General features: G+C 32.3%; 4 protein-coding genes and 1 long non-coding RNA gene across 19 annotated transcripts in view; 3 read left to right on the top strand and 2 right to left on the bottom strand.

Moving 5' to 3' along the window:
• Positions 1 to 216: 216 nt before the first annotated feature.
• Positions 217 to 12,735, bottom strand: LOC130815994 (uncharacterized). 11 transcript variants are annotated; one of them, XR_009042677.1, is made up of 7 exons: positions 12,209 to 12,735; positions 11,404 to 11,959; positions 11,148 to 11,322; positions 9,928 to 10,001; positions 8,527 to 8,571; positions 7,661 to 7,696; positions 217 to 310 (listed from the first exon to the last, which is right to left on the bottom strand). It is a non-coding gene; the product is annotated as an uncharacterized LOC130815994 (long non-coding RNA). The 11 variants fall into 11 exon arrangements; XR_009042672.1 differs by having other exon boundaries at positions 278 to 310; positions 8,463 to 8,571; XR_009042675.1 differs by lacking the exon at positions 8,527 to 8,571 and having other exon boundaries at positions 237 to 310.
• Positions 12,736 to 29,004: 16,269 nt separating this feature from the next.
• Positions 29,005 to 32,034, top strand: LOC130815995 (uncharacterized). Of its 3 annotated transcripts, none has more exons than XR_009042678.1 (3): positions 29,005 to 30,231; positions 30,578 to 31,641; positions 31,727 to 32,034. XR_009042678.1 is itself a non-coding variant. In XM_057682560.1 (2 exons), exons 1-2 carry the CDS (start codon positions 30,100 to 30,102, stop codon positions 30,932 to 30,934), a joined length of 489 nt encoding a protein of 162 aa, XP_057538543.1. In that variant the 5' UTR covers positions 29,005 to 30,099; the 3' UTR covers positions 30,935 to 32,034. The 3 variants fall into 3 exon arrangements, 1 of the variants encoding a protein (XP_057538543.1); XR_009042679.1 differs by having other exon boundaries at positions 30,578 to 31,599; XM_057682560.1 differs by having other exon boundaries at positions 30,578 to 32,034.
• A 16,256-nt stretch (positions 32,035 to 48,290) lies between these two features.
• LOC130815996 (uncharacterized) lies at positions 48,291 to 53,270 on the top strand. Of its 2 annotated transcripts, XM_057682562.1 has the most exons (4): positions 48,291 to 48,608; positions 50,735 to 50,778; positions 51,465 to 51,768; positions 52,703 to 53,270. In XM_057682562.1, exons 1-4 carry the CDS (start codon positions 48,560 to 48,562, stop codon positions 53,026 to 53,028), a joined length of 723 nt encoding a protein of 240 aa, XP_057538545.1. In that variant the 5' UTR covers positions 48,291 to 48,559; the 3' UTR covers positions 53,029 to 53,270. The 2 variants fall into 2 exon arrangements, with proteins under 2 accessions (XP_057538545.1, XP_057538544.1); XM_057682561.1 differs by having other exon boundaries at positions 48,291 to 50,778.
• Positions 53,271 to 66,873: 13,603 nt separating this feature from the next.
• On the top strand, positions 66,874 to 69,371 carry LOC130815525 (protein DMR6-LIKE OXYGENASE 2-like). Its single transcript, XM_057682015.1, has 2 exons — positions 66,874 to 67,331; positions 68,470 to 69,371. The coding sequence occupies exons 1-2, from the start codon at positions 66,874 to 66,876 to the stop codon at positions 69,038 to 69,040; spliced, it is 1,029 nt and encodes a 342-aa protein (XP_057537998.1). The 3' UTR covers positions 69,041 to 69,371.
• A 1,208-nt stretch (positions 69,372 to 70,579) lies between these two features.
• The window catches only part of LOC130815997 (proteasome subunit beta type-3-B), a 5,785-nt gene continuing 4,275 nt past the window's right edge, over positions 70,580 to 72,089 (bottom strand). The window contains exons 6-7 of one of the 2 annotated variants that reach the window (XM_057682564.1): positions 72,058 to 72,089; positions 70,580 to 70,849 (exon numbers count right to left, since the gene is read on the bottom strand). The exon at positions 72,058 to 72,089 is cut by the window's right edge and continues 63 nt beyond it. In XM_057682564.1, coding sequence (XP_057538547.1) covers positions 70,801 to 70,849; positions 72,058 to 72,089 — 81 coding nt within the window. In that variant the 3' untranslated portion in view covers positions 70,580 to 70,800. Of the gene's footprint in view, positions 70,850 to 70,922; positions 71,607 to 72,057 lie in introns of those variants that run through there. The other variant, XM_057682563.1, reaches the window with a different exon arrangement.

Below are 72,089 nucleotides of genomic sequence, written 5' to 3' on the forward strand. Positions count from 1 at the left end.
TTGGTGCTCTGAACATCAGATCACTTACGTGGCTGCTACATGTGCTGCCACATGTATAACCACTTTAGAAAAGAGTGCCATGTATACCGCAATATTACCAAATGACTTAATTTTCAAGTCACCAACAGGTAAAAGTCTGTTAGATAAAAACTAAATAAAAGTTCGTCTCAACGAATTAATACCAGAAGTTTAAAGTTACAAACTATTATTGGCCAAATTTCAACATGTTAGATACATTTTCTCATTTTTGATCATTTATTCACATGCCTTCAATCCTTGATCATCAAATTCTTCAAAAGTTATAATTCACCTGATTTCTTAAAACAATGAAAAATTTTAAAACTATATTTACTTTTAAACTATAATTACTTTAGCTATAACAATAGGCATTCCAACAATTATAAACTACAAATAAAACAAAAAAATGGAGATAAGAAAGAGAATATTCCTCCAATCTAGGTCACTCTAATATCACTATGTTCTTGATTATTATATATTATATAATGTTATATTATATTATATTGTACTATATTAAAAGCATATTCTTGGTATATTTTTTTTTCTTGTGGCTTTTAGTTTTAGCAAAATTTCCATTTAAAAACCATTTTATCTTTTGTGACATTTCACCTTCAAACGTTAAATCAAACATTATGTTTGTAACCTAGACAACTATACATATGGCCCTACATCACCTAAGTCCTAATCAACTAATTATGTCGAGCTCATCTATATCCTAGTCCACAAATTATCTTCTTTTTTTTTTTCCATTCTATTAACTACTAATTTTATTAAATAATCTTAATCTTTTCAAAAATTAAAGTTATCTGTAGGTTCATTTGGGTAAAAGGTCTTAAGAAGTATATGGAAAAGGAACACCGACTCAGATCAAGAAACTAACATACGGAACATTAATTGAATATATACAAATACACAAAATCAATACATCATCATAGACCAATTAGATCAAACTGTAATTTTTATATTTGGTATGGTTTATGGTCTAACAGTCTAATTTGGTTTTTTTTTTAAAAAACAATTTATTGTTTGGTTCTGATTTTTTATTTTTCAGATAAAATGAGACCTCAAATTGTACGATGATCGAAAATTATTATTTTTTATAGTAATATATACTTGAATGATGTTGATTCAATCAACGAATTACAAATTATTATATTTGGTGATTGTAGATGCGAATTATTTGCATAAACTAATTAATTTGAAAAAAATATAAAACAAAAAATGTAGACTAGACAAGACTAGACCGTAGTGGTCTGGTCAGGCCTAAAAAATTTTCAAACTAAAATATTTAGTTTGATCTAATTTTAGTGTCTGACTAAACCGAATCGAATCGTGTATACCCCTAGATATCATAGATTGGCTCAAATTCGACAAGGATCTAAATCTATTGATTTTTTAGTGGATTCATATCCAAATTTATATATAGCCTTATAATTTGAATATTTTGTAAGTTATCCAATGCACTTATTCAATAGTTAATATTTGTTATTATACATAACGAAATATTATAAAAAGTGGATATTAATAATCTTTGCATTGAGATGAATCAAACAAGATCTCACTTAACTATGTTTTAATCTATATATTAAGAATAAAATACAAATTAAGAGTGCTAAGTGAATAGTGTCAAAAAAGTAATTGTTCCATTTTGTGTGGAATGGAGAGTGTATTATTGATGTTTTATCCATACAATACTATAGAGATAAGTAAGTGTTGTGAATGGGCTAATGCAATGGTGAAGAAACAATAAGAAAAACAAGTGCAAAACAAACACCAAAAACAGAGCAAGCAATAACAATGGCAAAACACAAGAATATATATGAGGTATCTAATGATACCTCCCCCTCAAAGTAAGTGTCTTATCATTAATATAAGTAAGAATACATTAATGACTCACCTTACAATCTTCAACAACACACTCTCAAAGCAAAAGATTGAACCTTGATGTCAATCCCCTTCAAATACCCTAATACAAATGGAGAATAATCTCTTGGCTCAAACCCTAGTAATCTCTTGGTATTAGGCTCTCACATCTACTCTAATAATGCTCTAAGACTCCTTATATAGTCATAAAATACATTAGAATAAACTAGGACAAAAGGGCTTAAAGCCCACAAAGAATCGGACATAAAACAGAAACGCGTACTGTGAGGAGCTGGTCGTTGCTCGACTCGAGCAGCAGCTGCTCGTAGGGATGCAGGCGGGGCGGGTCTAATAGGAGACCCGCCCCATCCCCGCCCCATCGGGGCGGGGATGGGTCCCGGTTTGATGGGTCATGGGGCGGGTACGGGTATAAAATTCATACCCACCGCGGGGATGGGGATGGGGATGGGTTTTAGGTGATACCCGCCACATCCCCGCCCCGCCTTACGAAATTTACAAATTTTGAGAATTGGAATACCCTAAATTATTTTTCAAATTTCTGAAAACCTTGAATTATTTTCAAATTTTTTTAAAAACTTTAAAAACCCCGTTTTTATATTTCTTTTAAGGTCTAAGATCATATTTTTTAGAGTAAGGTTTATAATCATGTTTTTTCTATTTTTTATCCTTTTTTCTCAATAAAATTTGTTTATATTCATTACGAGTTGTGTAGAGGTAGGCGATATTAAGTGATGATTAGATGGGGATTTGAAAATAAATATGTGACACAGATGGGTATTAAGCGGGGATTTGACGGGTGGTGGGGCGGGTAAAATGGGTATTAGACGGGGATGGATACCCAGATGGGGATGGTATTAGGTACAAACCCATCGGGGCGGGGACGGGGAAAAAAATTATACCCGCCGCGGGGATGGGGATGGGGATGGGGATTGATTTACCAGATGGGGATGGGGATGGTAACGCCAATACCCGCCCCGCCCCGCCCCGTTTGCATCCCTAGCTGCTCGACCACCCGAGCGAGAGTCCAGTAGCTTTTGTCTTGCTGCTCTTGCTTGGCTCGACCACTCGAGCAGGCTTCAAGAGCTCCCAAGTTTCGTGTCTTGCCTTCATTAAGGCATACCAACTCATCATCATTTATCACTTGATTAAGTGACCCAAAATATATGTGTCCATACCCTACAACACTCTCATCTTCACTCTCAAGAGTGCAAAATAGAACATGCATGATCAAGTGATCAAACCCATCACTAATCTTATGGGAATCGAGTCTTAACTCAACAGTTATACATGAGCTAGTTTTGATTGGCAAATATCACAACCCCAAAATATTAAGTTTTTGTTTGTGATAAACAAAACAAAAGAACAAACTATTTTTAATGGGGTGAGGTTAAAAATTTTCTTTTAGACAAGAGAATGAATTGAGTATAAATATTTAAGGGAGTAAAAAAGTCAAATTGATGGAACAAAGGTAATTAAAGATGCAAATGTAGTAAGTGAAATAATTGAAAAGAGGTAGAATCAGAGTGAACTCAACAAGATTCATAAAAAGGAGAATTGAAAAGAATTCACCGACCCTCCCCTAGAGTAAATTTCTACAAAAAATGAGGGAACTAATTGTTATTATATTCATTTTTAATTACTTTTTAGCCAAATTTACCACCTTTCTAACAATAAAATTTCTTTAATCATCTATCTAATTTACTTTATTTCCCTACTTTGAGTTTTTTTTACCTCTTAAATATTTACACTCAATCAAAATAAGTTTTTATAGATAGTGAGAAGTACACCATTATTTGTCACAGAAATGAAAGGGATCAGCAACTTAATAATTATCAAAAGAAGTACAAATTTTCTAACAAAGTTAGTAATTTGAACAATTTCGTATACATAAAAAGTGTAATAGATCAATTCTTACAAGAATTAATACAGAAGGTGCAAGTGTAAATGGAAAACAATATAATAGGTAATTTGGTAATCTAACTCTAGAAAAAGTGTAATAGATAGTTGATTAATTTTTTGTAAAAGTTTTTAATAGCGATGAAAATAAATAATGACTACACAATTTCATTAGAATGACAAGATAATTGTTGGACCTCTTGAGTTTTGATGATGACTATACTGTATTTAAACAAATATGTTTTTAGAGATTATGTGCAGGTCGATATCCGGTCGTGATTATGATCGTTGATAGTACTTATGGCTTGGTTCATGGAAATGTACGTGTCAAAAGGATCCAAGAGATGTTAGAAGAGTATATTGCTTGGGATGTAAAATGGAGACATGAGGTCTACTGTTCCCTAGTTGGATGTTCTAGCCAAACTGGAAAATGGAGACAGCACACTGTTCCTAACTGGAGTCAGCCTACGTCCACTGAAAATTCTGATTACTATTTAATTATTATTTTTAGTTGATTTATTAAATAAAGTTAATGTGTTGCAATTATAATTTATTAAAGTTAATTGGCAAAATGTTTTCCAAAATAATTTTTCGTATTTACTTAGCATTATTTTAGGATCTATATTTAGTAAATATTGGATTTGCTAAATATAGGAACAACTGCTGTTGAAAAAGTCTTAGCTATTATATATATTTTTTAAACCGGTCTTAATATTAGAAAATAGGTTATTATTCCTATTATTAGTAATAAGCAACCATCTCTATTATTGGAAAGCTCAACCGTGTCTATTTTTAGCCTAAAGTTCCAGCATTTATAATTGGAAACAGGGACTGCAGCTAAAATTAGTGCAAGGGAACTGCTGCTTAAGGGAACAGAAGCTATTATTAGTAAATGGGAACAACGGTTATTGCTAAATAACCATGGGCTTGAATTGGTCAAGTTTAATGCCTATTTTAAGATTAACCGTAGGAAAACTTGGATTATAGGATCCACATTATTCTTAGGTTAAGGGAATAATGGTTGGGATATTCCATTTTGTTAAGGATTTTATTTTTTATAAATAGTAATTAAATTCGGCTGTTCCTAAGCATCCAACGTATGAGCTTTGTTATTTTCATGCGATTATTTTTGGAAATTTACAAGAAATATTTTGTTTTAAAATTGCCAATCAACTCACAATATTTTCTTGTGCAACTTATTGATTTTATTTTTAGAGAATTTTTTATCCTTTTTGTAAGGGTTTTTGAGAGAGATTTGTAATTAGACTTGGGTAAGTCTAAGGGGGAATTTGATAGCTTTTAGTGAAGCTAGGGTGGAGTTTAGCTTTTAGTAAAGCTAAGTTTGTTGCTTTGAGAGAAGCAATTTGAGAGAGAAGTTGGCCTAGTTGATTCGCTTCGAGTGAAGTAAGGTGTTTATTGTGATTATAACTAATTGCCTTAAACATAGCGGAGAATTTAGAAATCCTGAGGGGTCGTGGTTTTTTCTTCTATTTAGGCCTAGAAGGTTTCCACGTAAAATCGTTTGTCTCTTTTATTATTTTGCTCTAAGTTTAAGCTTTATTTATTTTATTCAATTCCGCAAAAACAGGGCAAAAACGCTTAAACTAGTAACAACAACAATTCACCCCCCTCTTGTTGTTGTTCCCATTCCTAATTGAGTCTACAATATTTTTAAAATAACATAAAATTTCTATAAATTTAATGCCTAACATGTAGATCTCTCCAATATGGAAGCTTCCAAAAGATTGATTCTCTTTTCCATAATCGGTCTTCACCCCCTTGCACTTGTCCTGTTTTACCAAATACAGTCTCAACTCCCTTAACCTGTTCATAAACCTTTTAACCGGTCAACGGTCGACGAGCTACACGGTCCTCAACCTCCCCGTTGAACATCTTCTTCTTCTTACGATATTTGTGATCTCGTGGGAGGAACTTTCGATGGTGCATGCATACATGTTTGCACTTAGGAATCCACGTGGATTCCATGTCATCGATACATATTGGGCATGCTTTCTTCCCTTTGTTCTTATACCCTGATAAGTTGCCATATGCCGGAAAATCATTAACGGTGCATAAAAGCATTACACGCAAGGTGAACTCCTCATTAGCATATGCATCAAACACGGAAACGCCTTCATCCCACATCTTTCTCAATTCCTCAACGAGAGGTGCAAGATATACATCTATGTCATTACCAGGTTGTTTAGGACCCGAGATAAGAAGTGAAAGCATAATGTACTTACGCTTCATAGACAACCAAGGTGGCAAATTATAGATCACTAACAGTACCGGCCAAGTACTATGTTGAGAACTAAGATTGCTGAATGGGTTCATTCCATCCGTACACAGTCCGAGCCTTAAATTACGAACCTCATCCCTAAAAGTCTTATGCAACCTATCAATACTCTTCCACTCTGAAGAATCAGATGGATGTGTGAGCAAGTGACCTTTCTTCACCCTATCTGTATGCCACCTCAAATTTAACGCATCTTTCTTTATAGAAAACAAGCGCCTGAATCTAGGTATTATTGAATGATACCACAATACCTTAGCCGGGGGCCCTTTAGCATCCCGAGCCCCTTTACGCTTGTAGCGCGATAACCCACACCTAGGACACTCTTCTAAGTTCTCGTTTTCATTCCGATACAACACATAATCGTTCGGACACGCATGAATCTTCTGGTACTCTAAGCCGAAAGGACACATGAGCTTTTTGGCATAATAAGTTGACTTTGGAAGTTCATTTCCCTCAGGAAGCATCTCACCTAATGCTTCTAATAACATTGTGAAACTAGCGTCACTCCAATTGAACTTCGACTTAATGTTGTCAACACTGCTGTTAGTTTGGTGAACTTTGTACATCCAGGGTACAAAGGCTTTTGAGAAGCCTTTGTCCACAAGTCAAAAACACGAGGACGTTTTCCTAACTCATCCTCGACTCCCTCCATCATCTCATCAACACGATCCACATCCTCATCGACATTCTCTTCATCTGTCTCATACCTATCAACATGATCTACTACATCTTCATTGACATCAGCCACATTATTGACGTCCTCAACAACACTTTTCTCTTTGTAAACTCCCTCCTCACCATGCGAAACCCAAACATGATATTGAGGCCTAAACCCACGTCGAAGTATGTGCTCCCTAAGGATATCAACACTATCTACCTTTGATACATTGCCGCAAGTGACACATGGGCAATAAAAACCAACTACTCCCGTCCTAACTTGATGTTCAACCGCAATGCTACAAAATTCTAATACGCCATCAATAAATTCTGACAATTCAATGCTTCCATACATCCAAGAACGATCTTTTGTCATCCTAATTAGTGTGATTAATTAATTCAAAATAAAATTAATACACAACTTTTAACATATATACTTAACCCTAATTTAACCACAAAATTAAGTAATAATCATTTATTTAACCCTAATTTATAATAATTAACCTTCATAATCTAAAAATTGTTCAAAAATTATGTATATTCTAGTAACAACGTTGTTTTAACCCTAATTAGCCCTAATAATAATACAACTTTTTTTAAATTGTCCAAATTATATTTATTCTAATAACCATTATTAACATTCATACTACAACTAATACTAACATCATATAAAAACAATAAAAATAAAATCACATTCATAATTTGGACAACTAATTAATTAACATTCATATTAATATTCATACATATAAAACAAAATAATTAACATACTATTAATATAAACTTGGACAAATGTAATATTAACAACTAATACATTCTAAATAAAATAACATTTAAACTATAGATAATAAACAACATCATTTAACCCTTTAAATTTGAAAAACAATGAAAATCAGTATCAAAAGAAATTACCTTGTGTATCTAGATGAAGAATAGCTACAGTGTGACCTACAATGAAACAAGAAAAACAAAATTAGTAATTGTAACCATTTCTCAAAAAAAAAAAGAAACAAAAAACAAAAACCAAACAAAATACCTTGACCTCTTTCGTGGGGTTTTAAAGCAAATGAAGAAGAATGAAGACAGTGAAGAAGAAGCAATTTTTTTCGTGGGTTTTTTAAGCAAACAATGGAGCCTTAAAGAAATGAAACGAAGACAGTACCAAGATGATTACAGCATCAAGTTAAAGGCGTGTGTGAAGACAATAGCAAGATGAAGATGAAGATGATGAAATTTTGTGGGTTTGAAGAAAATTTGAAGCTTGAAGGAAGAAGACGATGAAACCGTTTGTGTTTTCGTGAGTTTATGCAACAGTACTATAAGGTTTTATGAAAATGGAACGCTAAAAGGCGGGGTTTAATTTATGAGAACTTAATTGTTGCGGGCCATATAAAACCACAGCATGTAAGCACTTATTTGCTGCGGGCCACATAAAACCGCAGCATATAACCACTTTTTTGCTGCGGGCATCAAGAAACCGCAGCATTTAATCTTTATTTCTCATATCCTAATTTTTATACGCTATTTAATAGTGCGTTTGCTAAAAACCGCAGTAAATGTCACGCAACAGATACGTTTTTTCCACTAGTGAAAGGACACATGCAACCAATTGACCCTAATCATCATATCTTTCTAAAACAATCACAAGTAACCGACTCAATTTCAACATATCTTCGACCATTTGTATGATAATATAGTATACATTTTCATATACCTACACTTCACACATTCGAGAGAAGTAGTGGACATAGGTCATATAGAATTAGTGACAAAGAAACCTTGATCTTTTGTCTACCCAAACTTTATGCAGCATTGAAAAAGACCTACCAAAACAATAAGAAAACAACATAAGAATCTTTCTTTGGGAACATACGCCTTATTTAAGTTGAGATTTGTTTCAATCTTCTAGGGCGAACTGTCGGACCACTCACTAGTGGAAAAAACATCATTTGCTGCGGTTTTTTGGCCATTATTTGCTGCGGTTTTGGCCCCAAGCAATAGTGATAGCAGCAAATGACTTAATTTAAATGTTGCGGTTTTAAACCGCAGCAAAAAATGCCACTTATTTGCTGCGATTTTGGGGGCTGACCACCGCAAATAGCAATTATTTTTTTTTCCTGTTCCTACAACTATGGCAGTGTGTATCTTGTTCCTACAACTATGGCAGTGTGTATTTTACAGCTTCTTGATAAAATATGCCCAATGAAAATTACAGCAACGATATAAAGAAAGTTTCTAACATATTACTCACCCATCCAATGATATAAAGTACGTTGTGTACGTCAATTTCAACAGGAAGATAATTGTGTCCCAAAACAAACATTCAGTTGACAGGAAGTAACAAGAGCAGTCACAGAAATCCAAGTTAAGAAGTAAACAAAGCACATCAATATCATCTGCAAATAGCAGATGCCACTTGCTAGAATCAGGAGTTAAAAACAATAAGTTTAGCTCATAAAACAAGGCGGGAGACATGTACTACTTATGTAACTATTGGAGTCAATGGTCATTGTACATAATAAAGTAACTTAGAAATTGTCTATTATCATACACACAATAACTGTTTACCTACATCAATCATCTAACTTTAGTCATTCAACATACTTTAAAGACATCCACATAATTCATCAACCCTTTTTCTCCTTCAAATAAACATTCTTTTGTTAGCATTAGAGCCTCCATAATGTAATTAAAGAGGATGTGTCAAAAATTAAGGGAAGAGAGTGATGTGAAAATAAAAGTTAATCGTGCCAAGGAGAGTGATGCACATGAAGCAAGATCAAGTGTGGAATGAAAAAATTGCTTTACTGAACAAAATAAAAAGTAACTCTGCCCTAGAAGGCTAGAACCAAAACTTTGCACTTTGAATCTATTTACATTCTTCTGTCTTTAATAGTGAAGTGAAAAACTCATATTATACAAAAGTAATCCATATTAAGTCTTATAAAATTCTTATAAGTCTCAAACTCTCCAGTCACATTCTTTTGGTCGTCAAAAAATCTTACGCTACATATTTTAGGAGTGAGATATAAGTAATGCATCTTTCGTTATCTGAGAAAGAAAACTTAGCCATGCCACATCTTAACAGGAGCAGGAATGTAGAAAACATATAAGCTAAAGAGTAAAACATAACTAGAAACCAGAAAGTGAAAGAGAAAGAGAATATCCTTTTGACTTACATTTCTCTTAGAGAATTGAAATATATCGCTCTATCCCGCATTATGAAGGCCAAGAAAGACATCAATGCATAAACCTGTGCATAAATGTATGACAATAATGTTAGGCTTGTACTACAATGATATAAATTAACAGCACACAAAATGACGATGGAATGGAGGACAGTATTATGAATACTAATGCTACAATGCAGAGATAAAGCAACATAGCACATACACTTTAATTATTTCGACATACAATGTCAGTTCATATGTAAAATTCATCAAAACAACTAAACAGTGTTTCAACAGGTAATGGATTGCTTGAAAGTTGAAATTAGAGAATAAGAATAAAGATAATAAAAAAGAAATAAGCATGATGCATTTGAAGATAATAAAAGCACTAGAAAAATCAAGTGGACATTTGATTATTCAAAATGGAGTGCACTCAATCAAATTTCGCAAATACTTGTGCGGAAAAATCTAATATGTAATGCTAAGGCCAACACAACCATTTTTTTTTTAGTAGTCCATCTTAACATGAAATGCTAAAAGATACATACATCTAGTCATAACGTAACAACATCAAGGGAATCTCCATCAACAAAATAAACATGACAAGGAATTTATACGGAAGGACAATAATAAGGAAAGTACACCAATATGGAAACTTGACAGACTCACAACATATATCAAATGACGACACTGAATGCACAATTAACTTACTTTTCCCGCAACTTCCTGTTAAGTGAAAGTATCTTCCACAAAATTAAATTTCTAATATTGATGGAGAAAATGATAAATCAAAGTTCTTTAGAGGAACGAAAATCAATCATAGAACCCCATTCCAGGTGTAGATCATAATATAGACCCTCTCAATAAGTTGTCACACTACAAACATAATCTGTAGAAGTAATTAAAATTTAAGTTGCCACTATTCCATAATGACATATAGACAAGCTAAATTTTCTATGATTAACAACTTCCTAGATCACTTACGAATAATCATAGCACTAACAAAGTGTCCGGATCATGACAGCATCTTAACACCAATGCACCACCATAATAAAAGTAGTTAAGTACACTTTTGGGCAGTCAAGAAGCATTTCCTAAGAAGACTATAAATACAATTATTTAAGTAAAAAAATAGTTATGAACAATCAATCACAATCAAATATCATAAGACAACAACTTTAACACCACAAAACAAATAGAAATGCCTCCAATAAAAATATTGCACTTACCGGAACCATGAAAATGACACGGACAATATATCTCTGGAAAGTAGGTTCAGTGTAATTTACAAGATGACGGTATATGTGAAAAATTGCGAGGCAAACGCTCCAATCGTACACGGCAATGCAATGATGATATATAAAATAAGCGCCATTTTTCTCTTTTCCAGCAACAATTCGTCAGCTGAAAACATTCATTTTACACAATATCATAAATCAAACACACTCAAAAGAAGCATAATAATTCACGAATAAAAAAACACACCTGTATTGATTGACCTCAATTAATTCTACTAACCACTTCCATTCTTTGCATTGCAGACTTGCAGTATTAGTTTCAAATCTGGAAATAAGCACAATTTCTCCAAATATCACTAGATCCTAGGTTTCGAAATTGCAACATCTCAGTAAATAGTTAATACATAAACTAATTGCGCGAAAAATTGATCAAGACAAAATGATCAAGAGACCGATATAATTCAGGAAAAATTACTCTGAATAATACGAACTTTCACTGATTTTCCTATAATAATACGAACTTTCAATTAACCATGAATAATACGAACTTTGATAGATACATATTTCCCGTTGGCATACCTGACCGGTTCTTTACCTGGAGAAACGGTAAATTCCCCATTTCTTCATCATTTTAATGGATATTTAGACAGCCTTTTTTCAGTAGCCTCTTCTTCATCTTTTGCTCACTTTGCTCTTCCAATTTAATTACTTCTTCCAACATCTAAATTTTTTTTTCCATTTTCATTTTAATCTCTAAAGTAATTTGATATTTAACATGTATTCTCCTTCGTCATCATCTCAATCTAGAACATCAATTGCAAAAAGAAATCCTTTATGTAAACATGGTGTTCATGCTAAATTACAAGTAGTCAAAAAAGATTTTGTAAATTAACCAAGCCATGTTAACAGTTCATACAATAATGGCCAAGGAATCAATGGCTTTAATTCTTTTTTAAAAACAAATTGGGAAATTATTAAGCATGATATTATTTGAAACCTTTGTGGTCCATATTTTATTGAAATGCATGTATCCAACAAGATTTAAAGTTCACCTTAACAGCTTCACAGATTGAGTTGAAAAATTCTCCATCATCACGCATTGGCCAGCCCAACGAAAAATATGTCAGTTCTGCGGCTAGCCACCACCATAGCCCAAAGAACGCAAACAAAAAAGGAGATAGAGAGGACTCAGATAGTATGCAGTGAAGGAAAGATTTTTAACATTTGGAAAAATCATTTGTAAGATGGAAAAACAAGTTATCTGGAAACATACCACATTGCATGTGTTTCCTTGTTCTTTCATTTTCATTTTCCTTTTTATTTCTTTCTTGTGGGTGTGTTAGGGTCCTGGGATGGATGGGTAATCATTGACATCCCAAATTGGACACTTCAACCAAATAAAATAGGCTTTTGTAATGATTTGAAGAAAACTTTGTGCTAAGAAACAATTCAAATTAATATGTACCACTATTCACAAGCATGGCCAAAACAATCTTTGTTTGTGTTTTACCATGATGGCTCCACGAAGCCAGAATGCCATGAATGCATTTGCGTTCATTTTCAGATGCTGATGATTCAACGTTTATAAAATCCTACAGTATCATCTCTAAGATTACTGCAGATACATATTCTAACAAAGTTTTCTTCATGTAATTAATAGTACGTGATAAGAAATATCACATAAATTGCATTATTCAAGCAAATCTGACCCCAAGAAGTAATGCTAATGCTTGTTATATCATGTGCAGAGAAAGTGCCACGCGTTATTTTAAGCTTGCTATATAGTCTTTTCTAGCATTTGCTGAAGCCCATCAATTTATTAGCTAAAAAATAACCCAAAGGTAAGACTTATGATGAGTAACATCAAACTTGAAAACTAAAACCTTGGTTAAATATATTGAACCACAGGTAAGATGCATCTTCCAGCAACTATCCAGCAAAACTGGAAACTTTTGTTTCAAGTATCACAGTTTGTTTAATTCAAGGTTCCTTATCTTATTATTGAACAAGGAATGGCTCCGTGAGGGAGAATGACTGCTCTGCTTCTGTTTGCTTTACTTAGTTTTATCAACCAAAAATTTTTTTTTTTAAAGGAATGAGTAAGTTTACCGGTAACAGGTAAAATGGTATGCCAGCGGGAAATATGTATCAAAGTTCGTATTATTCATGGTTAATTGAAAGTTCGTATTATTGTAGGAAAATCAGTGAAAGTTCGAATTATGCAGGATAATTTTTCCTATAATTCAATTAGCATGAATCGAAACATCAAAATGGATGAATTCAATAATTTTCTCTTTCGCAATTTTTTTGCTCAACCAAACTACCGACAATTCTCATAAAATGCAACAAAAAAAGAAAAAAAAGCGAATTTTTAAATTAATGAAGTTGCGAAGAAATTTGGAATTTGAAATGATTATAAATGTTTACCTGAAAAGAGGAGGGTAGATCTTCGATACAAAAACAAAAGTGAGAAGAAGAAGAAGCAGCAGAAGCAATAATGGCGACTTCGATAGAACAATGGAAAACAATGAGGGGGACGAAGAAAGGAGTTGGCGTAATGGAAAAGATGAGTTTGCCACCCTTGGAAACTTTTACCAAAAGGAGCAATTAGAGTATTTGTGAAGGTGATATTTGCTGCGGTTCAAGCAAAACCGCAGCAATTGAAGGGTTATTTGCTGCGGTCACATGGAAAACCGCAGCAATTAATATTGTACTGAGTATTTGCTGCGGTCACATCACAAAACCGCAGCAATTAATTGTTTTTTTTTTCTATTAAGTCATTTTCCTATTTATTGCTGCGAATATACAGAAACCGCAGCAAATGATAAGCAGCAAATACGTTTTTTTCCACTAGTGACTGTTTAGGAACTTCACTTTTATTTGATATGGTTATAACAACATTTATCCCAACACTTAATTTATTAGTTTTGACCGCTGGATTTAGTGTGCTCGGCTCATAGTTGCAAAATGCAAACCGATACATTATAAATAGGTGTGAAAGTATTTCCTATAGCTCCTTTACCAATATGCTCCCCATTCTCATTTTCACAAACTCAAGAAAGTGAATAGTCTACCACACCTCCGATTTTAATGTTGGCAATTGATCCCCCATCTCCTAATATTTCTAGTGGAAATGCATATCATCCTTATTTAATAATGACAAAGATACTAAATGTTTAGCAAAAATTTTCTTCCATAATTTCGCTTCTTGGCTGTCCATTTACTCAGCATTTTGATGTTTTCTATGAAAGGATGTGATTATTGGTTGATATAGATTGAAAAAACTTTTAAATGTCAAAACTAAGATGTTGTTAGCATTGCATAGTACTTCTAGTAGGTATTTCTATAGGACTTAACATGCTAGCTTGCAACTGAATATTACTTTGAATGCTTACTGTCCTGGTCTCAATGTTAGTAGTTTTAGCACTTTGTAGGAACACAAGAATCTACCAATGCAAAATAATTAATTAAGAAGCACCATAAAAGTATAAAACCCAAACTCCATGATGCTCATGGAACACACATATTACTGAATGTCTAATCCCTCAATGAGTAAATTCTTCATTTTCTTCACACGATTCTACCTCATGTTTTTTGTTAGTTTCTTCACCATGGCGTACTTCTGAAAGTTGGGTATGTTTCCCATCACTTTCTTAATTTTCACAAGTATGTTCAATTCTAACACTATTAGAAAGGCCCTGATGTAAAGCAACGTTGTTATTTTCAGAAGGTGCAATGACAGAATCCGTTTAATGGAAGACACCTCTAGATCACTAAAGTAATGAGAATCCCATGTAGTCTCAGTCACAGTAACCTCCCCATCCTCTTCACGAAACCCATTAGCTTTACTTGATCCTAAGTGCAACTAGGGTGTATGCAGTTGCACAATTTTAATGTTATGCTCAAATGATGAGATAGTTGTTATTAAAATGTGAGCATCTATATTCACCAAAACCATTTCTGAATCTAATCCCTTTGCTTCCATAAAATCCTCCACAATCTACATATTCTCATATGAACGATAAACCAAATGATGAATATCTAAGCAACATTATGAAGCAGTGACGCTTCATTAAGAAACGCACTCTATTGCCAATTAATATTTCAAGAGTAATCTCAACATTTGGCGTTCACATAAAAGCAATAAGATTCTTACATCAAAGTGTTCCATCAGGCTTTCCTAATATATGGTTCTCATAACGAACCACACATATATGTGCCAGAGTGTTGTAAACAAGGATGAGAGTCCTCAAAGTATCACAAGCTTAGAACAAGATACTTAGAGCTGATTCCATTTGAGAATTCAGAGTTTCTAATAAGGGAAAAATAGTTTCTCAGAGATATCATTCACTCAGTTTAGTACATGGAACTTATTGCATTAACAATAGCCATATTTTAGTTTCACTTCCAGGTTGTCTAGTAATAAAAAAAACATCAAGAACATGAAACATAGTAAAACAGCAAAAAAAACTTCAGACGAGCTCTTTCATGGAAAAGCTGAGCATCTTAAAAACCATAAAACTTACAAGCATCAGAGTCATTCCTACTTTAAAACATGACAAAGTAAACGGCAAAGAGGTACGACTACTTCACATTGTATTACTCTCCATGAAATTCTCTACAACAAACTACCAACAATCAAACAACATAAAGTACTGAAGCTGTAAAACAATTAAGCAAAACCGCTAGCAAATTACATATTGTAATCCCAAAAGAACCAAATTTTTTTAAGCCGATAGCAATAAGTATAACCGTATAAGCCATAATAGGTCAACAATAATTACAAAAGAGTGTTATCATTATACATTTCACAATACACAGCCTAATACAAAAAATAATTCTTAGAAGATAACAAATGTTGGATACATTCAGTTTTGCTATCCATTCAATCGCCATGGACATTCAAAAAATTCAGAAAACCATCAAATTTTCTGCTAAAGTTAATATGCATAATCTTCAAGAGTATATTTTTGGTCGAAGATCATAGTCTCTGCAAGATGCTATACAAGTTCTTGACATTGTCCTTCGTGCAACTAAGACACCATAATAGACTAAATCATCGATCTCCCTCCCTCGTTCTAAACAAAGCAGGAAAATCAATAGGAAGCATAATAACTTGAGTAGTGCATGGTGATACCATAGGAAGCCAATGCAATCTATGTTTCTTTGGGGGAGGAGGAAGTGCATCAGTGGAGGGAATCAGAGACTCAAGATCCGTAAGGGAAACACACACTTCGATCAAATGCTTTCATAGTAACCCTTCCAACATTCTAAACCTTTTCCAAGATTCTCTATACCCAGATTCACAGAAAAGAATGATCTTCCAATCACAACATACCTACATAAGCGAAATCATCAACGTAATCAAAAAGATAACCAGAAATACATAATTAGGCAAGTTAAGAGCATGGAATTATAGATGATTACTCTGGTGGCTTAGTAGCATGAAGGACAATGGCAAAAACTTGTATAGCATCTTGTGGAGACTATGATCTCCAACCAAAAATATACTCTTAAAGATTATGCGTATCAACCTTAGCAGCAAATTTGATGGTTTCCTGAACTTTTTGAATGTCCCTGGCAATAGAATGCATAGCAAAACTAAATTTATCCAAAAAACATAGTAGTATGTTTTAGCTAATACTGGATTTATAACAATACTACTTTTCTTCAATAATTCATTACCACCTAAAAGAATTCAAAAATCAGTATATGTTCAAGTATTCATCATCATATGTCCTAACTTTTTCCCTTTTAGTCATCTTATTACCATCATATGCTGGAATGCATTTTCCCAAATAAACCTTGTGAACCTCTACAAGTTTACTAAGTATTTCTCTGTTGAATTTCCAACGTGATGTTGAACTGATTAATTCTAAGCTCACTCAACGCTTTTGTGGAAATGCTTACTGCTATAAAAGCTTTGACGTAGCAATTGATGACCATTGCAACATATATTCGACAGAATTTTTAAGCACACTTTGCTGCTTATTACCATCATATGCTGCAATGCATTTCCCCAAATATGCTGTGTGAACCATTACAAGTTTACTTAGTATTTCTCTGCTAAATTTCTTAGAAGTAACTTTTACATCATTTAACACCTATCACAGTTAGAAGCATCGTTGGTAAGTTCCAAATCTTGAGGCCTATAAACATTAAGAATACGTAAATAATGTAGAATAGCTGGATAAACGTTCATCATCAACGCAAAATGAGACAAAAATTTAAAAATATTATGACATACAAGTATTCAACATCACCAAAACCAGCACATAAAAAGCAAACAAAGACAAACAAAAGGCAAGCATCAAAAACACAATAGAACAAGACCAAATGAAACCCAAAAAAACGCATGCAATAACTGTAGCCTAAAGGATCAAAGCATGATCATTGGTAACAAAAAAGAACAAAGAAGACAAGATTACTAAACTTTAGCTACTATAGTACTATCAACTCAACCAAATAAAACCAAAACATAACCAAAAAAAACACATGAAAGAAATGCAAACAAAAGCACAATGGAAACATGATCAAACAAAAGCATAGTGCAAAGCATGATCAATTAACCAGTTGATCTGAAACAAATGAAGACCACTATGTTGTATCCATAATAAATACACATATTCCATTGTATAAACCTTGCCTATTGCTAAGGCAAGCAAGCATGAAAACGTCTGCTATGGCTGCCTTATAAAGGAGAAAGAGTGATTGTATTTAATATAACTAACAAGAATTAGAATCAACAAGAATTAGAATCCAAATTCAGATTTTGGCTATAATTGATTGATTTAGTGTATTATATAAGCAACCTACATACAAAAACACAATACAAAAAAGCACACTACAAGCACTCCACGACATGTGTCTAAGCAAAAGCACTAACATACATGAAAAAACACTAACATACATGCAAAAGCAACATACATGCAATCCACCATATGTGTGTAACACCAAAGATGAAGTGAAAGATGACTAAACAAAAACACTATTCATTTTCAAAATGTGAATAGTGAAGAAGCCTTACAATCTTTTTATTTACAATGGATATAACAGTTACAATTTATAATGTAAATGAACTATTCATTTACAAATCTAAAATGTAATACACTATTACATGGGGCCATGCAGATTCAGCTTGGTTTAGCTTTTGTACTTTAGTTAATTGAATGTTTGTCCCTACATATATACTTCTTCCGTTCCATATTAGTTGCAACTTGCAATATTCGCAAAAATGACACTATTCATTCATCACTCATAATTTGTGATTAGTGTTTAATCTATTGGTTAAAATATAGCCAAGTGAGATCTTATTTAATTGGTCTCATTGTAAAAATTATTAATATCAAATTTTTATAATTTTTTATTATGCATAATTAGAGATATTAAGAATTGAATTGTTTCATTGAACTGCGTAAAAAAATAAATATTACAAATAAATTAAAACGGAGCAACTAAGATGATGAACCGTCGAATTTTATGGGGTGGTTAGTGAACACAAAATCAGTAAATATATTGAAAGTTGTTTTCCACTCAATCATGGTTATATGTGACAGGCCATCACCCTTTCACTGCTCCCTTTCAAACAAGCTGTACAATTTTTGGCCTCTTATTTGCTGCTATGAATATCATATTTCCCTCATCACTCTATTAATGTTCTTTGTCCTCGCTACGTGCAACGATATATATTGCCACCAAATGGACTAATTAATTATTGTCCATATTTTACCATTATTATTCAACAATATGTTGATTTATAAAAATAATTAGAATAAAAGTATTGGAGTTTTGAATAGTTAGTCTATATTGATTTTCTATTAGGGTAAAATCATTTTGAAATTTAATTTTTTAATAATAAGCTTATTTATTTCAATTTTTCAATTAAAGGAGAATAAAAATGATTTGATTAACATGATTTTAGCCCAAAATAACTAATATTTTTTACACTCAATAATTGTAAAAATTTTCATTAAATACATAGTTTTTACAATGTAAAAAATCAATCTCAAACTGATCGATTGTTGAAGTTAAACATTTTTTACTATCTAAATTAATTTTTTATTACAAAAGTATATTATTAATTAGTAAATAAACTAACTTAAAAATATAGAACGATGCGTGTTTTGATTTAAAGGTTGGGCTTTTGTAAATCCCATATAACTTTCTGATAATCAAAACATATACTTAGATTAAATAGTTTAATTATAGCATACAAGTACTAAAATTACTTTAACATCTATCTATCTATCTATCTATCTATCTATCTATCTATCTATCTATCTATATATATATATATATATATATATATATATATATATATATATATATATATATATATATATATATATATATATATATATATATATATATATATATATATATAATCTCTTTAATAAAGGTTTATGATTATGCAATGTGTTCTCATCTAGAATTTTCTAATAAAATATCTAAGATAATTTTTAATAAATATCTATATGATTAGATATTTAGATTTATTTTCTAGGAATTCTCTCGATTATTTAGATAATACGATATGTGAGTACTTAAAGTCACATAGAATTATCGGTGGGGTTGAGGTAAATTGTAACAACGTGCTTCACACACACTCTCGATTCTACATTATTTAGACTAGGGCTGTAAAAACGGGTTAAAAGGTCGGAAACAGGTCGGTCAAAAACAGGTTCGGTAAAAAACGGTCGGTCAAAAGCAGGTCGTATAAGTCTTTCGGTACCGGTCGGTATCGGTCGGTTTATTCGGTATCCGGTCGAATCCGGTTTTTTTCCTTGGCGGGTGTCGGTCGGTATGGGTCCGGTATTTATCGGTCCGGTCATTACCGGAAACAGGTCACATTCGGTCGGTCAAAAACGGTTTTTTGCAGGTCGTAATCGGTATACAGATCATAACCGGGCGGTCAAAATCGGTAATCGGTCGGTCACAATCGATATGCGGGTCACAATCGGTCGGTCACAATCGGTCGGTTTTGGTCGGTATCGGTTCAGTTCAATTTAGTTGAACCGGGATTCAGTTCTGTTCAGTTCAGTTTTGGTTGGTATCGGTTCGGTTCAATTCAGTTAAACCGATATTCCGGTTAATTTGGTTGATATCGGTTCAGTTCAATTCATTTAAACCATGATTTAATTCAGTTCAATTATGTTCCAATTATTCTGTTCCAATTTGGTAAAAAATCGCATCGTGTTGCCTCATAATGTCATTGATCATGCGTTTATCCATGATGGGAATGATATATAGAAGGTGGAACCTCACATCAAGTTTTATAGATGTCGTTAGGTTATGAGTTTTATGACATCAAATTCAACTAATCAACTCCATCTAAGTTAATTAATAGATCATAACATGTTAATTGATCGACTTGACCCTTGTTAGCCCATGGGTGTGTTATTTTAAGCTAATGTGATCAATCTATCTAATCAATCTAGCTGCCAGCGATCTAAGTTAATTGATTGGTTTTTCATTCTATTTCGTCCTATCTAAGTCAATCATGACAAGTTAACATGTAAATCCATCTACGTTGATATGTTTGATTTTAAATGAGGTTTTCGAAAACTAATCAACTCGATTTAAGTTAATTAATTTATTTGATCATAAGTCTAATTTTTCAACTTGATAAATCGATTATAATTAATTAATATATTTGATCATATCATGTTAATTATTTCTATTTGATAAATCAACTCGTGAATTATTCTAACGAGTATTTTTTTGGGTGTAATTTATAGACTTTTCAATTTCAATATAGAATTATATAAATACCAATAACATTATAACATTGTTTTTTTTTGGCAAATAAAATAATAGTTGCATAATTAGAAGTATATATATATATATATTTTATAAATAAGAAAGAAAGAGGTTTATTTATTAAAATTAAGAAGTTTATTTAGAAACCATTAAATCAATGAATTACTCATATTTAAAAAAAAAATTTAGTTGTAAAAAAAAAAAAAACACATAAGATTATCCCATTGGTGCACAACATCAATACATGGATTGTCAACTTGGCAAAAGGCATGATAAATCATAACCCTTCATTTTGAAATCAATTAATCTAAACCATTGATTAAACATACTATAATATATTTAAAAAAAAAAAAAAAAAAAACTAATATGAACCGTTAGATCAAGGGATCTAATCTAAACCGTTGATAAGCCCAAGTGTATTTCGCTATTGCTCCGCGGCTCCGCGCCTTCTCTCCCTAAAAAGTAAAAACCCTAAAAACCTAATTCGGTAATTCCTCTTCTTCCTCCTTAACTGCGCCTTCTCTGATACTCTCCCTAAAAACCTAAAAACTCCTCCTTCTCTCCCGAACTGCGCCGCGCCTTCTTCTTCCTCTTTCTTCTTCTTCCTTCTCTGCCGAAGTATTTTCGCTCCATTTCTCCAATCCTCTAAGCTATCATTCTTTCGGTGTATCCGAATTCCGAGGTTAGTTCTTTCGGTGTAAACTGGGTTAGTTCATTCATTTTGGTCTTTACTTTTTTTTTAAAGTTTATTTTAATCATCATCTTCTTGTAAAGGTTACAATATTCTTCTATTTTTGTCATGGTTTTGTTTTGAAATGTGAAATTCGTTCATTTCTTGATTTGGGTTTGTGGGTTGTTTTGTTTTGGTGAAAGCTGTGTTCATGAGCAAGTTTCAGTTTTTTAATATGATTAGTGTCGTTTTACAGAATGATAATTTTTTGGTTTTCTTTAATTTTTCTTTAATTTGGTGAAAGCTGTCGTTCATTTCTTCTATTTTTAGTTCATTGATAAGTTATACAGAATGAATTCATATGGTGAATTTTGATAATTTTTTGGTTTTCTTTAATTTTTCTTTAATTTGGTAGTGATTTCAATGTATTTTGTGGTTTTATTGTGTTGATTGTTGAAGAAAATATCAATATCGGTACTGGAGTATTGCTGTATTGGTTTTGATTACAGCCCTACTTGTTGAAGGGTCTGAAAGTCTGGGAATCAGTTAAGGAGCTTGCTAGAGGCTATGAATATTTGATGGGACTGATAATTTTTACGCCTATAGCTGTATTGTCATGGTTCCCATTTGTTTCTGAGTTCCAAACAAGGTTGCTGTTCAACCAAGCATTCAGTAGAGGTCTGCAAATCTCGATGATTCTGGCCGGGAAGAAAGATCGTGGCCAAAATATGGGAGACCTATTGAGCAATTGACCTGTAATGAGCCTTGTAGTCATCTGTAGTCATTTTCTTTACTGTATTGGTTTTGAGCAATTTTGTAATGACCTTTACTGTAATGAGCAATTTTGTGGATTTTAATATTAATTTTGCTTTACTGGTATAACTTATCAATAGGCTGAATTTTGCTTTACGCGTTCAATTTTGCTTTACTGTATTGGTTTATTCTGTTAGATGTCCATACAACTGTTTTTTGTTTGGAATTTGTGAACCAAATAGAGAAGTAATATGCATTTGTTGTTCCTGTATTGAGGAATCCACAAGTGAAGGTTTTATCAGGAGAAATGAGAAGATCCTTTTGTTGTTCCTGCATTTGTTTGGATCTTTGACATTTAAGGAAGATCCTTTTGGAAGAAAATTTCTAGCAAAAGAGAGGGATGTTAGATTGGTATAAAGGAGGAGAAGGAAGAAAGTTGTTTGGGTTTTCATTGTTAATTACTGTTTGTATCAATGTATTGTTGCTTCATGGGGATGATGTTATTTATTAACAATTACTCTTATTATTTTTTGCATACTAGAACTACTGTTACGTTCTATTCAGTTTGAAGACTTTGAACTATTTTTTATTTTGAACCATTTAATTTAAATTATTTTTATTGGTTTATTGGTTTATTGCTGTTGCTGTATTGCTGTTGCTGAATTGCTGATTTTCTGTATTGGTTTATTGGTTTATTGCTGTTGCTGTATTGATTTTCTGTATTGTTTTCAATTTTCTTCGAGTTGTTGATAAAATTGAAGATGCGTTGGAAACACTTGCAATATTTTGTAAAGTTTAACCCATGGTGTTATTTTTTTTTTTTTAAGGTATGGCTGACCCTGCTGTGGCTGTCCCCGAACAAAGAAGAGTTGTTAAACATAAAAAAATTACGTCACCGGTTTGGGATCAGTACCATGTATCGTACCCCAATGACGTACGGACGGTAAAGTGTAAATACTGCGATTATGAGGCAGCAGCACCAGGTAGTGCAGGTACAACTAATTATAAACGTCATACTGAGGGCTGTAAAGGTTATAAAGAGTTCATAAAAAATAACCCAAACGCTAATGTTGTGTATGATCATGATACTTACGTGCTTAAGTTTGCTGATTCGATATTATATCATGGATATTGTTTGAGTATGGTAGAGCATATTAAAACTAGAGAATTGCATCGTTGGTTAAATCCTAATGTCAAAGATGTGTCTAGATATACGATAACTAAATGCGTAATGGGTGAACATGAAAAGTACAAAAAACTAGTATTTGACAATATGCAATCTTGTAAGAGTCGTATATGCTTAACTTGTGATGGATGGACAGCATGTACTTCGCGTTCATATTTTGCCCTTACTGCCCATTTCATCGATGATGATTATAAATTGCATTCCCTTTTGTTAAATTTTCGCCGTTTTCCCCCACCCCACGATGGTGAATCTATATTCATGTTTGTGAAAGGTTTGTTGAATGACTGGAATATAGGTAGAAAAGTTTTTTCAATCACACTTGATAATGCTTCCTCTAATAATAGGATGGTTGAAAAACTAAAACGTGATTTGCACTCCTCTTCTCCTCTCCCTTTAGATGGCAAGTTTTTTCAATCACACTTGTTAAAAAGGGTTTGAAACTTGTTGATAATTCCGTGACTAAGTTACGTGCGGTTGTTATATATGTTGATTCTTCTGATTTTCGACTTACAAATTTCGAGAAAGCTAAAATTGATAAAGGTTTGCAATCAAAGGGTAAATTAGTTTTGGATGTTTCCACTAGATGGAACTCTACTTATGACATGATTCATAGGGCTCTTGAGGTAAAGGATGCTATTGATTTATATCTTGTTCGTGAAAGGGATATTGATGTTGATATTATTTCTGAGAATGAGTGGGATACACTTCAAGATATTTGTGATTTTCTTGAGCCATTCTATGAGATTACCAAGCTTTTTTCTGGTTCAAAATATCCCACTGCAAATTTGTACCTTTCTTGCATAATATGTATTGAAAAGATTTTGACTGATTCCCACCAAGATCCTAGTGATGCTGTGAGAAAGATGGCTGCTCCTATGTGGGAAATGTTTGATAAATATTGGTCCGATCATTCTATGGTTCTGTCTTTTGCCTTTTTACTTGATCCACGTTTTAAGATGACTTTCCTTAGTGATTATTATTCTATGCTGTATGTACCTACTGCGGTTGAACAAAAGGTAAATGATGTGCTTGCTGCGTTTGTTGCTTTATATGAATGTTATATGAATACCACTCAATCTGCTCCTGTTGCACTCTCTCCGTCAAACCTTGGTCCTCCTCGTCCGTTCCAAATGCGCAAGTTACGTCATGATTTTCCTCGTATTTCTGCATCTAGGACGGCGAGAGGTGATGTGGACTCTTATTTGGCCATGTCTCTTGTTGTTGATTATGATGGTTTTGATGTTCTTGAATATTGGAAGGGACAGTCTACCTCTTATCCAACACTCGCACTAATGGCTAGAGATATTCTAGCCATTCCAATTACTTCAGTTGCATCTGAATCTGCTTTTAGTGTTGGTGGTCGGATCCTTAACAAATTGAGATCTTCTTTGTTACCAAAAAATGTTGAAATTTTGGTGACAACGCGAAATTGGCTATTTGGGTTTGAACCCGAGGAAAATGCGAAGGAGATATTAAGTGTTATTGAGGAAAATAACACTGATCATGATGATAATGCTTCAGGTAAGTGTAGTGCTCTATGAAGATTTTTTTCTTGTAATTTGGTTTTTTACCAAATTATCATATCTGAGCGCCCAATTTATATTTTATAATTAATTTATATTTTTTTTATTTTATTTATTATAACTTTCTGTCGTTTTTCCATCTCATGCTCTTAATCATAATACTCAGTATCTGAAAGTTGTTACTTTTATATGATCTTAAGGTACACTAAGTTTGGTGGAGCAGTTCCTTACAGATTATTGAAAGGCGGTGTCGCATTGAGGACTAGGAGCAGGAGATCTAAGGTGGTGATGGAAGAGGAGGAAGGAGATCTAAAGTTATTTTGTATTTTGTTTAAGTGATGATTGATGTTTAGTATCTGAAAAAAATGTAATGGATCTATTTTAAATTTCGTCTAAACTATTAAATGAAATGAAAGTGGTTTATCAATTTCATAGGTTAATATTTTGTATTGGTTTATATTGTTATATGTTGATTTTAATACAGTATTAATTAGTCAGGAAATTAACCTGAACTTGGTAATTACATTGGTTGCAAAGTATGAACTATGTTTATGCAATTTTGCAATTTCTGAGTTTTGTAAAATTTATACTTAATTTTTTAGAAAAGAAAAAGGCTTTACTAAATTACTGAGTTAATATATATTAACTTATAATTTATATATTTATTTTATAAAAATTTATATTTAATTTAATTTTTATCATATAGAAATAATATAATTAAGTTTAATTTAATTATTTTATATAAAATTTTATTATATTTTGACAACTTAGAAGAATTATGTAGATAAGTTCGGTCCAAAACAGGTTCGGTACAAAACAGGTTCGGTACAAAACAGGTTCCAGGTTCGGTATAATACAGGTTCGGTACAATATAGATTCGGTCAAAAACGGTCGGTTAAAAACGGGTATTAAGCGGGTCGAAAACAGGTTTCGGTCTGAAAACAGGTTCGGTATCGGTCGGTCACGGTATGATAAAAACAGGTCGAAAACGGTTTTCGGTTTAAAACAGGTATGGTACCGGTCGGTTTCGGTATGTGTAAAACAGGTCGGAAACGGTTTCGGTCACCATTCGGGTTCGGTAGCGGTCGGTATCTGGTCACTTGTATTCGGTCAAAAACGGGTTCGGTATCGGTCGGTAACAAGTCGGTAAAACAGGTTTCTGACCACATTTACAGCCCTAATTTAGACTACACAATATACAAGTGTTTATAGTCACAAATCTCGGTGGGATTGGAGGTACACCTAAACAGTGTGCTTCGCGCGTGCTTTCCTAAGTAATACTCTTTAAGTTAAAAAAATAATAATAATATTAATAAAATAGTGATAATAATATTAATAAAATAGTGCTTTCCTAAGAAATATTATTTACACTCTATGAGTATTTACAGTCATGGGTATTATTGGTGGAGTTGGAGTTAATTAATCCGTAACAACGCTCCCTTAATGAATTAAGAAACGGTTTCAGATTAGAATGTGATGTAGAGTCATATGTACAAATTCATAAACAAAAACAACCAAAAAATTGGAATTTAAGTTAAAATAAATATTTTAAAACTAGACAATATAGGTAGTAATCCAACAATGGCTTCATTATAATAATAATAATAATAATTATTATTATTATTATTATATACTTTTATATTTCTGGCTAAGTCCAACAAGAACACCAACATAATGCTAAATCTGAAGACTTCGATATTTCTCCTTCAACTAAAAAAATGTAGAACAACCAATTCAAACCATATTATTTGCTTATTATCATACACAACTTATAATTATATGAATGGAAGCAAATAATTCAAACCCTATTATATAGAGCAACTGATTCAAACCTTATTATATGCTCAACAAATTTGATTGAAACTTGAAATTAAAAAAAATATTTTAAACAAAATAACCTAAGAAATGACGGTTGCAGCTATTGGTGCATCGTGGTTGTGGCCGGCATCATTGCTGCTGTTTTATAGCAGGTGTGGTGGCAGTGGGTGGGGAAGCAGCTGTTGGTGACGCATATGTTGGAGGTTTAGTGGCTGGTGTGATAAGTGAGGGATTGGGAAAGCTAGAGTTTCATTATGAGTTTGTAAGTGAGGATTCGGAAATTGTTTAAAATTGGGCGGGATTGGGAAATCAATGGGGGAGCAGGATTGGAAAAGTTTTTGCGGTTGGTGGTTTGTGAGGGGAATAAGTTATTTAAGGAAAAAATTATCGAAAATAATTTAATATTTCTTTGATTTTCCTACAATAATCTTAAATATCAGTTGATCAGAATAATCACATATATTGTATGATTTAACCCGAAGTGTTGTTGGATCACCTGCAACAGGTTGTATATTAAAATAATTGCCAAAATCGATATGATACTAAGAACTTTGATTTGTGATAATAATGACAATGAACTAAACAAATGTTTGATATTGTAAAACTTGCAAAGAGACATAAAGATTTAACGAGGTTCACCCAATGATAGCTACGTCCTCCGTCGTGTGTAGTTTCTTATTTATATTATATCAAATGATTATAAAACAACAATTGAGTAAGAGATAAAATCAACAGGCTATGTGTTTGGCGTAAGAATTGTGTTTGATGTGTTTTATATGTGAATGAGAGCTCTCTATTTATAGGAGAAATTACACTAAGTAACATTAAATATATTAAAACTATGAATAAATGATAATGAAACATCCCCAAGTACTTGAAGAGTCAAAAACAGCATCCTAAGACCATCAGAGACTTCGCTCGACCAAAACAGGGGCTCGCTCGATCGAGCGGATTGGTCGAGCAGGCTACAGAAAGTTTCTGGTTGCTTTTTGTCTACTCGCTTGACCCACCCTAGAGCTCTCTCAGTTGGGCGAGCTGGTCGAGCAGCACTTCAGAGAGCTTTTGACAGCATTGCTCGACTTGCATAGTAGAGCATCTTGAATTAAACCTTTGCACTTCTTCATTAAGTCCCATAATTCCTATGATTAACTCACACTTCATTACCTCATTAATCCATACTTTTAATCACCATCATAAACCACAATCATCAAGACCAACTTAATACACCCATTAACACACTCTTGGATTCCATCCCAAGAGTCATACATGAATGCACATATCAATTGTGCACTCAAGTCACACCATTCATAACATTATTCATAATAGTATAAAATATAATTTAATTTTTTTTTCTTTCTTTTTTGAAGTGATTTAATGTTATTTACTTAATTTATTGGAAAGTACTACCAAACTCTTTTACTTCCTATTCCAGAAAGTACCACGACCTCCATTAGAGCTTGCATTTGCTAATTTGCTGATTTTCGACCTTCATTATCTAGCCATCAATGGAAAGTTTTCTTAATTTTGTAAATTAAATGAGGGTTTCGAATTTCCCATTTTCAATTCCAATTATGCATTTAAAATTTTTTTTTCTTGATTTGATCTATGCTAGGCTAGTCTGTGTCATTCCTTTACAATAAAATGGTGGTTTGGTGGGGTGTTTAAAAAAACAAAGGTTGAATTAGAGTATGTGGGTAGTATGTGTAAATCAATGAGCATAGAACCTGGCAAGTTATCTTGGTTTGAACTTAAGGGGATAGTTGAGGAAGACATTGGTTTCAAGTCTCCATTTACCTTATACTATTTGGATCCTAAGGCAATGACTTATGAAGAAGGATTGAAGAAACTAATTAATAATGTTTCTGTAAGTGAAACGGGTAATGTGGGTACTGACTTTAGGGTTGTAGATGTGTATGTTGTTGATGTTAAACATGATGATAATATGTCTCTGAAAATGAAAAAAGAAGTTAGTAATGTAGGTAAAGCACATGGCTTTGTGGGTGAAAGGAAGAAATTAACACCTAGGAATGCACATAAAGCTACGTGTGAGACAAGTGGTCCCCAAGACCTCATTAAAAAACCCAACCCACCTAACATTTCAGATATTTATAATGAATCTGAAAACCAAAGATGCTTTCTTCATAGCCCAAATAGCCTCACAAACTCACAACTTGAAAAGAATTATAAGCTAATCCCCATGGAACAAGGTTTATCTAAAAATGAGCTAGATTTCACTTATGATTGGTATGAGACTTGGCTTGCTAAAATTGCATCTAGTGAGATAAATGAGAGTGATGAATAAGCTTCTGAAGATGAAGATGATAGCACAGATCTAGACTATTTAATTTAAGATTAGGATAACACTGAAGGAGATGAGTCAATTGAGCTTATTTTGAGTGAGCACTTGTTCGAGGAGGAGGATGAAGGTGTTGTTCAATCAAATTTGAAGATTGGTAAGTGCTCTTTGAATGATGTAGTGTCTGAATATGAAAATAGTGATGATGAAATTGTCATACCTACTGTAGTAAATGATAAGACAGACTTTAGGAGGTTTAAATGGTGTGTTGGAATTTCTTTTGGTAATTCTCTTAAATTTAAACAAGCTGTTACTAGATATGCTATTGCTCAAGGGAGAAATGTTAAAAATTGTGCAAATGACAAAAAACGATTGCAAAGACTTGGAGTAAGATGTGTTAAACGGTGTCCATTTAGGATTTTTTCTAGTTGGGATAGGAAGACAACTTCATATGTTGTGAAAACAGTGGATGGTCAATATACTTGTCAAAGGAATATGGATTCAAATAGGCAATTCAAGGCTTCTTGGTGTATGGAGAAGTTACTTGATCTGTTCAAAAGTAGACCACACATACCATCATCTGAAATTATAGACATTGTGAGGAAGAATTAGAGGATAATTATTACTAGGGGTTTTGCATGTAAGATTAAATATGCTGCTCATAGAAAGTTACATGGTTCAATGAAGCAACACTACTTTAAGCTAATGAGTTACATGGAAGCATTGAAACAAAGTAGCCTAAATAGCCATTTTACAATTGTCACTGATGGGAACACAAATCCACCTACATTTCAAAGAATGTTTGTTAGTTTTGAAGGTATAAAGGAAGGTTGGGTTAAAGGGTGTAAGAAGGTTTTGTGTATTAATGGTTGCTTTATAAAAACTTTTTTGAGTGGCATGTTACTAAGTGCAGTTTTGGAAGGGATCTAAATGAGCAAATGTATCCCTTGGCATGGGCTATGGTTGAAGGTGAGAATAATAAATCTCGGCAATGGTTTATTTCTGAGCTTAAAAAAAGTGTTCCACATGACAATGGCACTGGATGGACTGTTATTTCTGATGAACATCAGGTATGATTTCAACCTATTCTTTTACTTCTTGCAATGGTTTATGTATTGTTTTGAGCTACTTTTTTGTTGTATTGAGTTGTTGAACATCACTGTTTTAAGCCACTGCTTTTTCTATTTTGAGCTGCTGAACATTAGTGTTTTATGATACTTATTTTGCTATTTGAGCTACTAACTATCACTATTTTAAGCTACTTATTTTGTTGTTTTGAGTTGCTAAAAATCACTGTGTTAAGCTACTGTTGTCTTTGTTTTAAGCTGCTGAATCTTGATGAGTTGAGCTACTGTTTTCTTTTTATTGTTGTGTGGTGTTTGTGCTACTATTATGTGCTGATTACATACTACACAGAGCATTGTAAGGGCTATGGGAATTGAACTTCCAAATACCGAACATAGGCATTGTGCTAAACATATATATGCTAATTGGAACAAAAGCTTCAAGGGTGAAGAAATGAAGCTTTTATTTTGGAGGTGTGCAAAAACTTATAATGAAGCTGATTTTAATGATGGAATCACAGAAATGGAGAAAGTAAACCCTGTTACTACTGAAGCATTTAAATTGGCTAATCCTCATTTATTTTGTCAAGCTTATGTAAAGGTTGATACAAAGTGCAATGTGAAATTGAGTAACATGGCTGAAACTTTTAACAATTACATCATGCATGCTAGATCTAAACATTTGATTGATATGCTTGATGATATTTGAACAATGCTAATGAAGAGGATAGCTACAAAGAGGGAACAATGTGCAAGTAAGTGGAGTGGATTGTTATGAAAGAAGAGGCAACTAATTGCACTGTTCTACCATCTACAACTACAATATTCCAAGTTGCTCATCACATTGACGTATTAGAGGTGGACATACAAAAATAATATGTACTTGCAGGAAATGGGATCTTAAAGGGATTTCTTGTTGTCATGATATTGCCTCAGTTAGTTACCTACATAAAGATGTCGAGTCATTTGTGGATGAATGTTACACCAAAGCTGCGTACACAAGGGCTTGTACAGTTAGCGTAGCTCCTTGCATTGGAGAACGTCATTGGCCTAAAATTTATATGTCACGAGTTAAAAGTGCTCATGAGGACCCAAAGAAACCAGGGAAATTCACAAGACATGGCATGCAGATGAGGTGTGGCATTTGTAAATCCACTGAACACTATAAACAAAAGCGTCCAGAAAAGGGTAAAGCTGCTGACCCTACACCACCACCAATGAAGAGAGGAAGAGGAAGACCAAGAAAGGATGTTAATGAAAGAAGAGTAAACCCAAAATCACAACCATGTCAACCAGCCAATCATCAGCTAACTGCACATCCTGGGGCAAGAGGTAGAGGCGGGAGAAGGATCCACACAGGGCAAGGGAGCAAAGGTGGTAATCCAAGTAGTTCTGTTACAAATGCTGAAACGATAAGTTAGTTAAACTTTATGCCAAAAAGTTATTACACATCAAATAAAAGTTCAGTCAACCTAATAATTGTTATGTTCCTTTTTAACAGTGCAAACGTAAAAGAGGAAGGTCAAGCAAGAAAAGCCAAACTCATGTTGACGTACTCTCAACTCAAGCATCAACAACCAAGCAATGAAGAACCTTTGTTAATATTGATATTAATAGTTAGTACAACATTTAAGAGCATTTGTAAACATTGAAGCCTATGTAGAGCTAATGTATTTTTAATGACTTAAGTGTTGCTTTGTAAACCTTGATATTTTATCAAACATTAAGTATGGTAGTGATATTTTGTAAAGGACTATATTAGCTCAATATAATGGAATGTATGGTAGTGATATTTTGCCAAATATTTTGTAAAGGAATATATTAGGAAATGGAATCTTATTTCATTATATTAATTGTCTTACATTGTTGTAGAATCTTCATTACATTTTACTAATCATGTTAACATAAATAAGAAGATTACAAATAATAACCATGATGCAACAAGCCCAAATCCTAAAGCTTTTGTTGCATTTATTTGTTTAGCAAGTTCAATCTTCAACAAAGCTTCACTCTCCATCAATTTTTGTTTTTTAATCTTCAACTGTCAATTTTCTCAAGTAAGATAGAATATTGTTCTTCCAAACAATATGCTTCTCTAAATGCTTCCGACTTGATTACATCATCCTCCTACTTGAAAAATTTGCAATTTAAGTCATAAACAAAATCAAGATTAGCTAAACTAAATTACTTTACTAAATTAAATCATAATCAAAAAAATTAAACCATAACTTACAGGCCAAAGACCACAACCATAAAAATCGATCCCCAACTCTAGAACCTTTTCTAGCAATTAAAATTTTGCTAGAACACCATGTTCACATTTAGGGCTTTCCCTTGCAATTGACCTTCTTGATGTTGAAGAATGAGATGTGGTAATGCTCTTCATGGCATGAGAGTACGGGTGAAAAGTTTGGTTTTTGGTTTGAATTCGATACAAATCCAAATCAAATCAAATAAAATTCGATTTTGATATTTTCAGTCCAAATCCAAATCATAATATTTATAATCCAAATTGCACCGAACCAAATTTTAAAATATCAATCCAAATGAACCGAATTGCACCGATTTGTATATTTTGCACCGAAAGTCAAATTTGCATGTATTGTTTCAAAATTGTTCTTTCTAAAGCTCCTAAATAGATATTAATAATTTTAGGGTTTTTAATTTGAATAAGGAAAAAAATTTTAACAAAAATCTAAAAATAAGGGCAAAAATTCAAATAAATCAAATGGAGGATATAAACATGCCTTTAACATTTTGGTTTTTTCGGTTTTTTGGTTTTATTGGACCCTAAACCGAGTCCAAATCGAACACCGAATTATAATAAAAATTCAGTCAAAACCAAACCAAATTTAAAATATAGTCAAACGAAATTACTTATTTGATTTGGTTTAGTTCGGTGTTCGGTTTTTCACCAAATTACTTGCACCCATACATGAGAGATGAAAAAAAATAAAGAAAATGGAGATGTTTGCTGATTTTTTTGGGTTTTAATGAAGAATTATGGGTTTGGGTTTTAATGGAGGAGAGAAGAAGTAATCCATTAATGGAGGAAGATGATGATGCAGGGGTTAAATAAGAAAGAAATGCAACGACTAGTTTACCGGAACAACAAGTCAAAAATGATTCAACAACACTCCGGGTAAAATGATACAATACATGGGATTATTCATGATTAACTGATAGTTGGGATTATTGTAGAAAAATCGAAAAAAGGTTGGATTATTCTGGGTAATTTTTCCTTTTTTTAAATAAATAATACTTAATAGGGTGATGTTTTGGCAACAACTTTTTTGTAACAATATATTTCATCATTTCTTGCAACAATTTATGTTGTTACGAATTACTAACTTAGTTTTAATAACTAAATTAGCCATTGCCAAAATTCGGGTCTAACCCGTGAAAATTATCTAGAAATGGGGAACTGAATTTTTATTTATAGCAACAATTATTTAGCAACAATAGTTTTTGCAACAACTTTTATTTTTCGCAACAAGAAAATAATAGTCGTTGCTAAAACTTGATGCTAAAAATGATTTTTCTTATAATGTGAGCAAGATCGGACGTAGTTATCTCTTCCTTCTTATGCTTGAGGACATTCCTTACATCCCTCCATGAAGATGGTGATTGGTCTATTATACTTGAATCAATGTAAATTTCATCCATGTTTATAACATGCATTTTCTTATTAGTGAGTATACGTTGTAACTCATGAAATTATTCTATTATTGGTCGATTTTCTATCATCTTATATACATTGAAATTATTAACAAGAAGCTTTCTAGAGGTAGCATCCTCGGCTATGTATTTATCTTTAAGACCATATACCATAAAATTTTAACAATTCAGAAAATTGTAAAACATCAAACAAAAAGTCTTTCATACCATTTAGAATATGCCTCCGTCAAATGAAGTCATTATTTTCCCATTTATTCATTTTTCTTGTTTTCTCCAAAGTTTCATTCTCTTTCTCCTCCGGATTTGGTGTACTAATCAAATAAGCTACATGAAGGGAAGTCAAGAGTATGAGCATCTTCTTTTCCATATACGAAATTTCATACCCATGAATTTGTCTAACTTGAAGCAATTTAAAGTGAGATCCTTAACACTTACAATGGTGAAAAAAGACACAATAGATTATAAGAAATATAATAGAATCACAATACAAATTACAAAGTACAAATTTGTATTTCCCTGTGTGTATGTCAAGAACTTCCTGTCGTACGATCACCAAATTGTATAATGCTTTGAAGATAAGTTTGAAACAATGAATGTCACTTAGAAACTTCATACAAGCTGCAAGCGTATGAAAACTTCCCTATTATGATATTTCTCTCACAATGATACTTGGGAATGTTAATGAAATTCTCAATCAAATACAAACAACTACACTATAATAGTGTGTACAAAGTGCATAGAAGGAAATGATTATGTGTTCTTGTAAATTATGAAATTAAAATCTATACAGAGAGTTTTTAACTATCTTTGAATATTCATGTAATGAGAGGAAGACAAGAATTTAGAATTCTAAATATAAGAATTAAGAAGAGAAAAACAAAAAATTAATTTTCAGCAATCTTCTCCCTACATACAACTTCCTCTATATATAATATAGGATGCATGCTTTCATCCACAATTCCAACATGTAACCGATTATTACAATCAATATTAATGAAAGAATATAAGCCTATGTACCCTCCATAAACTAACATAATAATCAAAACATCTCGAACATACGCTATTGTATTAAAGTGCTCGGCCGAGCATATTAAGTGCTTAAACGAGCACATGAAGTGCTCAAACGAGAAAATGAAATGCTCGAACTAGCAAATGCGAAAAACATTCTGGTAGCGTTCTGTCTCAAAACTGATCAATTGCTCAAGCAAGGAACATAAGTGCTCGAACAAGCAAGGAAGGTGCTCAAACAAGCACTGTTCATTTGGGCTTCGATTCATTTAGTTTGTTACGTATTTGCTTCGTATGTTTGAGCACTTAAGAGCTGAAGTTGTAATACTTATGTATCCCACTATAGTCATATTACATGGTAAATGTCCTATCATGCTTCCAACAAGAACTAGATTATAGATTATTATTTTAGAGATTTGAATCAGAAACATATTTGTTTTATTATATATTTATGTATCTACAATATATTGTGGTTTTGGGTCCACCACCAATTTATAGATGATATTAAGTATAATCAATAAGGCACTTGAAACATCTATTCTTTACCCATTCTAGTTCAATCATGTGTGGTAGAAGTTTTATACATGTCTTTGTGACGAATTATACCTAAAAAACAATCCGATGCAAAAATGTTATTGCTTGACATAGTTAGGGCAACAAGTTTAACACTTTGTTATAATTCATGTTTGTAATGCTACTTAAGTCATGTTCCCCTTTACTACTTTTATATTATGCACATAGCATGTTGAAAAAAATACTATTGCAAATTGTAAATGTCACTCTAAAAAAAATTGAGCAATGAGATGAACTTTTTTCTTCATGCACAAATTTACATGAAGCTTCTAATGATTTAGATTTTAAAAAATCTTAGGGGGATTTTTGAGTAAAGATACAATAATTTATTTAGCTCATTCATTATACAAAGAGCTATTGCCTCCATATAAAGAAAAATTAGTAGTAGCACGGATTAGATGAATGAGTTTAGGGGCAGGAAATATGGGTATGAGACGGGACGAGTGTATTATGGCGAGACGGGTGGATATGAGGTGGGTAAAACCTCATGTTCACCACTTTTTAAATACATATCCACTAACGATCTATAAATTAGTAGTCATACTCGCCTCAACAAGGGGGGTTACGATGCGAAACACGTAATTTAAATTTTATTTTCCATTTAAAATAGAAAAATTCGACTATTAAGGTACGAACTTTTCCTCTTCCATTTCTAAAGGTTTCAAATTTGACTTATCTTTTAAAGGTTCTAACTTTAAACTAGATTTGTATTCAAAGATCTTCCAGTTTTCATGACCTAGACCTACCGGTTACCTTCTTCCTCTCTTTGGTTTCTGATAAGTGCAATTATTTGCACTTATTGTGGTTATTTATATGCTCCTTTTCGGGTGTTTAGTGGTGTTTTAGAGTCGTTTTGAGGTTATTTGCTTCAATTGGTATTTTGTGGTCAATTCGTGAGAAAATGAGTTAATCATGACAAATTTGAGTTACTCTTGTAAATTGTATGGCTAATCGTGTATGTAGGACTTCAAAGAATAATCAAACTGATGAAAATACGAAGTCATGTGAGTAAAGTCAAGCAAGAATACCAAAGATCAAGTTTTAAAGGTAATATAATGTCCAGCATGCTAAGCCTGGTCGGTTGAGGTGAGCTCTCAAGCCTCGATGACTTGACGGACAATGAAGAAAAAAGAGGTGATTTTCCAGAAGCCAAAGCCGAGTCGGCTGAAGAGGAATTATCATGGTCGCCGACTCGGCGGTTGCTGCTGACAAAATTATGGTCTTTTCAAAGAATAAAGTCGAGTCGGCGGTTGGGGCCTCTTTAACGCAGCCGACTCGGTGGCAGGTCAAATCAGCAGCACGGTTGTTGTTGCGGCGACTCTCAATTAATTTTAGGTTAATTTTTCATTAGGAGAATAAATAAGTCCCTAAACCTGATTAGGATTTCCTTCTCTTCCTCTCTTCATTTTCTACTACTTTTCACTCATTTCTATAGTTTTGCTCTTTAATTTTCATCCTTTAGTTTAGTTTTTCATTAAGCTTTCCATTAATCAATCCGTGAAGAACTGTAAGTTTCTTTTAGCATTTAATTTTCTTGTCATTTAATTTCTTGTACTAGTTTTAATCTTTCAATTAGCAAATTTTAATTATTTTCATTAATCATCCTTTAATAAGAATTAGTTTTGTTCTTCATAATTTTTCATTTGATTCATTGTTGAGTTTCTTATTGTTAAATTATTGCTTCTCCTGCAAGTTTCAACATTATCATATTTATTCATGTTTAGTGTCATCTTAGGGTTTGTGTTCATTGTTTTCACCATGAATAGTGAGTAGATCCATTTTCTAAGGTTAGGGTTTGAACCTATAATTCAAGTATGATTTCATTATTGAATCTGTCTATGAAATTAGGATTTAACTGATTGAATTGTGCTAATAACCCTAAATTAAATATGCTTTGTTGGACTAGTCAATAGAACTAGCGTGTGAGATTGGGATCGACTTTGCTTTAGGGTAAATTTTAGTTAAATTCTTATTAATTTGTTCAATAAAACGAGCATGTGAGAATTGAATTAATATGGTCTAAATCTAATAGTTAATCAACAGAGCGAGAGTTTAACATGATCATGTATAATCACGCAATTAATCCGACATTTCATGGACACTAATAAAATTTTGATCATACAAGAATATAGGGGATTTTCGACACCCTAGATCTTTTTATCATATAGTTTTAATCCATTTTCCTATTGCAATTTAGTTTATTAGTTGAAAACCAATCAAACATCCTTTTTAGGTTAGCAAGTTCATTATCCCAACTTCCTTGGGTTCGACCCGCAACTACACATACACCGAGCGCTTGCGGTTAAATAAAATTTGTACATCAATTTCTGCATCTAATTTTTCTCCTCAGCCATGGCATCTTTACCCCTCAGGCATGGCCTCTTCACCATTTTAATCCTTGTTGATCTCTTTTATTCTCACTTTCTTTCTCTTCTCCATTTCTTAATAATTTGTATATTTAAGAAATTTGTAAGCCTTTAAATCTTTACAAAATAAATTGAGTCATGCACTGAATTTGAGTTTATGATTTCAATTCCCTTAGAGATCTCCAAAAATCCATCTTAATTTTTGAGTAAAAAACTCATCTCAATCTTTTGGATTTTTTGGGGTTTTGATTTACAAACCCATTTTAATTTTTTGATCCAGAAATTATTTGCAAATAAAATTTGTCCTTTGAAAGTGAATATGCACAACTTTTGATAATTATTTTTTTAGGCAAGTGTAGGAAACTGAATATGTAAATATTTAGGAAATCTCTTATTCTAGGCAACAGATTATTCTAGGCTGATTGTTAGCCATATTTACTGTTCTTCCATAATTAGCTTAGTGATTAAACATGTATATATAGGAGACCTATTCATTGATTAATGATATGAAAAACAAAGAAAAAACCCTAATCAGAATTCTAAATTATCTGCTTATAATGAATTTTATCATGGTATCAGAGCCATAAGGTGTTTTCCGGGGACCGGCGACACTGTTGGCTATCATCATTTACCTACGAAACACAATCCCCAAATATGTCTGAATCAGAATCGAAGTCAGACACAAACCAGCAATTGATGAACATAGAACAATTTGAACAAATGTTCCAACTGTTTCAAAAAATGCAAAAACTCAATACAGCCAATGAACAATCAACCTCAGATCTGAGGGTCACTGAAAAATTGAATTACCAGAATTACTCTAAATGGTGCCGTTTAATGAAAATTGCACTTGAAGGAAGAGGGCGTCTCAAACACATCATCGACACCCCTCCTTCATCAACTGATGCAAATTACCTGAAATGGAAGCAACAGGACTCAATGGTTTTGTCCTGGATCATATCAAACATTGAATCAGAACTCATAAACCAATTTCTTGATTACACAACAGCGTATGACTTATGGAATGGGATTACAATCCTTTTGGCTAGTGGTCATGACGAACTTCAGATCTTCGATCTAAGTTCTAAAGCAAGTTCAGTTAAACAAAATCAAGGGTCCATAGAAGAATATTATGGCTGTCTAGACACTTTGTGGAAAGAAATCGACCGTCGTATGCCGAATCCTATGAAATGTGCTGAAGACATAACCATATTCAATACCTTCATACAAAAACAAAGGTTATTTCAATTCCTGGCCGGAATTAACGATACATTCGACAAAGAAAGGAGAGATTTACTCAACCAAGATCCACTACCAAGCGTGGAAGCAGCCTACGCCGCCATCCGGAGAGAAATCAACAGACGTGGGATCACGCTTCATCACTGGGACCGGGTCCCTCAGAAATAGGTAGTGGGCTAGTGGCAAGAAACCGGTCCGGTAGACCGTCATACCGGCAGGAAGAAGACAAATCTCACCTCAGATGCAGTCACTGTGGTGGAACAAGACACACAAAGGAGGGTTGCTTTAAACTTATAGGCTTTCCGGAGTGGTGGGACGAACACAAGCAGAGGAAGGCCGCCACCAAGGCCCAGCCACGAACCGGCGGCAAGGCACACGCAACTACTGGCGTCTCCACCACCACGGCGCCTGACACTACCCACTACCCTAAGGGAGAAAAGGCCATGGAAGGTAACACAGGTGAAACAACAATGGAGAAAAAAGGAAGAAAAACGAGAGAAAGAGAAACAGTAACCGGGACGGAAGAGAGAGAAACAGGGGAGGGAGGGTTTCAATACTTGCCAAACGTGAGTATTTATACTCACCAAACCCTAAAAATACCCACCCACGAAAAAACTCAACCCAATATCCCAAGCCCAACTGTTTTTGGGCTCCTTTGTAACCCCCCGTCATCACAATGGATATTCGATTGCGGAGCAACAGACACAATGACATTTGATCCTCACGATCTTGTATCTATTGGGGACAAAACCCGAACTCATATACAAACTGCTAATGGGGAGAGAGTAGAAGTCCACCATGCCGGCCCGGTTCATGTTTCATCGTCCTTACATTTAAAGAATTGTCTCCTAATCCCGAGTTTATCTCATAAATTATTATCGATTAGTCAATTAACAAAAGAACTTAATTGTACTGTTCTTATGACATCTACTGCTTGTATTGTGCAGGACACTCGGACAGGGAAGATCCTTGGGCGTGGTACTGAGCGAGGAGGCTTGTATTATGTGGACGAGGAGACTCACAAGGGTCATACTTTGCTTACTCATGGGTCGAATGAACAACAAATGTGGATGTGGCATAGGCATCTAGGTCATCCCTCACTAGGGTACTTAAAACGTCTTTTTCCATTGTTTAATAATTCTAATCAAACTTTGAACTGTGAAGCCTGTGTGCTAGCTAAAAGTCACAAACAGTCGTATTTTCCCAGTATGTCTCGTAGTAGTAAACCTTTTGATTTGATCCATTCTGATGTTTGGGGCCCAGCTCCTACTTTTCATACTCATGGTTTGTCTTATTTTATTACGTTTGTGGATGATTGCACTCGTATGTGTTGGGTTTATTTTCTTAAACATAAAACTGAAGTTTTTGATACCTTTGTCAAATTTTATAATATGCTTCAAACTCAATTCCAAACACAGCCAAAGATTCTTCGATCAGATAATGGGAGGGAGTACATGAACCAAAAATTTCAGGATTTTTTTTCCACACATGGGCTTATCCACCAATCTTCCTGCCCGTACACTCCACAACAAAACGGAGTTGCAGAACGGAAGAATCGTACCCTTCTTGAAATTTCCCGAGCCTTAATGTTCGAGGCCAAAACCCCTGCACATGTTTGGCCCGAAGCTATCTCCACTGCCGCTTACATCACTAATCGTCTCCCTACCAAAACCCTCCAGTTCAAAACTCCCCTTGAAACCCTTCGATCCCATACTACCATTCCCCCTTCTCATTCCCTTCCTCCTCGCATTTTTGGATGTGTTGTGTATGTGCACTTACCTACTCATACTCGACACAAACTCGAACCACGAGCAATCAAATGTGTTTTCCTTGGGTACGGGGCTACACAAAAGGGATATCGATGTTTTGGCCCCATCCATAACAAAATGTATACTACCCTTGATTGTGACTTCTTTGAAGACTCCTATTACTATTCCCAGTTTAGTCTTCAGGGGGAGACTAAGGGTGAAGACCTAAGCTGGTTAATACGTCCTTTTGCTATAGACTACAAAGAGGAAGTAGGTAATCCCACCGATGTCTCCACTGACACATTAATACCACCTTCTCCTCCTATCATTCCTGTCCTGTCTGAGCCGTCCCGAGATTCTCCCGAGATAGAGGTAAATTCTGATCCACCAATCTGTGATAGTCCTATTGTTACTAATGACAATATAACTTTCTCTAGTGTGCCTTCCTCCAGTGAGAATTGCAGATATGAACTTCCTCCCAGGAGAACCAGGGGAGTTCCTCCCAAAAGATATGATCCTGAGTATGAGGCACACCGCTCCCGATATCCAGTAAGTCAAAGTGAAAATGGAATTTTGTCAGAATCTGCTGTTGCCTTTAAAGCTTCCCTCTACTACAATACAATTCCCCGAAACGTTGATGAAGCTCTCCAAGATCCAAAGTGGCGAAAAGCCATGGAGGATGAAATCACAACACTTAATAGAAATAATACTTGGGAAAAATGTGTTTTGCCTAGAGGGAAGAACACTGTGGGCTGTAAATGGGTGTTCTCCATTAAGTATCATGCTGATGGGAAAATTGAAAGATACAAAGCTCGTCTTGTTGCGAAAGGATATACTCAAACATATGGGATAGACTACTCTGAAACCTTCTCTCCGGTTGCGAAGATTGACACTATCAGGGTCTTGTTGTCTATAGCTGCTAACAGAGAATGGCCTTTGTACCAGTTTGATGTAAAGAATGCTTTTCTTCATGGGGAGATCGAGGAAGAAGTTTATATGAGGGCTCCTCCAGGGTTTACAGATGATTTTGGAGAAAATGAGGGGTGCAAACTTAGGAAAGCTTTATATGGTCTAAAACAGTCACCTAGAGCTTGGTTTGGGAGGTTCACGGCTGCAATGAAAAAGTTCGGGTACAAGCAGAGTAATTCAGATCACACCTTGTTCCTCAAAAGAAGAGGAAATCAGATCACTTGTCTCATAATATATGTAGATGGTATGGTTATCATAGGGAACGATGAACAGAAGATTAAAAATCTAAAAGGGAGGTTGTTCTTGGAATTTGAAATGAAGGATCTGGGAAACCTAAAATATTTTTTGGGAATTGAAGTCGTAAGATCAAAGAAAGGGATCTTCATTAACCAAAAAAAATATATTCTTGATCTTTTGGCAGAAACTGGAATGATTGACTGCAAGCCAGCAGAAACTCCAATAACAGTCAATCATGGGTTACAAACTGAACTGGGAGGAGAAATGACAGAAAAAGAACAATATCAGAAACTTGTGGGAAAACTCATATATCTCGCTCACACTCGCCCTGACATCTCATATGCGGTAGGCGTCGTAAGTAGATTCATGCATTGTCCACAAGTCCAACACATGGAAGCTGTAATGAGAATTCTCCGATATCTGAAGGGAACAAGTAATCAAGGAGTATTGTTTGGGAATAATGGTAACCTGGATCTCATGGCTTACACTGATGCAGACTGGGCAGGAGACAAAGATAGCAGAAAGTCTACATCTGGTTACTTTACTCTGGTAGGAGGAAACTTGGTTACATGGAGAAGCAAAAAACAAAATGTAGTGGCTCTATCAAGTGCTGAAGCAGAGTTTAGAGGGATAGCTAAAGGGGTAACGGAAATCCTGTGGCTCAGAAAACTCCTATGCGAACTAGGCTTTCCACCTAAAGGAGCATGCAGATTGATTTGTGATAACTAGGCATCTGTCAGCATTTCCAATAATCCAGTACAACATGATCGAACCAAACATGTTGAGGTCGATCGATACTTTATCAAAGAGAAACTTGAAAATCAGATCATCAGCCTCCCTCTGGTTCGATCTAAAGATCAACTTGCAGATATCCTCACAAAAGCTGTTACAGTTGAAGCATTTGAAGAAACTCTATTCAAGTTAGGCATTGGAGACCCTATGACCTAACTTGAGGGGGAGTGTAGGAAACTGAATATGTAAATATTTAGGAAATCTCTTATTCTAGGCAACAGATTATTCTAGGCTGATTGTTAGCCATATTTACTGTTCTTCCATAATTAGCTTAGTGATTAAACATGTATATATAGGAGACCTATTCATTAATTAATGATATGAAAACAAAGAAAAAACCCTAATCAGAATTCTAAATTATCTGCTTATAATGAATTTTATCAGCAAGAACATATTGATTCAGGTGTTGCTGCTATGTCTTTGGAGTACTAATTTTTTTTGATTTGATGAAATTTGATGAACATGATATAAAGGATTAATTTGGTTATTCATGTAAATGAATTTTTTTTTTTTTTTTTGCAAATTCATTAATTTTGATGAACATGATAAGCTAAAAGGAATGATATAATAATCAAATGAGGATAAGTGATATATTTAAAGGGTGTTTGATATGTATTTTTAAAGGTTTGGTAACAAAAACAAACAAGGCTTACCGTTACCTAGTGTTTGATTTGGCTTTGGGAAAACCGTTCATGTTACTTTACGGTATTTGACCACCCTATTTTTGTTACCTTTTTTTGTTTGCGGTAACAAATACATTACCCTCCAATGTGGAGGGAGATAGTACATTGCCTAATGATGACGTATGATACTTTCCTTTTGCAGTTCACTAATTTTTCCCATTTTCGTTTGTCTCTCTCTTTCTTTCCTCTTATAAGGATTTTTATGGTTAATACTTATTCATTGTGTTACTTTATTCATACCAAACAACTTTATTATCTTCAAGCTTATCCGATCCCTTTCCTTTCTTCAAAGCTTTCCTTACCATTCCGTTGCATCCTTCATACCAAACAACCCTTAAAGTACAAGAAAGAAGGGAAGAAAGGACGAAAAATACCATTTTAGCCGGTAATAGGTAAAAAAAAATTCTCTAAAGGCTGAAATGATATGAAATTGGAGTCTTTAAAAGATAATTAAAATTAAAACCTTTAAAAGCGGAACACTAAAAGTTCATACCTTTACGATCAAATTTTCAATTAAAATAAGATTACTTAAAAAAATTGCTAACTAAATACAATATATATACTCTATTTTATTATAAAATATATAGCTTATATCTATAATATATTAAGTAATTAATGAATTTAGAATCAAAGCTTCAAACACTAAATAAGAAGTTAAGACACGTGTCACAATGTGGTTTTTCTAAATTTTGTAGAAAAATATAAATTCAGCAATTAATCTTAATATACTAGAAAAGTAAAAATGAGTGAATGATATCGATTTTGATATCACTTTGTTTATCATCTAAATGTAACGATTTATCAATACTAGAATTTCTAATGAGAAACAATGATAATTCATTGACTAAAACATTATTCCTATAAAAGTAGAGTTAAGATTTGCATACTTGAAATTAGATATCATCCTTCAAAATTATAAACTTAGGTCCCTATCAAATAATATTCCCTCACATCTGATTTGTTATTCATAATTGGAATATGGGAAAAAGTATATAAAAATAAAGTTGAATGTTAGAAAGATTTTTAATGTGTATACTTATTAAGAGGGCCATAAGATTGATAATTGGGTGTTGTCTCAATTGCAGTAAGTATTGTCTTTTTTAGACAAGGTTATGAAATCAAATCTCACTTGGCTCTTCCCTTTTATTATCCACTCTTTCCCTTAGATTTTTGCCACAAAAATTGCTTTTTTTTTTTGTAGAATTTCGTCATCTTCTTCAAGCTTAATTACGCGTTATCTTTATAGTTTTCAAACTCATGTTTTATTAGTTTTTTTTAACCTATTCAAAATTATTAGGGTTTAATTTCACCATTTTATTATTTAATTTCAATTTATTAATGGTTTATTTTTGATTTTATTTTTGCCACATAAATTCCATTTTCTTATTGAATTTTGTCATTTTCTTCTGATGTGAAATTTCATTTAATTGCAAGTGCACGGTGTACGTATTGATGGGGTCGAACATAAGACAGTTGAGATAAGGAACTTGCTAATCTCTATTAACTAAATTGCTTGAAGAGAAAAATAATTTGGTTGATTTTTAACTAATAAACTAGAATTCAATAAAAATTGGGTTGAAACTATATGATAAAAAGATCTAGGGTGTCGAGAATCCCCTAAATTCTTGTATGATCAACCTCTTATCAGTGCTTATAAAATGTCGGATTAATTATGTAATTAAACATGATCTTGTTAATTTCAAACTCTCGGTCTGTTAAATAACTATTAGATTTAGACTCTATTAATTCAATTCTCACACACTAGTTTTATAGAACGAATTAGTAAGAATTTAACTAAAAATTTATCCCAAAATAAAGTTGATCCTAATCTCACATATGCTAGTTCTATTGATTAGTCCAAAAAAGCATATTTAATTTAGGGTTATTAGCACAATTTAATCACTTTAATCCTAATTTTATTGACACTTTCAAAAATCAAATCATACTTAAAATATAGGTTCAAACTCTAACCCTTGAACATAGATCTACTTACTATTTATGGTCCAGACAATAAAAAAAACCCTAAGATGATACTAAGCATAATAAAGCATAATAGTGAAGCTTGCAAAGAAAGCAATAATAAAACCCAAGAAACATAAACAATAATTCAGGAGACAAATAATGAAGAACAAAATTTGTTATTATTGAAGGATGATTACAAAGAACAATTAAAGTTGCTAATAAAAGGTTAAAACAAATACAAGAAATTAAATGACAAGAAGTTAAATACTAAGGAAAACTTACAATTAATCTTCAATGGAATGCTTAATGGAAATACTTAATTAAAGGATGAACAAAACAAAAGAAAAGAGTTAAAAGTAATGAAGAGGAGGAACCCCAAATCAGGTTTTAAAACCTGTTTATACCAATTAAGACTTTCACCTAAAAAGCTAATGAAAAATTAGAGTAAATTCGCCGCCTTAGCTGCCGCCGAGTTGGCTTCCTCCTGGATAAACATAACGCCGACTCGACTTGATCTGCTAGATTAACGCAAATTGGTCAGTAGTGAACGCGGAGTCGGCGATTTCTCATTTCACATGAACGTCGAGTCGGCTTTTATCTTTGGAAAATAATGGTTTTGTCAGCAATGAACGCGACTCGACTGCTGCTCATACTTCATCATCGCCGAGTCGGCTTTAGCCTCTGGAAAGTTCACCTTTTTCTTCGCTCACAATTTTCACATTTTCACAATTTGACTATGAAATATCAAATAGAGCAAAATGAGCTACAAACTACTTTAGATCACCACTAATCAACTGAAAGGAAGCATATAAATAACCACAATAAGTGTAAATAGTTGTACTTATCATCTTTAAGCTTAATTACTTGTAATCTTTATAGTTTTCAAATTCATATTTTGTTAGCTTTTTTTTTTTTACCTATTCTGAATTATTAGGGCTTAATTTTGCCATTTTACTTTTGAATTTCGATTCAATGGGGGTTATTTTTTATTCAATTTTTGTTTGCTTGCTCATTCTATCGCTAACACTTTCTTTTACCTATTCTGAATCATTGTTCGTTGTTGAGGATTGAAATGATATCACACCCCTCGAAATGAACTCATTGAAGAAGCTTTGTTAATTTATTTATGGTAAGACTTTAGTTATATATTCTTCCGTTTTGGATTCTTAACATACCTTAAACACCTACTTGACATATTTTAATCCTCTACTTAACACCCCTTAAACAACTACTTAATATACCCAAACCACCTACCTGATACAACCTAAACACCAACTTAGTATAGGATAAACACCAACTTAACATAGTATAAACCCCTACTGTACATACCCTAAAATTCTACTTAACATACCCTAAACTCGTACCTTAAATACCATAAACCCCTACTAGAACTTACCTAAGCACCCACTTGACATAATCCTAATCACCTACATATCATACCATAAACCCCTATTAAACATACCCTAAATCCCTACTTGACATACCTCAAACCCCTACTTAACATACCCTAAACACCTATTTGACATTACCTTACTAAACCCTTATTTGACATACCTTAAACACCTACATGACATGCCTTAAACCCCAACTTGACACACCCTAAATCTCTACTTCACATATTATAAACACCTACTCTAATCGATATACCCTAAACACCTACTTGACTCCTAAAACTTACTTGACAAACCTAAACACCTACTTAATGTACCTTAAAATCTTACTTGACATACCATAAACCCCTACTTGACATATGACAACCTCCTACTTTACATATTCTAATTATTTACTTGACATACCCAAAACCTCTACTTGACATATTTTAAACACCTACTTGACATATTTTAAACACCTACTTAACATACCATAAATACTTATATGAGATAGACTAAAACCCTATTTGACATACTCCAAATATATAATTGATATACTCTAACCTCCCACTTGACATACATGTGATTCCATTTGTATTGTAATTTTTAGTTTGATTTTGAGATGTAAAATTATGCAATTGAAGCATTAAATTTTCAATATTTTGTGAATTTCAAAAAAATTGTTTTGAAAGGAGTTTTAGGGAGCAACTGTACATGTTCAAATAACGTGGCAAATTATGGAAGTAGACTGTTTATAGCAATTTTCATTTTTTTTAAAATATTTTAATTTTGGGTTGGGCCTTCTAGGGGACGTCTATCAGCGACCGGAGATATCTATAAATAAATAAATATAGTTAAAATATATCATGCATGGATATATGTATATGTAAAACTCCTATTCACCGTAATTGTATGTATATTTGTCAATAATTATGTTATTAATATTTATATTTTGGTTAATTAAAATTGTAAAAAGTTAATATTAATGATCTTTGAATTAAAACAAATCAAATAAAAAACCAATAAACTATGTTATAATTGTAGATTAAGATTAAAATACAAGTTAAGAGTGATCGATATACAATACCAAAGGTAATACTCCCTCTAATTTTTTTTTAGTTGTTTCATTTCTTTATTTATTCAGTTTACCTCAATTGTCTCATTTTCATTTTAATACATACATTTATAGGTGGTCCCCTCATTTTCGTAATATTAAAAGTAATTAATATTGCACATAGGTCTACTATTTTAGGTGGTCCCTTAATTTTAAACATTAAAAATACTCAATATTACATATGAGTTTATTATTTTAAATAGTCTCCTTAATTTCTTAATATTTGTGTCTAAATTAAATGGGACAATTAAATTGAATTTGAGAGAGTAGTAATAAGACAATTTATCGACACCTGTCTCGATTTGACTTTAAAGCTCAAAGAACTACTACTACTTGCTTGTTTACTCCCATGGAAAACCATTGAAGAAACAAATTGACACCTTTTCTCTCTTTATCTCTCCCTCTCCCCACGATTCCTTCTCTTTTACTTTCTTTTCTTAATTCCTCATTCCTCATCTTACCACTAAAGAAATCCGGAAATTATTAGGAGCCAGAGCAAAAAAGTGATCCTTTTGCCTTGTAGGTTATACTATTTGATATTTTTTTATTCCTTTTTTTCAGCCGTTAATTTCTGACCCAAAAATTTTGGTTAATTATGGGAAAGAGAAAACGATCAGGGACTTCTTTCTATCCTTCTCCTTCAGGTTTTCTCTTATTTCTCCTATTTCTTTTCTTTTTTTTGAATTTTTTTTCTCAATTATGTCATTTTGGGGGTTTTCCTACAATCATCTGCTGATTTATTGATTTTAATTGTGGGTTTTAATTGAAATGTGAAAATGTGTGAAATCACGGATCACCTTGTCTTAAAGTATAGAGTAATAATCCTGGGTTTTTGTTAGAATTTTGGTTTATGTTGTTAATTTGTTGTTTAAGCGAGAATAAATGGATATCTGAGTGTGATTATGTATGTTTTTATGTAAAGTTTAATACTTTGATCGGTACTTTCTAGTTTTTACATGGCTTTAATGTCTTGTGATTTGTTTGATCAAAGTTTGATCGTTTATTTAATTGATTGATTAGATTTTAGTTCTGTTTGATGATGAGCTTTTAAGCTTCTTAAAGGGTTGATTGATTTGAAACTAGATCCGTTTTTATGTTAGGTTTGATTGGGTGGAGCTAAATATGTATAACTGTTGAGAATATGATTTTTTAATTAATTTTATTTTTTTGAACATAGTTGAGGTTTTGTCATCTATGGCCATGATTTAAGGTAATTGGTAGTGTTGAAGCTCAGGGCATATACCCATGTTGTGCATTTGTGTTCTAGTCTAAATTTAAGCTATACTTTGCGGGATTTTCATTTCAAGTCAAGACTTGTGTAAGCGATGGAACTATGAAGGTTGGATTTGAGGATACTGTCCTTGTTGGATTTCTTGATGCGTTTTGAGCTGGACATTGGTGTCCTTTCGAAGATTGAGATTCACTTTGTTAGTTTTATAGGAATATTGAACCCGTATGTTTGTGGTTTTGGTTAGGGACATGCTGAAGTAGACAAAAATTTACTACTACTGTTGTTGGCCATTGGTGCCAACTTCCCTGGTAGCTTCAACTACATTTTCTCAGACTACCATGATTGTCAAACAAGATTATGAGATGCTTGTGTTGGAATGAATCTCTTGACACATGCTTGTTTTGGCATTGATGAGTTTGTAGAAAATGAAGAGTATGCTAAATACTGTGGAACTTGGTTGAGATTTTAATTTAAATACACGTGATTGAGGTACACGGTGCCCTGAAGTTACATGTTGGATCGTCAAGATTGTCCTGTCAAGGGAATGGGCCGCTTGACTGTCATGTCTGTGTTGCCTTAGTTAAGTGGCTGAAGTGGACCTCTGAACACATTCTTGTGTTGGACATTGATGTTGACCACTTATATTATGTCCAATGTATGAGCCGAAGGACTTTCATGTCAACATGGACAAACTTCGACGAAATTGGCCGAATCGGACCTCAAAGACAGTCTTTTGTTGCACATTTGACGGTTGACCGATTGATTTCTTGTCAAGAAAATCAGCAGGACTTTCATGTCAATGTGGCCAAATTAAGTAAAATGGTCGATTTATACTTGTGTTAAACATTTTTTATGTCGGCCACTGCCCATTTTTGTTGACCAATTCTCGCTCTTGTCATGGACATGATCTGCAGGAATTTCACATCTATGTGGCTAAAAGCGAGAAAATAGCGGAATGGGACCTCCGAGCACATTCTTGTGCTAGGCATTGGCTCAAAGCTTGAGAAAAATGTTGATGTAGGATTTGTAGGTGCATATCTGTGTAGGGTGGCGATGTTTAATGAATTTTTAAGATTTTGAATTGTGGGCATGGGATGCAGGATACCATCTTCAGTTAGGTGAAAATTTCAACAGTTTGACTTCTAGACTGTCTTATTGTTGGACATTCTTTCCTATTCAGTTAGTCTATATAGGAGCTACATTTGTTCGATTGTCATGTACATTGATTAAAGACATGACATGTAAGACTCTACACCATGTAAACTAGTCCAAATCAGGATACCATCATCTGATTATCAGGAGTTTTGTATCCTTTTGGAGTAATTTAAAATCGCTAGTATGTTTTAGGTGTCATGTTCTTTGCTTTGCGGTTGGATCTGGATAGAAACACCAACAATTTCTATTTTTCTGTTTTAGTTTTCTCTACACTAATAGAGATACATTATATTGTTCTGTTGAATAATTTTGGAGATTTTTTGAAGGTATGCAGAATTCTAATGGTTTATCTTTTTTATTCAATTTTGTACTATAATATTTCAGATTCTAGGCCATGTTCCTCAGGAAGGGATCTGACACCTGGCGAGGTTCGTATTCTCTCATGAAATTTTCCTTTTGTTGAAGATGATTGTACTGATGCTATTTCTGCAACTACTTTCTGTATTTTCTCATTTCATTTTTTGGCGGGTGATTATTTTTTTTACTTAGGATACTAGCTCTGGCTAGCTGAGAGCCCTTGTATCATTCAATCACTCATTTTTTTGTCATCCAAAACTTTATGTCTAAACAGATATTCTAGGGCTCAGACAAAGCATTTCCCCGAAAATTTTCCTCTTTTGCATGAATTTGTGATGCTGTTAATTGTTTTTATATTGTTGTTTCTAGTTTATCTGTATGTTATGATTTCTTTAGTACTGCTAATACATCATTTTGCGTTCATTGTTGTTCTTTTTTTTTTTTTTTTTTTTATGTAGTTTCGTTTGTTTTGATCCAAAATAAAGTGCTTGTCTACCCTATTTTCATTAGTTTTTTCTTCTAAAAGTCCTTCGTGGGTTTCAGAAATATTCATTTAAGCGTCTGTTGGTTAATGGTGAAACTGTATAGGTTCAGATTTCCTCAGAACACGATATAGAGTTTATGTTACTTGTAACTGGTTTCTTAAATAGCTTCAAGAAAGCTGCTCGCTTTTTGTGATCGACATTCGACAAACCCATATTTGCTATTTTATTACCCTTGTGTAGTTGCTAAGTGAGGCTCTTGTGCTGTTGTGCAGTCCAGCTCTTCTGCTCCAGACAACCGTAATATATTCAAGTCTAATCCTTCTGTTAAGGAAACTATGGATACTCGTGGTAAGCAACCAATTTCTCAACTTTCACTTGGTCAACATCAACACAATCTGAGTCGCTCAGTGTTCTGGAAACGCTCCCGTCACCACTATGGAAATCAGTATTCTCGGCGAAATTCACCCAACTACCATAAGCCCTCTACTTCTTATGCCAAGATTACTCCTTTCCCTGATGAGCGGTCATGTTTTACGTTGGGTAGTAAATACAACTCTGATGTTGGACATCGTCCAGGTATTTTTCTTTTCTCCTTACCATCTTAAACCATCATTATGATCTCCACCTTGTTGATGTCTGTTATTTTTCGAACATAAGTATAGTGTCATTCGTGATGACTTGAAATGCGACTGTTTATAACACTTGCTTTATGGGTACAAGCATTGCATTATTAGGGGGTTCTTGCATTCCTTCTTAGACATGTTGAGCAAGCATTCTTACAGTAACGAACCTTTTGGTTTAACTTTTCTAAAGTAAATGAACCTATTTTTCATGAGATTTGAACATTAGGTTTACGCATAGTGCAAAGTTATAGTAACTGTCAGTCGCGATCAAGGTAACGACACAGTGATGCAGTTGTAACACAAAAAAAATGTTCAAAAGCATGAGATATTCCTTTTTTCTGATGCGATGAGATGCGTCCTTGTTTTTGCTCTATGGTTTACGGTGCTTCCTTTATTATCCCCCATGTAATTCTCTCCAAGTGGAATTCTCTTGCCTCTGCCATTATGAAGTTGATAGAAATCTTCAGGAACAAAAATCCTTCAAATCTCACAATATCTTACAAATTACAAATACAATCAAATTTCTCAAGATTACAATCGAATTTGGGTGACTTACAAATTGGGGCAATTGCCGAACTATGAATTCTATTGAATATAGAAGGAAAGAGACGTTCCAGATTCTGTGAATAGGAAACGCATTTCTTTCTTTCTATGCTGTGTTTGCGAATTGGGGCAATACGAATTGGGGTAAACTTTCAATACGACCGAATTTCTCAAGTGGAGGGAGATGCATAGTTCAAGACTTCAAGTGGTGTTCTATTTATTGATCTTTACTCTTTTGTTCTACTATATAATCGAATTTCTCATAACCATTGCTGAAGTTGTGATTTTCTACTTGGTCCGTCTTCTTCACTGCTTAACATACTTGTTTTGCTTTTTTAATGAAGATTTTGCGGAGTTTAGAGAAAGTGCCTTTTGGCGTCCAGAAAGAATCAGGTCCAGCACCTCGGTTATTCATGCGATTTCTCCTTACGCAGTGAGGATGACGTGCGGAGTATGTCAGAAATTATTAAAGCGTAAACCTCATAATTTCGGTAGCACTCTTGCCTCGGAAGAGCTTTCAATTGCTGCAGTTTTGGTTTGTGGGCATATATTTCATGCTGATTGCTTAGAACAAAGAACACAGGTCGAGGATAAAAGAGACCCTCCTTGTCCGATATGCTCAGGATTTGACCCGCAGATTGAATTAATTGACCTTGAGCGAGATTCATAGGTTCGTTAACAAATAAATTACATGTATAGATAGATTTAGAGCAATGAACTAGCTAGCTGATGGTTCGAGTAATCGCATAAGTGGCTGATTCCTGACCCTCGATAGTTCTAGGTGGAGGTGCTATGGTACAACTGGATCATGCTAGTTTATAGTATCTTTTGTTTACCTTTGTTGTATTGTAAAAATCTAATCCTAAACTTGCTTGCTGAATGATGCTTCATCAGTTGTATACTCTTGTTCAAGTTTCGAGTCGTTAACTTTTCTCTAAGCGGACGACAAAGAGCAGGATCTTGATCCATGCAACTGTGATTCGGGTTGTACGAGTCATTTGGAATCAGTCAAATACATGGTGGATACTCGATAGTCGATACAACACTCATCTATCAAGCTTTACAACCTAATTGGCACGACAACCCTAAATGAGAGATTATTGGATCCTGTCCAGTGGGAGTAAATACTCCCTCAGTTCCTTATTGAAGTTCTCATAAGGAATGTTTATGGGATTTAAGAAAAATAGAATCTTTTAAATAGCGGAAATATTATTTTATTGAATAATAAATTTGATGGAGAAAAAATAGGGACCATAAATATTAAAAAAATATTAAAAGAAAATTAGTAGAAAAAATATAGGAACAACAACTAATTAAAAAATTATAAAGTTAGTGGGAAAAATGTGGGGACTATAAAGAATATAAAAATGTTAAAATGAAGTTAGTGGAAGATATGTGAAGACTATAAGCATTATTAAAATATTAAAATAAGAATGGATAAGATTATTTTTGTCCAAAATTTGTGATATAAATGAAAACATTTCTTATGGAAACAACAAAAGAAATACTCTAAAATGAAAAGTGGGAACTTCTTTAAGGAACGCAGAGAGTACTAGATTTGATTTGGCAAGGTCTTGAAATTAAAATTTACCGAGTTCTTACCTTTCTTCTGGCTCCACTCCCCTATAATAATAATAATAATAATAATAATAATAATAATGAAATCGTAGATGATAATAATGCCTCTTAACTCACATCTTCCTCCCTTCTTCTCTACCAAGTACCAACCCTTAACCCATGACCTAAGAGCATTCTTATTAATAAATCTTATAAATAATATCAATCTCATCTTTTTCATTTCTCTTTCCTCTTCATCATTCAAACAAATAAATTTATAAGTTTTTCTCAATAACAAACAAAGAAAGAAAATCTTTTCATTTTTCTTTTCCCTATTTTTTACAAGTGATGTAAAAAAAATCAAAAAAATATGACTTTTTTTTATTGTAAAATATAGTAAAATGGATCTCTAAAAATAGAGAATAAAATAAATAGCCTATGTTTTGATATAATTTTTATATTTTTTTTAACAAAAATAATTTAAGATATTGAAATTATAAAATATGAGTGAAAAAGATTATTTTGACCATTTTGTTGGCCAAATTATTTAATGCCATATGGCACTCCCTCTTGGCTACTCCTTTGTTTAATAAAAGAATATTGTCATCATTATTTTTATGAACATATCATCAAATGAACTTGCTTTGTTCATTGTTATGAGAAGAAAAAAAAATATCACACATTAGTGAACAAAAAAAACCCCCATTAAGAATGCTCTAAGGCTAGTGCTGCCAAATGGCATTTTTTATTTCGTATTTAACATGTGGTACATTTGAGGGTGAGGGTTTGACCTACATGTCACTCTTTTAAAAATGCTCTTTTTATACTTAATTTTTACTATTTTTTTTAATTTGTCCTATTAAATTTGTATTTTTTAGTCAATCAATTCTCATTTTTACTTATAATCACATTAACAAAATATTTTTTTTTTCTTTAGCTTAACACTCATTTCTGTTATACATGTATTTTTTTCCTATTCTCGGTCTCAATTCTCCTTGCTATTAAATTTTACCCATATTGCTTTAGGGAGTAAGTATTTATAATCATGCTCATAATTTTCTATATTTTTTATTTATAAATGTTTTATCAAGTTTGCTATTTTAAAAGTTAAACTTATATTTTGTTTTTTGATTTCCACTACAAACTAATTCTCTTTATTCATCTTATCCTCTCATTTCTTTCATTTGTACATTTCTTGAGTTATTTTCTTATAAAACCAAATAAAAATAAAATAAATTATGCATGAAAGCATTGTGGTATGACGAAATGCGAGTGGTAGCTCATTTTTTAGTTTTTTTCCATATCATAGCAATAATGTTTAATTTTACAAATGATCCATTGTGTCACCGATATACATTCTACAAATAAATGACAACCTATCAGCGTCTTGGGAATCAATTTCTAACAACATTACATACAAGACAGAAATCACCATGACACCTGTGTTGAAGTAGCATGGATAAAGCAAAATTCAGAAGCTATTAAGAAAAAAATAGCAAAATTTCACCTGATTTCATGGAAATATATCAGTAGAGTAAAGTACAAATTAGCAACAAAAAATACAAGAACACCATGCAAATTGATAAAACTCTAAGACATATAATCCATTATCATTCCATCAAACCATATAATAATTTGATATCAAAAGTTAATAGCCACATTCATCCATTCAAACCCAAAAAAATTTATAAATCTTTATTAAAATTAAATAACAAAAATTAAAAATCACAAGGGGGGGAGGAAGTAATAAAAAAAATGAAAAATTAAAAGAACCCATTATGAAAAGTTTGATTCCAATTGAAGTTTATCCATGGCTTCCCTAAATCACTCCAATGAAGTAATGAAACTGAACCTGAATGTAAATCTCTGCAATTTCCTAGAACATTATGAAAGTTAGGGTTTAATAAGTTTACTAGGATAGGAGAATTCGAAAAAGGGTGTTTGTGTTCTTTGAGGGAATTGGATCTTCAAGGGAATTTGATTCATGGGTTTTTGCCTGTTTGGTTAGGGGATTTGAGTAGTACATTGGTGGATTTGGATTTATCTGGAAATTTTTTCAATGGGTTAATTCCTAAAACTTGGTTCTATGTTTGATGCTGATTCTTCAAACCCATTCAATTAATTTTTTCTTGAATTGAACAAAATTAATTGAAAGAAATCACCAGCCTCATTATTATTATTTGATGAATTATTCAATTTTCTTTGATTCTTCAAACCCATTACTCGAAGAACTAACGAAACCTGGTTCTGTGTTTGCACTTGATTCTTCAAACCCATTCAATTAATGTTTTTTCTTCCTTTAAACTTCTGTTCCGAAAAAAATTTGGAAGATTAATGGAAGAAAAGAAGTTACCCATGTAGCTTGGCTTGAAGTTTTATGGATGAAGAAGATGGAGAGAGGAAGGTGATTAGGATTCAGAAGCAAAAGGAGGAGGGGTTTTGAATTTAAGCTTCAATGGAGAATCATCAATAGAGTTTTACCAATATTAGGGGATAAAGGAATTAAATGAGAAAAAAAAAATTAAAACTGATAAAAATTTAAAAAATTAAAACTGATAAAAATTAAAAGGAAGTAATGTAACACTCCACCTAATATCCACCTACTTTTAAGATACTTTTAAGATACACTATAAATGTAAAATTCTTTTTTGATAAATAAACTAATGTAAACATAAAATTAAACATAACTAAATTCAAAGGTGTCTACTAAACCCACAAAAAAATAAATTTTAAATGCTACAATTCTCCTCGTTGTCTCAAGACCCGATTATTTTTCAACTATTAATAGTTTTTAATACTAAAGTAAAGTTACTACAAATTCATACGATGAGTACTATCTAAAATCATCAGCTCCTGCAATTTACCTGCAATCTAAAATCAAAATAAAAAGATGTCAACCACGGAAGATTGAGCGAGTAGACATATCTCACTTAAAATATTTTCATATTTTTCATTGAAACATGCTTTCAAAAACAAGTAGAAGAGAATAACACATAACATTAAAATAAAAATCCTAGACCTTCGTGCGCACTAAACATCTAGTTGAGAGGATACTCCATAGCTCTAGGGCTATGTCTCTCTCAGGTGAAGTTAGCCAATTTTTCGATGGCAACTCGCCTCAAAATATAGTAGAGACCCAATTACCTCTTGCTCACAATATAATATCAAGCAAGATAGACCAATGGTCTTTTATGTATCACTCCAAAAAAAATCAACGTCAAGATATAATTTTTATGTCAAAATTTCAAATATTAGCATTACTACACATAATAGAAAATCACACTGACCAATCTCTTTTTGAAAGAGAGGCACTATCCACTAACCTATAGCTCAGCTGTCGGGTGCCAGTCACCAACAGCTACTAAGATTAACAAAAGGGTTCTTTTACGAAGTCGTCTCCTGATCCAAACAATAATATCAATTACTAAAAGTAACTGAATCGATATACACTATATCATATAACACTTAGGCTCAATTACATTTTATCCTATTGCATATCCCCCTAGTACTCGAATTTTAAGAATATTAATACTATGACTACAAACAACCCTCATTATCTCATATATATATATATATATATATATATATATATATATATATATATATATATATATATATATATATATATATATATATATATATATATATATATATATATATATATATATATATATATATATATATATATATATATATATATATATATATATATATATATATATATATATATATATATATATATATATATATATATATATATATATATATATATATATATATATATATATATATATATATATATATATATATATATATATATATATATATATATATATATATATATATATATATATATATATATATATATATATATATATATATATATATATATATATATATATATATATATATATATACATATACATATATATATATATATACATATATATATACATATATATATATATATATATATATATATATATATATATATAGATATATATATATGTATGTATGTATATATACATATATATATATATATATATATATATATATATATATATATATATATATATATATATATATATATATATATATATATATATATATATATATATATATATATATATATATATATATATATATATATATATATATATATATATATATATATATATATATATATATATATATATATATATATATATATATATATATATATATATATATATATATATATATATATATATATATATATATATATATATATATATATATATATATATATATATATATATATATATATATATATATATATATATATTAAATGGTTAGAATCGAAAAGTATAGTCATGTGCTTGAAATTATGTGCATAGTATCGTTTTTATGGATTTTAAAGAGTTTTTGTCACTTTCTCGCATAACGTAGTTCTAACTTGGTTTGTTTGGCATGAAACTTGACTCAAATCACTATTTGGTATTTATTATTGTGTTGAATGGTTAGAATCTAAAACAATAGTCATATGCTTGAAATTACGTGCTAAGTTCTGTTTTTAAGATTTTTGTAAGCTTTTTTTGCATTTTCTCGCATAAATAAGTGGAAACTTGGTTTGTTTGGCATGAAACTTGGAGCAAAACACTATTTGGTGTATAATATTGTGTTGAAATGGTTAGAATTGAAAATTAAAGTCATATGCTTGAAATTACGTGCATAGTTTTATTTTTAAGGTTTTTTTGAACGTTTGTGGCACTTTTTTATGTAACGTAACTCTAACTTGGTTTGTTTGGCATGAAACTTGGCACACAAAACTATTTGGTAAAAACTTTTTAGTTAAAATGGTTAGAAGCGAAAACAATAGTCACATGCTTTAATTTTCGTGCTTAGTTGCATTTTCAAGGCTTTTTAAGCGTTTATGACACTTTTTTGCATAATGTTGTTGAAACATTGTTTGTTTGGCATGAAACTTGGCACACAACACTATTTGGTGTATATTATTGTATTGAAATGGTTAGAATCGAAAACTATAGTCATGTGCTTGAAATTACGTGCATAGTTGCATTTTTAAGGTTTTTAAAGCATTTTTTGCACTTTCTCTCTTAAAGTAGTTCAAACTTGGTTTGTTTGGCATGAAATTTGGCACACAACACGATGTGGTATATATTATTCTATTGAAATGGTTAGAATTGAAAACTATAGTAATATGTTTAAAATTACGTGCGTAGTTTCATTTTAAAGGTTTTTTAGCGTTTTTTGCACTTTTTCGCATAACGTATTTCAAACTTGGTTTGTTTGGCATGAAACTTGGCGCACATCACTTTTTGGTATATATTATTATTTTCAAATGGGTAGAATCGAAAAAAATAGTCATATGCTTCAAATTACATGCTAAGTTGTGATTTTTAAAGTGTTTTAAGCGTATTTGGCACTTTCTCACAAAAACTTGTTCAAACATGGTTTGTTTTGCCTGAAATTTTGCACACAACACTATTTGGTGTATATTATTGTGTTTAAAAGGTTAGAACTGAAAAAACTAGTTATGCTTGAAATTGAGTCGTAAGTTTAATTTTTGGCACTATCTCGTATAAAGAAGTTTGTACTTTGTTTGTTTGGTATGAAACTTGGTTCACAACACTATTTCGTATAAATTAATGTGTTGAAATGGTTGGAATTGAAAACAACACTCATAAGCTTAAAATTACGTTTTAAGTTCCGTTTTTAAGGTTTTTTGGCACTTTTTCGCATTAAGTAGTTCAAACTTGATTTGTTTGGCATTAACTTGACACACAACACTATTCAGCATATATTATTGTGTTGAATGGTTAGAATCCAAAACAATATTCATATGCTTGAAATTACGTGCTTAGTTGTGTTTGAAAAGTTTTTTAAAGCATTTTTAGCACTTCTTGCATAAAGTAGTTCATACTTGGTTTGTTTGACATCAAGCTTGGCACACAACACTATTTGGTATATATATGTATATATATATATTTTCTAATGGTTAGAATCGAAAACTATAGTCATGTGCTTGAAATTACGTGCATAGTTTTGTTTTTAAGAGTTTTTGTCACTTTCTCGCATAACGTAGTTCTAATTTGATTTGTTTGGAATGAAACTTGGCGCACAACTCTATTTGGTATATATTGTTTTGTTGAAATGATTAGAATTAAAACAACAGTTATATGCTTGAAATTAAGTGCTAAGTTTTGTTTTAAAGGATTTTAAAGTTTTTATGGCACTTTCTCGCATAAATTAGTTAAAACTTAGTTTTTTTGGCATGAAACTTGAATCAAATCACTATTTGGTATATATTATTGTGTTGAATGTTTAGAATCGAAAACAATAGTCATATGCTTGAAATTACGCGCTAAGTTCCGTTTTAAAGGTTTTTTAAGCTTTTATTGTATTTTCTCGCATAAATAAGTTGAAACTTGGTTTGTTTGGCATAAAACTTGGAACAAAACACTATTTGGTGTATATTATTGTGTTGAAAAGGTTAGAATAGGAAATAGTAGTCATTTACTTAAAATTAAGTGCTAATTTACGTTGATAAGGTATTTTAAGCGTTTTTGGCACTTTCTCTCATAAAGTAGGTGCACCATTGTTTGTTTGGCATGACACTTGCACACAACACTATTTGGTATATATTATTGTGTTGAAATGGTTAGAATCGAAAACTACAGTTATATGCTTGTAATTACGTGCATAGTTGCAATTTTAAGATTTTTAAAGAGTTTTGGCACTTTCTCGCATAACGTAGTTCCAACATTGTTTGTTTGGCATGAAACTTGGCGAACAACACTATTTGGCATATATTACTAGTCATATGCTTAAAATTACGTGCTAAGTTCCAGTTTTAAGATTTTTTAATCTTTTTTGGCACTTTCTCGCATAAAGTAATTCAAACTTGGTTTGTTTGGTATGAAACTTGGCACACAACACAATTTCGTATATATTAATGTGTTGAAATGGTTAGAAGTCAAAACAGTATTCATATGCTTGAAAATACGTGCTAAGTTGCGTTTTTAAGGTTTTGTAAGCGTTTTTTGCACTTTCTCGCTTAAAGTAGTTCAAACTTGGTTCGTTTGGCATGAAACTTAGCACACAAAACTATTTGGTAAAAATTTTTAGTTAAAATGGTTAGAAGCGAAAACAATAGTCATATGCTTTATTTCCGTGCTTAGTTGCATTTTCAAGGTTTTTAAGCGTTTATGGCACTTTTTCGCATAATGTTATTGAAACATTGTTTGTTTGGCATGAAACTTAGCACACAACACTATTTGGTGTATATTATTGTGTTGAAATGGTTAGAATCGAATACTATAGTCATATGCTTGAAATTACGTGCATTGTTGAATTTTTAAGGTTTTTAAAGCATTTTTTGCACTTTCTCTCTTAAAGTAGTTCAAACTTGATTTGTTTGGCATGAAATTTGGCACACAACACGATGTGGTATATATTATTCTATTGAAATGGTTAGAATTGAAAACTATAGTCATATGCTTAAAATTACGTGCATAGTTTCATTTTAAAGGTTTTTGAAGCGTTTTTGGCACTTTTTCGCATAACGTATTTCAAACTTGGTTTGTTTGGCATGAAACTTGGTGCACAACACTTTTTGGTATATATTATTATGTTCAAATGGTTAGAATCGAAAAAAATAGTCATATGCTTCAAATTACATGCTAAATTTCGTTTTTAAGGTGTTTTAAGCGTATTTGGCACTTTCTCACAAAAACTTGTTCAAACTTGGTTTGTTTTGCCTGAAATTTTGCACACAACACCATTTGGTGTATATTATCGTGTTTAAAAGGTTAGAACTGAAAAAAATAGTCATATGCTTGAAATTGAGTCCTAAGTTCACCCGATTTACAAAGTAATGTACGATTATATTCACATTGACGAGAAGTGGTTTTATTTAACCAAGAAAACGCAAAGGGTTTATTTAGCACACAAAGAAAAGGTCCCATATAGGGCAGCGAAGTCATCAAAGTTCATACCTAAGGCCATGTTCTTAGGGGCCGATGCTAGGCCTAGATGGAATCGTTTTAGTAATGTATGTTTGATGGGAAAATTGGAATTTTCCCTTTTATCAATATGGTGGCAGCACAAAGACATTCAAAGAATCGACCAAGGGATTCAACAGAAATTAAACCAACCAAATCAGTTAATCAAGATGTTTATAGGAGTATGCTCATACAACAATTGATTCCGGCTATACTAAGGAAATGGCCAAGTGAAGGACCTTCCATTATTTTTATTCAACAAGATAATGCAAGGGTTCATATCACAAACGATGATCCAATATAGCAACAACACAATAGGCAAGGGGGTTTAACTTTCATTCTTACTCAACAACCTCCAAATAGTTCGGATTGTAACATTCTAGACTTGGGTTTCTTTAGGAGCGTACAATCACTTATGCATAAAAAGATGCCCAAAAACATTACAGAATTAATCACAGCAGTTGAGGATGCATTCGGAGAGTTACATCCAAAGACCTTAACTAATGTGTGGATCTCATCACAACACCATTTAAATGAGATTTTAAAAGTTAAGGGGTTTAATGACTACATACAACTTGGAAAGAATGTTGAAGAAGAGAATGGCAGGTTAAGGATTCAAGTGAGAATCCCAACACAATTGGTTAGAGATGCTGTGGCTTTTCTTAACCTAAACAGGGATCAGCAACAAACACAAGCATTAACAGAAAATGAGGATGCTGCACAAACAACAGAGATCATTCAAGAAGCTTATGATCAGGAAGTTCAAATCATCATTAAAATTGTAGCTTTGAGAACTTAGGAGCAACAATTTGTTAATCACAATTAACGATTAATGTGCATGTTTTTGATTAGCAAGTCACTTCATTATTATACATAATTTCAGAAAAAAAGCCCCCTGATTCTTCATAGAGGTTATGAAACCTCTCAGATTATAATTGATCATCAACAAATGAAGTAATTGAACATGCTAAAAAATCAAGTGATGGGTTTTGGTTTACCAAATGCTACTCAACCAAGTAATCAAAGTAAATTTTTCAGAATTTAGAGGTTCAACAATTTGACATCACAGGGGCTTGTACACATAAAACCAACAAAAAACATCAACCCTAAAACCAGCAACATAATACGAACAGTAGAACGAAAAAAACAAATAAACCAGAAGAACACAATATCAACAACAACACATAAAAAACAAACGAAAAAACAAACATCAAACATAAATACAAGATCATCATAATCCAGCATCAAACAACAACACATAAAACCAACTCCAATTTTTCAAATTTAATTAAAAAAAAAAAAAGAAAAAGCAGAACAATCTTACAATCATTAAGCCCGTTTTTTGGGGTTCAATTTTTTCCTAGACGCAATAACATCTTCAGGAGTGTCAGGGACAACCAAATTGATTTCATCTTCTTTCACATTAGTTTGAGTTAATGGATATAATTGAGATGGTTCCTTTTCAACAATAGGAGAAGTTGGTGGAGATTCATGATACACAAATGTGGCATTATCTTCAAGTACCTTTTGATATGCCTCAAGATCTTTTTTTGACCACTTCAAAATTTCATTGGAGTAGGAATGGGAACGACCATGGAATAAATAAGAACACAACTCACCATAATCGCATAGACCGTCATAAAGATATGAAGGAATTGTGGAGTCACTCTTAGATTCATTGTTTTTCATTGCAAATACTTAAAGGTTCAACAAGAAGATAATGGCGGATTCCAGAACAGGGGGCTTTAAATTTCGAAACTTTGCCAAAACAAACAAAATGAACCTCAAAATGATGAAAATAAACCGATCTACATTTTAATGCAGTTAAAATGCACTAAAAATGAAGAACAAATAGGGGGAAAAGCCATGAAAATGGTGTTCATGAAGAGAGAAAAATGACCGTTCAAGAGGAGGAGGAGGAATAGGAAGGCAGTAGGCGTAATAATGCAAAATGCAAAGCCCAAGAAGCTAATAAATGTATCCGGATGATTCCGGGTACATTAAAAGAAAATGGGAGGTTTTAAGGGGTAAAAGTGGGATAAAAACTTTCTAAAAATAGAAAGTATTCTAAAGTGGAAAAACTTATAAAACTACCCGTTATAGTAAGGTGGAATAACTTAAAAGAACGGAGAGAGTATTTTCTAAAATAACCGTTATTTACCAATACATCCTTGCTATAAATATAGTTGGATGTCACATGTCATCTATTTTTTTCTTATAATAATCTCACATTTTAATTTACACGAAAAATTTGAATTTGGAGTCTTCTCCTAAAACATCACTAACAAGATTTTAACTATGTTCTTTTAATTTTAAATCACTTTCTATTTTAATTTTTCTCATTAATTTTACATCATTTTATTTTTTTGGCAATGTTTCCACTCTCCATCTTATATTATGATCACAATGTTGTACTCTATCTTGATCTTAACCACTCCTTTTTATCATTCACTTGTTTTTTTGTCTAATTATTCAATTCAATTTTCCTTTTCACTAAATTTCACTCATTTTATACTAGGTGTAAAATGTGAGAGACAAAGAGATTATCATATATGCAAATTAATTAAGAAGTTAAAAAATAACAATTTTCAACTTCCCATCACTTTGTCAAATGAATTAATATTATTGGCAATGCATACATGTATTCTCAATTACTCACTCTCTCTTCATATGTTTTTCTCAAATATAATTTACGGATTTCAGGGTTAAACATTGATTATAATTTCTCATTAATTTATAAGAAAAAACAGATTCACGTGGGATCTTGATAGATTCGTGTAAATATATATTTTTTAAATATCAACTTTTTAGAATTTTTAAAAACTTACAATTAAAATTATTTGACTTTTAAGTCTATAAGAATTAAATAAAAAAAAATGAAAACATAGAGAGTAATACACATGGCAAAAAATGCAAATTGCAATCTGTCAAAATCTCCCACTCCCTCCAACCAAATTAGTGTGTATATTGTTTTGTTTGTTTAGGTTCGGATAATGGTTTGGAATATTAATTTAATAATAACATTAAAAAGTTTCTTATTACATTTTGACAATATTTTTATTTTTAGAAGGAAATAGTTATGGTAATAAAAAATTTTGAGTTGGAAAGGATAGATAATCTAGGTTTGATTAGTAAGTAAGTTTCAAATTAAAGAAATGTACTAACTAATTTGGGACACCACAAAAAGAAATACATAGGTCTAGTTTCCAAAATATAATGTGTGTTTTGGGCTTAGTAATGGGTCAAAAAGCCAATATTTGATAAAACTATTCGTAGTAGATATTTGATTTTAGTTTAAAAAATAACTTTTAAATTAGCTTATACGAGTAATTTTTAACCAAATATTCTTATACCATTTCAAAAGTCAAATGCAAAAAGCCAAAAGTAAATCAATAAACTAACTGAAAAATCAATCATCAAACACAATCTATCTATCTATCTATCTATACAATATACTAATGAAGAAATAATTAGGACACATGTCAACTTCATAATAAAAATTTTTCCGATCTTTTCATTCTCTTATTAGGTAAATATTTTTTTAGCATATTATGTAATATCTTTCTGATTAGATTTGTTTATTAGATTATTACAAAAAATTTTAACACTATATCTTATTTACTAATTTTAACCATATACAATCAATTAAGTTATGTAGTATCTTTTAATTATAATGGATAATTATCGGATAATATATTAATTATTTATGTAAGAAAGTAATTTCATTAAAATAATTTTTGTAATAAATTAAGAAAAGAAAATAATTTTGAAATAGTTTTTTATAGATGATCATATACAACTTACACGGCTATATTAAAAAAAACTACACAAATTAAATAGGTTATACATTAATTATGTAAGTAAATAATAAGGAAAAGATGCCGGTAAAATAAAGTTCAAATGATAATTTTATCACCTATGTTTGACAAACTTATAACACATCAATAAATAAATATATTAGGTTATATGTTAATTATTATAGTAAAAAAAACACTCCCTATGTTCTTAATGAAGTTCCCACAAGCAATGTTCACTAGAATTAAGAAAAATAGAATCAACAATCAATAATCATCATCATCAATCAATAATCAATAATCAATAATCAATAAAATATGATAATGAAGAAATGGCTTGTGACACGTGTCACACTGTCATTAAAAGTTTTCTCGCCTTTTTTCTATCATTAATGGGGAAACTTTTGATATTTGACTTGATATTTAAGGAAACAATTAATTCATTAAAACATGTAATATTTGTTGATTGAATATAACTTTATCTGATGATTTATTGATATACTATATATGCTTATATAAAACAAAAAAAAATATACAGGAAAATCTTTATTTTAACATAGATAATAAATTATCATCACATAAGAAATAAGCGAACTAATTTGGCTCTTTTTTCAACTGAATCTTCCCTCCTACCTAATCATGGTTGAACGCTTTTAAATTTTGTTTGTCTTAATCATCAATAATTACTATGAGTATATGTTTTAATATTGTTGTATAATAAATTAGTTATTCACTTTGATAATGATAATACATAACAAATACAAAGATTTAATAATTAATTAAGTTTATGTTGTAAATGAATTAATTTTATAAAATAATATCATTATTCATATCAGTAAATATTTATAGCATCCGTATTTTACACGAAAATCTATCTACACTAATTAACCTATATGCAAGGGAATCAAAATTGACTTTATAAAATGAGATGGGATTGTCTTGATTAATGGACTTAATAAGTTAACAATTAATATGTACTCTACTAATTAATAGTATGATAAATTGGCGTTCAATACACGTCTACTTGCTTGCACCAATAATAAATTAGTAGCCAACTTGTTAATCTTGTTTAACCAAATAAACTTCCTTAAAATATTCCTATTAATACATACATATTTCTATAATCAAATCCTAATTATTCAACCATAAATTAATCCAAAAATGGCTTCTTTCCAATGGGCAAATGACATAAAACCTCTTTCATTTACACCAAAATTTATAGTCCCAGACGAAAATAAACCAAATCTCACAAACAAAACTGATTTGGGTGTGATTCCAATTATAAATTTGAATGAAAAAACAGAAATAATTGTTAAACAAATTACAAAAGCTTGTGAAGAATTTGGGTTTTTTCAAGTGATAAACCATGGAATTCCAAAGGAATTATGTGAGAAAGTATTGGAAGTTATTACAAAGTTTTTTGAACAATCTTATGAAGAAAAGGCTGATTTGGTTTCACAACAACATATGGAAGATGGGAAAATATTCAAGTATTACATTAAAGATCAAGAAACTCAAGAAAAGATTTCTATGTGGGGTGAAGCTTTCTATCATACATGGCATCCTCTTGATTTTTCTACTTTCATCCATAAGTTGCCTCTCAATCCTCCTCATTATAGGTACTTAACCTAACTATATATGTTCCCTTCTCTTTTTATTCTTTTAGTTTGGTTAGTGCTTCGCAATGATCAGTCCCATTTCGATGTATTAAAGATGGTGTGTATAGTTTATAAGTCATTGAAGTTATTCATGTCATAGTTTTATGGTTATGTAAATGTATATCCTTGGCCTATCAAATATGTGCATCTCCTGTTTCTCTATTTTATGTTTACATTGACAATAAGTCTAATTAAATAATAAATTTTATTCCGACCTATTAATTTTTGATGCGATTTAAGAATAATTTGAAACTTTGAAAATTAATGGTTAAAATATAAAGATATTGACTCGTTATTTAAAAATGTTATAGCTTAATTTGCTTGAAAAAGTGGAAAATAATGATTAAAATTTTTTATCATAAGGATACAAGAAAAAAAACAGTGGCAAGAAAGATAAATGATACATTATGTTTGAACTTGTTTAGATCCCATATGATTCAATGTGTATTTTAAACTTGTTAAGTTGGGCTGAGATGGGTTAAAGGTCAAAGGCAATTAACATGGATCAAAGGTCACAAAAGAGTTTAGCATAAATGAATATCATTTGTTTTACTACAACGTTAAATTTAGATGTTGGAGATATTTTAAATAGGATTTCTTTCAAATAATCTAACTTCAGGGGAGATTCTGAACATATTCAATATGTTTGATGATACAGGACCTCAGAATATTAGAGGCCTCAATATTAAATTATGTAGTATATTACGTGTTTAAAGATACAAAATTATTAGAAAAATATCATAATTTTTAAAATTACTCAGGATCTTTAAAGCATTTGTTAATTTTTGCTCGCTCCCTAATTAACCTATTAGGCCGTGATAATTTGTCACATGGTCTCATCGTGGTCCACTTGTGTGGATACCGGACACCTGTGGGCTCGGGCCCACAAACCCACAGGTCAAGAGCGTTGACTTGCACATACACTTAGTGAGGCTCATTGTTTCCCAAAACCATATGGTAGTAGGAGGATTAGCTCACTTAATATATATGCAAATCTACAACCCACTATTTTAGGAATATGAGATCTTATCTCACATGCAAAGCATTTCCAACATAACCTAATAACCTAATGCTTTATCTTTACAAAAACCTTATGCAGGGACACTATTGCTGAGTATGCTAAAGAAATAGGAGTGCTAATGACCCAAATGTTTAGCTTACTATCCCAAGGACTTGGTTTAGACAAAGACTATCTTGACAAAAGTTTAAGGCGTTCATACACAGCACAAGCAAACTACTACCCACCATGTCCGCACCCTGAACTAACATTAGGATTACGCGATCATACTGATTTTAACATCCTTACATTTCTCCTTCAAGACGAAGACGTAACAGGCCTCCAAGTATTCAAAGATGGAAATTGGATGGATGTTCATCCTGTTCCCAATTCAATAGTTATCAATGTGGGTGATCAATTGCAAGTACTTAGCAATGACAGGTTTAAAAGTGTGTTGCATAGGGCTGTCACTAATGAGCATAAGAAAAGAGTTTCTTTTGCTATGTTTGTGGGCCCTGATCACAAGGATTTTGTTGAACCTATTCCCGATTTGGTTCGTGAAGGTCACCCTGCTAAATATAGAGAGTATCGTTTTGAGGTATTCATTCAAGAATTTCGTAATCAAGAAGGGAAATATAGGATGGTTAAAGAAGTGTTTAGAATTGGTGATTGAAGGTTCATTATTCTATTTATATTTTATGTCTTTGATCAATAAATTTAGTCTCTTGATATCTATGGTTAAGGAGTAATTGTACGTTGAATCATGAAACCTTGTTACACCACCACTATCACGCTGTAAAAATAATTATATTTTAGTGGGCTACTTCATCTACTATCGATTGATATAATATGTGAGTATGACCTTCGAATAATATCACGGTTTGGTAGAAGGTTGAGATATATTTCATTTAGTTCCTTAATATCCGATTGACAATCATGTCAACAAACATTTATTTACTAATACTCTGTATTATTTTAATTGTCAATTTTGAAATAACAGTATAAAAAAGAATCTAATATTATGAGCATACTACTTGTCTTGATGTCTCGAAAAACAGTATCTTACAAGAATAAATAATTGTCAAACTTTCAAAAGAAGATAATTATTTATCCTTAGACGTGTTGAACAACATGAAATGTGAACAAAATAAGCTTTCTTTTTCAAAAGAATTACAAACTGAGCTTGGGAAAATTTTTATTTCCTAAAATAAGTGTTTTCTAGTTAAAGCCTAATTCAGGAATGGATTGTTTGTTGTTACTAAAACAGACTATTAAAAAATTGAGTCAAAAAGTCAGCCCAACGATCGTCCGTTGTTACTAACAGCGAACCATTGATAAACTCGTCAAAAAGTTAGAACAATCACCAGCTGTTACTAACAGCGCACCATTATTAAACTGGGTTAAAAGTCAGTCCAACAATCGCCTGCTATCATAGTTATTAGAATCTCGATTCTAATCTAAGATTCTGCGATCTTACGATTCAAAAATAGACAACCGATCTGGATCGTAGGTAGGATCTTAATACGGTAGAATCATGCGATCCTACTTAGTTCAAGAATTTAGGTGGTTGGATCATAAAAAGATTCTACGATCCAAAGATTTGATCCTACATGGATACTTTCATTCGTAAAATATTTTCATATAATACAGATTTCACTCACGTATAAATATTATATTTAAAATATTTATATCAAAACCTTAATAAAATTCAAGTTTTTCTTAATTTGCTTAAAATTATTATTTAAAGTTTTTTTTTCCTAAACTTAATAAGTGAAGTCAAATAAGTTTTCACTTACCCCTTAAAACTTAAAAAGAGAATAAATATAAATGATAATCAAGAATCTAAAACACATTATAATGCATATCTGTAGGATCACACGATCCTACGATCCGAATCTACCAATTTCGATCCTACGCCTCCAACGATCCTAGTTTACTAATGGTTCGTTATTACTAACAGCCAACAATGCATTCCACAAGCTTGAATTGAAAACGCTTATTTTGAAAAATTAAATTATTCCAAGCTCACTTTAGAAATTTTTAGAAAAAAAAGCTTATTTTGTTCAAATTTTCTTGAACAAGAGATGGACCCATTAAAAGGCCCTAACTCAACCCGTTAAAAATTTGTTGTACTTTTATTCGAGAAGCTTTGTGCCACCGTGTGAGCATTTGAACTGCATTGTCCAAAAGGACAAATGTACTCAAGAATAGATTACTTTCTTAATCTTCAATGATAATTGCTTAAATTCATCACCAAACAATTGATGACAAATGATTACAACAGATTGTTCGATAAATTCACGAAAACATAGTTAGCACAGGATAAACTCCACAGATAATCCTACATGACTCAGTCCCCAGATTCGAACTTAAACTAGTGTTCCACAGACAAGACATGATAACGGACTCAAATCATATAAGCCCTTAAGAAAGTTAATCCATCCGGCCCTTCAAGATGCTCTCCTTGACCTCTGTCGGCGTGCTGCAACAAGCAAAGCCAAAAAAAGTGTTACTTGTGCTAAAAGCAAAGGGATCTAATCCTTACACGATAAGTCAATATATTATACCGTGAATCCCAATCCCTCAGATTGATGGTGGCTGCGATGCTAAGGAGTAATAAGAATAAGAGATTGGTGTGGTGGTGACTGTTGCGGTAATAAAACAATTATGACACATGATGAGACTTCAGACTGAAATTTCCCCTTTACTACAGTGATCGATGTGGAGACAAGTAAATTAGGGTAGGGAGTGAAAAAAGAACAATTGAATGGTCGAGAGATAACTGAAGAAAAACTTCATTCAAAAAGTAAGCAAGTAAATGTGCATAGAAGAATTTGTAATAGATAGAATTTGAAAGTGCAAATATCATCAAGGAGCAAATGGATATAAATCTCTATTTTATAAGACCATCAAGTATATGAGAAAGAGCAAAGCATAAACAAGCATTGAGCTCAGGCTGATTGGCACACAACCACAGAGTGTGTTGAGGGCAAGCATCAATACTTTGATGAATCAACAAAACAATGAGACGCGTTTCTAGGCTGACTGCTCTCTCTCTCTCTCTTTCCACAATCATGTGGCACCATCCATTACTTTTACGGATACTAATTGTAGTCTTTGTATTGCTTATAATAACAGTTCACTACCTCCATCTTTTACAGTTACTATTTCAATAATAGTTTAATCCGCAGGCTGTAACCACATCTCCCACATTAATAATTCCTCGGCAAGCATACAGGCTGCAACAGCAACTTATCAGAGGTACAGCCTATATTGAAAATCTCCAAGTCCACTAAAATAAGAGAAATTGTTGCCTCCTACATAAGTGGGAGAAAATGGATAGGATAAGGCTATAAAGGCCAAAGTGATTAGAAGAATATAAATTATAAAGTGGACTTTTCGAAACATACACGCAAAAGTAGTGTCAAAATCATTTTTGAGACAAGTGATTAGGGTTCTGACCAGCCTCTTCCAAACATTTTGCAATTTTAGGGCATATTTGCCCACTAAGCATTCTCCCTAGCCAAAACCCACAACCAAAGAACTAAAAACTGATATACACAAAAACACAATAATCTATATGAAAATCATGCAATTTCGGGTTATCCAATTCTACCCATTGAGGGAGCTGATATTAGTAACTTGAAAAGCCCAAATAAAAGACGGTCAGATACGAGGAAATTTACTTACACTAGATAGACATGCCCTCCCCAACCACTCAA

This window comes from Amaranthus tricolor, chromosome 6 (genome assembly GCF_026212465.1).
Source record: "Amaranthus tricolor cultivar Red isolate AtriRed21 chromosome 6, ASM2621246v1, whole genome shotgun sequence".
NCBI lineage: Eukaryota > Viridiplantae > Streptophyta > Magnoliopsida > Caryophyllales > Amaranthaceae > Amaranthus > Amaranthus tricolor.

What these genes read in the sequence shown, in the direction of transcription:
- LOC130815995 (XM_057682560.1), top strand. Translation starts at nt 30,100, where the DNA reads ATGTATCCCTTGGCATGGGCTATGGTTGAAGGTGAGAATAATAAATCT. An exon ending in TTATTTCTGATGAACATCAG is followed by an intron (nt 30,232 to 30,577) that starts GTATGATTTCAA and finishes CATACTACACAG; the next exon opens with AGCATTGTAAGGGCTATGGG.
- LOC130815996 (XM_057682561.1), top strand. Translation starts at nt 50,548, where the DNA reads ATGTTCTTTGCTTTGCGGTTGGATCTGGATAGAAACACCAACAATTTC. An exon ending in GGGATCTGACACCTGGCGAG is followed by an intron (nt 50,779 to 51,464) that starts GTTCGTATTCTC and finishes GCTGTTGTGCAG; the next exon opens with TCCAGCTCTTCTGCTCCAGA. An exon ending in TGATGTTGGACATCGTCCAG is followed by an intron (nt 51,769 to 52,702) that starts GTATTTTTCTTT and finishes TTTTTAATGAAG; the next exon opens with ATTTTGCGGAGTTTAGAGAA.
- LOC130815525 (XM_057682015.1), top strand. Translation starts at nt 66,874, where the DNA reads ATGGCTTCTTTCCAATGGGCAAATGACATAAAACCTCTTTCATTTACA. An exon ending in CTCAATCCTCCTCATTATAG is followed by an intron (nt 67,332 to 68,469) that starts GTACTTAACCTA and finishes AACCTTATGCAG; the next exon opens with GGACACTATTGCTGAGTATG.